This window comes from Drosophila santomea, chromosome 2R (genome assembly GCF_016746245.2).
Source record: "Drosophila santomea strain STO CAGO 1482 chromosome 2R, Prin_Dsan_1.1, whole genome shotgun sequence".
Lineage (NCBI taxonomy): Eukaryota > Metazoa > Arthropoda > Insecta > Diptera > Drosophilidae > Drosophila > Drosophila santomea.
Window position 1 is genome coordinate 13,817,943 of NC_053017.2, and position 70,056 is coordinate 13,887,998.

The 70,056-nt window shown below is 43.9% G+C and overlaps 6 protein-coding genes across 16 annotated transcripts; 2 read left to right on the forward strand and 4 right to left on the reverse strand.

Moving 5' to 3' along the window:
- Positions 1-1,592: 1,592 nt before the first annotated feature.
- Positions 1,593-23,826, reverse strand: LOC120444387 (RING finger protein nhl-1). Of its 10 annotated transcripts, XM_039623995.2 has the most exons (14): positions 23,480-23,824; positions 21,376-21,468; positions 17,131-17,271; positions 16,010-16,145; positions 14,072-14,214; positions 12,705-14,006; positions 11,178-11,192; positions 9,268-9,980; positions 5,909-6,187; positions 4,081-4,869; positions 2,891-3,050; positions 2,426-2,566; positions 2,142-2,218; positions 1,593-2,080 (listed from the first exon to the last, which is right to left on the reverse strand). In XM_039623995.2, exons 3-14 carry the CDS (start codon positions 17,263-17,265, stop codon positions 1,867-1,869), a joined length of 4,104 nt encoding a protein of 1,367 aa, XP_039479929.1. In that variant the 5' UTR covers positions 17,266-17,271; positions 21,376-21,468; positions 23,480-23,824; the 3' UTR covers positions 1,593-1,866. The 10 variants fall into 10 exon arrangements, with proteins under 10 accessions (XP_039479929.1, XP_039479932.1, XP_039479931.1 ...); XM_039623998.2 differs by lacking the exon at positions 11,178-11,192 and having other exon boundaries at positions 12,741-14,006; XM_039623997.2 differs by lacking the exon at positions 11,178-11,192.
- Positions 23,827-31,954: 8,128 nt separating this feature from the next.
- Positions 31,955-33,792, reverse strand: LOC120446811. Its single transcript, XM_039627973.2, has 3 exons — positions 33,684-33,792; positions 33,384-33,571; positions 31,955-33,320 (listed from the first exon to the last, which is right to left on the reverse strand). Exons 2-3 carry the CDS (start codon positions 33,494-33,496, stop codon positions 32,309-32,311), a joined length of 1,125 nt encoding a protein of 374 aa, XP_039483907.1. The 5' UTR covers positions 33,497-33,571; positions 33,684-33,792; the 3' UTR covers positions 31,955-32,308.
- A 217-nt stretch (positions 33,793-34,009) lies between these two features.
- LOC120445366 (E3 ubiquitin-protein ligase Topors) lies at positions 34,010-38,748 on the reverse strand. Its single transcript, XM_039625739.2, has 4 exons — positions 37,843-38,748; positions 37,303-37,763; positions 35,764-37,235; positions 34,010-35,527 (listed from the first exon to the last, which is right to left on the reverse strand). The coding sequence occupies exons 1-4, from the start codon at positions 38,239-38,241 to the stop codon at positions 34,641-34,643; spliced, it is 3,219 nt and encodes a 1,072-aa protein (XP_039481673.1). The 5' UTR covers positions 38,242-38,748; the 3' UTR covers positions 34,010-34,640.
- A 328-nt stretch (positions 38,749-39,076) lies between these two features.
- On the forward strand, positions 39,077-40,387 carry LOC120446053. 2 transcript variants are annotated; one of them, XM_039626828.2, is made up of 3 exons: positions 39,077-39,351; positions 39,410-39,770; positions 39,813-40,387. In XM_039626828.2, exons 1-3 carry the CDS (start codon positions 39,163-39,165, stop codon positions 39,995-39,997), a joined length of 735 nt encoding a protein of 244 aa, XP_039482762.1. In that variant the 5' UTR covers positions 39,077-39,162; the 3' UTR covers positions 39,998-40,387. The 2 variants fall into 2 exon arrangements, with proteins under 2 accessions (XP_039482762.1, XP_039482764.1); XM_039626830.2 differs by having other exon boundaries at positions 39,080-39,351; positions 39,825-40,387.
- Positions 40,388-40,590: 203 nt separating this feature from the next.
- On the forward strand, positions 40,591-42,290 carry LOC120446052. The gene is made up of 3 exons (XM_039626827.2): positions 40,591-40,944; positions 41,010-41,604; positions 41,699-42,290. The coding sequence occupies exons 1-3, from the start codon at positions 40,732-40,734 to the stop codon at positions 41,929-41,931; spliced, it is 1,041 nt and encodes a 346-aa protein (XP_039482761.1). The 5' UTR covers positions 40,591-40,731; the 3' UTR covers positions 41,932-42,290.
- Positions 42,291-52,510: 10,220 nt separating this feature from the next.
- On the reverse strand, positions 52,511-56,431 carry LOC120445210. The gene is made up of 4 exons (XM_039625459.2): positions 55,815-56,431; positions 54,444-55,700; positions 53,566-54,317; positions 52,511-53,394 (listed from the first exon to the last, which is right to left on the reverse strand). The coding sequence occupies exons 1-3, from the start codon at positions 56,429-56,431 to the stop codon at positions 53,828-53,830; spliced, it is 2,364 nt and encodes a 787-aa protein (XP_039481393.1). The 3' UTR covers positions 52,511-53,394; positions 53,566-53,827.
- Between the last annotated feature and the right edge of the window lie 13,625 nt (positions 56,432-70,056).

A 70,056-nucleotide genomic window follows, 5' to 3' on the forward strand; every position in this document is an offset into this window, starting at 1 on the left:
TCATAAAAATTGACTCCCCTCCAAAGCGAAGTCATCATTTTGCCCATGAAACTGTGTAGTAGAAAGGAACTACACAGGAATATTTTTTTCAGTTCATAGGTGATATAGAAAATGATAAGAAATTTAATAAAATATTATAAGATATGAACAAAATTTGTTCCTCTTAAATATGATTTATAAATTAAGCAACTTCCCATTTTCGTATTAAATTGTTACATTTTAGTGTGCATTCTTTTTCCTTTGTGTAACATTTGCCAAAATGTCGCTACTTGTAGCTGCCAGCTGCCACGCCCATACGGGCCATAAAATTGTAGAATATGGGAGGAGAAGCAAAAAGCCAGCATGAAACTTGACTACGAGGCACTTTAACAAATTATTTCTGTGCTTTAAATTCTGCATGCGTTGCACACACACACACACATTCCACAGCACACCCATAATTTCACGCTTTTTCTATTGATGCGAAATGTTGATTAAAATGCTGCAAATTGTTACACTAATTGAAAGGCAAAACTGTCGCATTACAAAGGTAATGGCCAGAGGGTTGGTTATAAAGCGGAATTGCCGGCTTTATCAAAGAATGTACGTCTAGTCAATCAAAGGTTAATTGCAAATTGTTGCAAATCAAAGAATTTTATTGCGGGGAAAGAGGATAATGGTGTAATGTAGCTGTTGAAGGGCGCCATAAGTTGTAGTAAGTAAGCCATAAACTTTCATCGCAACTCGAACGCACACCCACCCACTCGCACTCACATGCATTTTAATCACATAAAACTCACTTATCCTGGCAACATTTTGCGTCATTTGTAAGAGGAAAGTGTGAATACGATAGAAGCGGAGGATGGATATGCGAGCACTTTAAGAAATGGGTATATTGCACCAGCTGTTAATTGGAAATTTAATTAATTATTAATTGAATATTATAAAAGATATAGAAATAATGATGCTAGAAAGATTTAAACATATATTTTGTTAAATGAAAGAACCTAAGAATAATTAAATTACTCAGAAATGATAACATAGTTATTTATTCCGGATTTTTGCTGTAACCAGCTACAATTTTCTTAATTGTGTGATGAAATGTGCAGAGTATTTAAGCTGCCTGAGTTTTTTAGCTGACTTTGGGCCTTCCCTGTCCTTTTTTATCTAACATATTTGCGTGGGAGCATTTGTACCACATACATGGCGTAAGCGCAACATTTGCCGGCAAACAAATTTATGCGGCAACATATAAATCCTGTAAGTGTAGCTGCCACAGTTGCTGCTACCAATTCGGTTGCCACTGATGTAGTTTTTGTTGTTGTTACACACGCCACACGCCACACGCAGCTGGCAGTTGGCAGTTGGAGGCAAATAGTTTATGCGAAAAGCTCAGAAAAAAGTTTGCAATTTGCTGGCACAGAACATCTTAATTTAATAAAGTGCCCCGGGGGCAGGAAAAACCGGGGGGCGTACGGCAGATTTGGAAATTGTTGGGCTGCACGCAGATAAATCTCAATTAGGGAATACTTGAATGCAGCAATAAACAGTTGGGCCCCCCATTCAAAATGTACGTACATACATACATATATATGCCCAAAAGGAAACGAAAATTTCATTCACTCAAACTCTGTCGAGTTTTCGCTTTTTTATTCAAAGTTTTCTTTTTTCCTCTAGTTTAACATAAAAGTTTTTCGGTTTCTTTTTTTTTGTTGTTGCTGCTTTTCCTCCATTGCTAATTGACACAATTTCTAGGCGTAGAAAGAGGGACATTAATTGCTTTGGCACTTCGTAACCAATCATAATTAAAGACAAAATAAAAATGGTCGAATCATGATGATGATAATGCAAAGGGTTCTCCCTGGATTGGTTTTTCGTGGATTCCGATCAGAAGACTTGGACGCGGTGATTCTCGCGATCGCAGACCAAGATATTGCCGTTGGACATGATGGCCACGCCCTCGAGTCCTTTGAACTCCGAATCGCCGGAGCCCCAGGAACCGAAGGTCTTCAGGAAACTGCCATCCGGATTAAAGATCTGAATGCGATTATTGCCCGAATCGGCCACGAATATGTAGCCCTGATCGTCCACGGCCACACCGCTGTGAAGGAAAGGAGACCTTATGACTTTGCCAATTAAAAATGGTGATTCGATTTGCTTACCGTGGGAACTTGAACTGGCCATCGTCGGATCCTTCGCCGCCCACCGTGGACAGGACCTTGCCGTTTACGTCGAAAATCTGCGGATACGGATACGGAAAGAGGTGACAGGCACGGAAGGTGCAGGAAATTCAAATAAATTGCGAAAGAATCTCGATGGTGAGCATATTTTAATTAAAATTGTTCACATGGCCAGACAGGCATGAAAAGCCCAAGGGACCAAATGGCAAACAGAGGCAACCAGTGCCAAATGGTTGAAAGGAGGGTGGGGGATGCGATTGGCTCACCTGAATCCTGTGGTTATTCGAATCGGAAACAATCACACGATTCGTGTTCGATACGGCTATATAATGCGGATGCTCAAGTTGTCCCTCGCCACGGCCGCAGGAACCGAATTTGCCAACGAAGGAACCATCGGATTGGAAAACCTGACGAATGCGAAGTTTGCAAATTGAAATGGGCAGCAGCACTCGAAAGGATGGACCATGCAGTCAAAGTACACAAAAATTCTTTTATATATATACATATATGTATATTTATATATGCTAGTTAAGCCCATGAAAATTGCGGCTGGATGGTGCAGCTCGAGTGTGACAAATTGGGCAAGGCTCAAGCCTCTCCGCCGCCCAAAACTTTTGCACCTGCCCCACCGAATATATAAATATTTGCATGCAAATCGAGACTGAAGATGGCGAGGCGAGCTGAAAAAAGGCTGCTAAAAGGATGGGGTGCATCCTCCATTTCGTCCTCACCTGCACTCTGTGGTTCTCCTTATCGCACACGTAAATGAAGCCGAGTGCATCGGTTGTTACGCCCCAAGGATAATTGAATTTGCCATCTGCGGTGCCCTGCGAACCGAAGGCGCGCAGGAATCGTCCTTGCGGATCGAGCACTTGTATGCGATGATTGTATCTGCAATCGAAAAGAAAGAGCGGAGAGAACTTGCTTATTTTCCTGCAATATATAGTGCCTCATTAAAGTTAAGACACCTGTCAACCAGTCTCAACACTATGCTTTAAAGTATCTGAAAGCTTGTTTTATAACTAAAAAAATATTATTATAAGCAATAAATGTATGTTCTTTTTAACTTGTTTCCCTCTCCGAATTCCACCAATACGTGTACCCAATTTTTCTTCACGTTTACATTAACCGGCCAATTAATAGGGCCATCAAATCGGCGAATTCCCCACGTTAATTGTGAACCGGAGCCAAAAGAGAGATCTCATTACGACGGGTCCCCAAAAAAAAAAGATTCGCGGGCTGCCAGCCAAAGAGCGACGCCTTGGAATTCCAAGGTGTTGGACGTGGATATTTGGTTTTCATCCGTGGGCTATGCCACTGGATGCTGTTCAGCGTGGGCTGATGGGTGTTGGGCTTAGGTCTAAGCCGCTTAACGTGCAAAATCAAAGTTGACTCGCACAATGAGGATACCCCGGCTCTCGGCGCTTAACGAGATTTTGCGTCAAACAATGACAGTGGCAGCCGGAGGCAGGGTGATCGGATCTGGGAACTGGAATGTAGGAAAGTTGGGGATGTGGAATGTGGGGAGCTGGAAACTGCTGCTAGCTGGGCGCAACCGGGAGCACTCGTAAAAAGGTTGCAGATAACATGTGCAGGAGCGTCAAAAACTCGCACTCCGCCCGACTGAACCCGGCACATGTTTCTCATTAACGCGGCTATTATGCGCTTAGCCCTGCCAATTAGAGGAGGAGCTAGAAGCCTGGAATTAATCATTCGCCTTTGTTTCGGCTTAATTAAAACACAGACTGACCACCAGCAGCTGCTCACCCACTCGGAGATTAAGTACCATCGCCAAAGTAGCCAAGCCAATATCAATTTTTTACTTTTTCATACCCTAACTTGGAAAAGTCAGAGCTATTTTATGAATTACTAGTAAATTTAAAGCTGCAGTTAATATATTATTTGCTACCCCTTAACTTACCTATCGGCTATGATGTACTGGCCGATGCGGTTGACGGCCACGCCGGCGAGGCAGTCGAACTCGCCCTCGCCGTTGCCGTACTCGCCAAACTCCTTGACAAAGATGCCATTGGAGTCGAAGACCTGGACGCGGTGATTGCTGGAGTCGGCGACCACGATGCTATTGTCGGGGCCGACGGCCAAACCGCGTGGCCATGTGAAGGATCCGGGCTCGCTCCCCCGGCCCCCCAGCTGGAACAGCTGCTGGCGCTTGCGCAGGTACACCTGTTTAGGGATAGTACCTGCCGCTCCGGTTATACCGGCTGCTGCCACTGCTGCTGCTACCGTAGGGGACGTAGGGGAGCCTAGCCCGTTTTTTGACCCGTCATCGTCGGAGGAGGCCAGCTCATTGGCCTGACGCAGGGGCAAACCCAGGCTGAGACGCCGCGACACATCGCTGGCGGTGCTCCGTCCGCTGGTGCCGCTCGTACCGCTTCCGTAGCCGTGCGCATGCGAGGACGACGCCGCCGCCGCCGCCGATGACGTCGAGCTGCCCGCGTGCGTATCGCGTGCGCTACTGCCGCTACTGCCGGCCGAGTCCTTGCTGCTCTTGTTGCCGTACTTGTTCTTCAGGTACCGCGCCCACGAGCTCAGCGCCTCCCCGTCCTTGCTGTCCGTCGCCGAGCTGCCGCCCAGTCCGCTGGACCGCGACGATCCCGCTCCGCGATCGGTGATCGGTGAGTTGTCGCGCGACTTCAGCGCGTGGGAGGAGCGGCTGCGGGACAGGTCACTGCTGCCATAGCCGCTGTACCTGAAAGGGCATTTTGGATATTTAGCACATGGTTCCGGGGACGAGCCCACAGGCATTGGGGATGATGGAGATGGAGATGGAGTGGTACTAAGTGCGCTGACTGATTTTGAATTGGATGAGGCGCTTTCAACTGAGAAAAGGAGCTGCAGTCATAATAATAATACTTAAGTGGGATTAAGGACAGCTTCCCAAGGTTTAGTGCCTTTACAAGTATAGTTTACCAATTATATTATTTTTAAATGATACTAAACAGGGAATTTAGAGCTTATTTCTTCTACCGCAATTTGTGACAGGATAAAAAATTATTTATTTATAAATAAATTGAATTCCTAATTCCTAAAAAGCAACTCCTTTCTCAGTTAACTGATCGGCATGAGACTGGTGCATGATAATTAGTGCTGCGCATGTACAGAGAGATTCTGAGAAGGGGAAACTTCTAGATGGAATTCCGGTTAATTTCGGTTAATTTAAGAACGCGCAGAATTTTGTTTTCTTCTTAACCACAGGTGAATGACTAATAGAAACAAAAAAAGTACAGAAAATAAAAGAAACCAAAAAGTAAATCTAAAAAGTTGAATTAGTCTAGAGTGCAACATGAACGAGAACAAAACGTGGCGAACTTCGGACGTGGCACGCACAAAACTCAACTTAAAAATAGAAAAAACGATAAAAATCAAATGTAAAAGTAAATTTGTAATTTAAGTGGTAGAAAAAAAATACAAATATAAACCGGGGGACAGCACACACGCACAATGAAAGCGCCCAGCGCACGACAAAATACTATCGGCGGCTATTAAAATAACTATTTGTACAGCCGATAAATCACCTATGTACAATTTAAGGCTCTGAACTCAGGCAAACAAACTGCATCCGCAACTACTACATACATAGATCCTGAAAACAAGCACTTGTTTTGTGGGATCACTTTTGTTTGGGGATACGTTTTGCCAGCCTGAGTACGGAGCCCAAATAGCTGGGGGGCGGGGGCGGGGGGCATTGGTCAGGAGTTTAGCTGAAAGATCTGGTGTCTCACGCGCACCTTGAGGCCAGGTAAGCGGACGGCGAGACCGTGGTGGGGGACACCGGCTCATCCAGATCCTCGTCATCGTTGCCAAACTGATGGGACGAGCGGCTGCGCGCCAGTCGGGTGCGTCGCTCCTTCATGGCCAAGTACCTGGAGCGGCCCGTTCCATAGCGACTGTCCGAGTCGTCGCCGGTTCCGGTGGCGTCCTCATCAAAGGAGGCGGTGGGCGTGGATAGCGAGGGTTGCGTTACAATGGCGCTGCTCTTGCTCTTGTTTAGAAAGCGGCTTGTGTAGCTGCAAATATGTTGATTCGGTTCGGTTTTTGGTTTTCTGGTTTTTTGGTTTTTGGTTCTTGGTTTGGATTGATCCTACGTCTTTTGGTGTTGTATACGTAATTTTCAACAGTCTTTTAACTTAGTAGATGTGTGCTTTTGCTTTTGCTTTTGCTTATGCCTTTGCCGTAGCTGTTGCTGTGTGTCTCTTTACTCGTTTTTCAATTAAGACTAATCCCGCTTAATTAACTAACTTTTAACTAGGTCAGGTCCGTGTCTAGAGTTGTGTGTGTAGTTCGCATTTATTGGCCATTAAATTCTATTAAATATCGCAAAACCCGAGCACAAAGTTTATAATTAAATACACATTTCGCATTATCGAAAGTTAAACAAAGTAGTTGGGGAAAAGTTCGGTTAAGTACGTGAAATTATGGCGCCAAAAGGCGTCCTTGTCTGTGTGTGTGTGTGTTTTTATGTTTTTATGTTGCTGGGTGGTTGGGCGGGTTACGAAACACAAAAAGCAACAACTACTACAAAAATATCAACGAGTACCGTTGCACGGATAAAGAACATAAATTAAATGCTTAAATCTAGGTGAGTACGAGTACGAGTGCAGAAAGGCAGCGCAAAATAGGGTGAAAACAGCAAAAGCAACAGGCATTATCGTCAGAAGCCCAAAAAAGTAGGCAACACTTTTTGCTGCAGCTTGCTTTACTTGAAAAAAATCACTGAAATTTGCCAGTGACTCGCTGTTTACATTGTTTAATTGCCAGCGATAAAAAATAGCTTACACAATTGGAAGTTATGTACTCGAATGCGACGTTCATTCGATACCTGCTGCCTAATATTAAATATTGCCTTTATTTTACTGCGTGTACTTATCATAAAAACTGTGAACACATGCTGGGTAGTCAAAGCTTGTATATATAAGAGTTAAATGAATTCGGTTTATTACTTAACATAAAACACGATGAGAGGCTAGCATTTGTATAGGATTTAATTCCGTAATAAGTGTCTCTAAATCTCTAAATAAAATCATTAAAATACTAAAATTGAAATGAATACGAAACATTTCAACAAATGATTTAAATCGTATTTCCACATATGATACTAGTTAGATACTTCCACAATAAAATCACTAGGTGCGCATTTGAAAAACCTTTTTAATCGGATTTGCGTGGCATTGATATTGATTTTGATTGGTTCTTTTGAGGAATTTTGGTACAAATTTGAGCTCTAAGTTGCACAATTAAAACAGCATTTTTATGTGGCTGAAAGCATAAATCCAGCTTTAGTCTGACTGAACAAACACCTAGGGTAAATACGGCAGACTGACGGATGACTCCTGCAAAATGTATATATACAAGTATATATGCTGCTACTCGGACTGATGGCAAATAACAATTTATCGCATTGTTCCCAGGAAGTAAGAGCGAGTGAGAGTGATTAGGGGGATGGGGAAGTGGGGTAGTGGGGAAGTGGCAGTGGGGATAGGGTGCGAAATTGGTGGAGGGGTGCGAAGGACTGTTGTAATTACATTACGCTAGATTTGTTTCAGAAGAAAAAGGGTTCTGGTTCGGTGATTGTTGTCGTGCAAAAGTAAAATTAAAGAAGTTTTTGTCGCCCAGGCACAAAGGACTCGCATCGCATCGCATTGGGCCTGAACCGTTCGCAATTGATCCCTTTGAAAAGGGTATTGACAGAGAGACATAAAGGCGGAAAAACAGAAAAGCGGACGGATGGACGGATGGGAAAGCGAGAAGTAAAGTTAATTTCCAGCCTTTGAGTGGCTCTTTCTGAAAGGCACCATCATCACGAATCTGTTTGCCCATTGAAGGTGACTCCCAGTACTCCGAAGTTGGCGAACTTGTTCAATTTTATTTTCAGCTAACATTCAAATATATAATCAATAGGGTGGGTAAGCACTAAAGCACTCGTTCAACATGAGTTGGTTGGCTTAGTGGGTATGGGTTAGGCGAGGGATCTTGGTACTTTAGGACATATTTCAAAACGCATTCATCGTTATGGGTTAACAAACAATTGAACTATGAATTGCATTGAATTCGGAGTCGCTTTTGCCTGAGTTTCACATATAGTGTATATAGTATATATATATATATATCGGGCTAGACATCGGCAAGTCGCTTTCGGTAGCGAGCCCGGCTGGGTCTGCTTATGTACGGTATGCTAAAGGGCAGTACACTGCAAAGATCATTGTATAGAGAACACAAAAGAGAAAGAGAGTGATAGAACGGTGTGTACTGTGTGTGCTTGTGTGTGTTTGTGTTTATCTAACTGGGAATTGGATGTTGTGCTTGTGTGCGTATGTGTGTGTTTGTCGTTTGCTATGTGAAGGTTATGAACTTGACAATTAGACGCCACACAAGGCGTATGAGCAACAAAGTGGCCAATGCCATGTTAATGCCAGCACGGAGCACTTGTACAAAGCTGCAGCAGTGAGATACAAGGGGATACAAAAGAAAGTCTTAGAAGTACTCAATAAAACGCATGGAACTCGTTGGGGTAACCAATCCGAAACCAAACCAAACACAATTATCCATTAAAGCTTATCCGTATTAAAGATTAAAGCGACTCTGCAACTGATTACCTAGTTCAAAGTGTAAATTAATAGCAGGCCTTTTATTTTTTACAGGTAATTCAATTAGTGTGGCGAACAACGAGGCAATTAATTACCGAACTGCAATATTTGACACACAATTTATTTTCCATGCCCATCCGATATGTATCTTTTACTTTTTGTTTCAGAGCGACAGCTACTGAGCTATTACACAGAGAAGAAAAAATTCATAAGTTTCTAAAACTATACTTTTTGTACTTTATGCGGATAATAAGTAAAGGAAAATTTGTTTTTATCTGCCCAGAGATTTATTAAGGAAGTAGTGTCTGGCATACTTTCACAAAAAGGAAAGTGCCGCAAAACCTGTGAAAGTTTTTATCCTCTGTGCGGATAACCAGATGCTTTTTCACATTATTTGAACCTCATTAAACATGCAAATTAGTCGGTTATAGAAACTACGAAATCACGAAAAAACGCTAGACTTTTTTTTTGTTTTAAAGGAATAGAATGTTGTGTGGAAATACCTGCTTCCGGTGCCGCTTCCATAGCGATCCTCGCTCTCACTCGTGTGATGTGGCGCTGGTACCGCTCGTGTGCGTCCGCCGGTGGTGCCGCTGCCACTCCCATAGCCGCTGCTGGAGGGCGTGGCATAGCTACTGCGCCCCGCCGCCGTCGATGAGCTATCATCGCGGGACGCGCGCCGTGCCTCCAGGCGATCCCGGTAGGAACCACCACCAGTGGTGGAGCTACTGGCTGCCGTGGTTGAGCTGGCGGCGCTGCTGGGCGTGGACTTGGTATTGGTGCTGCTGCTGGCGGCACTGCTCTTCGCCTTGGTCTCCGGTTCCGATTCGGATTCGGACTCCGAGCTGGTCTCCTCCTCGCTGCTAGAACTGGACTCCGCCTTCTTCTTGTCCGCCGAGCCATTGGTGGCATTGGCGGTGCTATGTTGTGGCAGGAAGCGGCTCACAAAGGGCTTCTTTTCCGGCACTGCCGTGGCATCTCTGGCTGTGGAATACCTGGACGAACTGGGCGCCTTGGCATTTTGGCTCGTCGAATTGCTGCTGGATGTTGCAGGTGCTGCCGCAGTTGCGGATGCGGATGTGGATGTGGATGTGGCTGCCACAGCCGCTGCTGCCGCCGAACTAGCTGAGCTCTCGGTGGAGGCACTGCTGTCACTGCTGCCGGATCTTTGGGTCTTCTTGACCGCTGCCACCTGGGCGGAAACGGGCGGCTTCGACTGTTGGATTGTAGGAGTGGGAGTTGCATCAGAGTCTGTGGCGCTCGCGGTCTGAGTTAGTTCGATTTCGGTTTTGGCAAGCGACGGAACGAGTAACGAATGCGATGCGGATGCGAAATAGAGAGATTTAAAGATAGAGAAATAGAAATGACGATGCTGAGATGTGGATTGCTGATGGGCGGGTATCTAGTGAAAAGGGGATTTACAGGGAGCCTCCCAGTCGCAACTATCACTCAAAACTCACGGTATAATAATTTAGAGGTAATATTTACTTAAACAATAAATTTCAATTTTCACAAAACCTGAAATTTAATCTGAGCATTTGAAATACTAAGTGAAAGCTTTAAGTTGAATTATAAACGTTTATAGAGTGACTTAGAAAAACAAATTTACTGAATAAATTTGTTTAATTTAAAGTTGCCCCAAGCTTTGTTTCAATTAAATTATTTCGCAATATTTTGCTTGGCCACATCTATAGATGCTCTTACTTCGGAGCATAGAACATTTTGAAATCGAAGAAATACAATTCGAGCGTTTTCATTACGTTTTATATTTCATCCACTTCCTTTGATGTGCTTCTAATTGATCAGACAACCTTTTCCTATTCCCATTCAGCAAATGCCAGAGACAAGACAAATATGCAGCAACCGCGCATATGTCACTAAAGCACAACTCCCTGTATATATGTACATATGTACGTATATGCATGGTAGTGTGTGGTATTCACATTCATTCACATAGATACACACGCACACACTGGCAACATTGGAAACATTGTTAAACTGACGGAAGCAGCAGCATCGCTGACACTCGCATGATGGTGAAATATTCGCCATTGAACCCGACTCTATCAGCCATTTTCGGGGGGCGGCTGCCTGGGAAGGGGGGCGTGGCAACAATGTGAGAATGCATGACAGGCGAAAAAAAGAGGGTGGTGGGATATTGGAGGCGGGTAAAGAAATACATACACAACAGAAATATTTACAGCGGACATCAGAAATTGTAAACCAACAATACGGCAACGAAAATAAAAAGAATGGTTGAAAAAGTTTTCGTTATAATGAGAACGGGAGCAAATAATATATTGGGAAAAAAACCAAGAGATGTATATCTTGTTGATCAGGGTCTGCGATTTATTCAGCTCGACACCATTTGCCAAAGAAATTTAGTAACATTTAAGCAAATTAACATCACTACCACATCGGTTCTCCACTTGCAAGAGTGATTTGCAGAGATATGTAGATATAAACATAGATAGAAAGATAGACAGATAGATAGATATAGATAGAGAGAAAGAGGGAGAAAAAGAAAGATTCGAAAGAAAATAAATGTTACATCAAAGGAATTTTGTAATTTCTGTTTGCTTTATTTGCTTTTAATTTTTGTGCAGTCTCTAACTAACGTTAAGGTAAAGGTTGTTAAACTACATAAATAAAAAATATATATGTATATCCATATAGTATTTTTATACAATATTGTACAATTCTGATGTCCGAGCTTTGGGTCGAAACTTTACCCTGCATTGCATTCAGATTACGATTACTTAGTGGGGGCAAAAGGTTCAGACCCAAAACAGCATTAGGTGAAAGGCGCTCACAAGACAATAAACGTAAGTAAACGAAATGGAAATAATAATAAACAATCATAGTAAATAAATAATGACTTGGAACTTAACGTACACATAAAATAACAAGAACAGAAAACCAGTTGCGTAAATCAAAATAAATAAAAACCAAACGAAATGGGACAAGTTCGGAGGAAATGCTTTTGGTTAGGTTAGATTAACAGTAAACGTAACGATGAACAGTTTAGTTAGGTTGCTCCTTCGACAGGATCGACAAAAAAAACAGGATAACACTTACGGAGCGGAGGGGAAGTGTGAACGATGGAGCACAAATAAAGAACGAAGCACACATGGCGTATACGCAATTATCGTTTAAAGTTCTTTTCGGCGGGAGTTTGCACAACACAAGGGTAAAATACTGAGCAGGCTACAGTGACAGCGATCCCTACTGTACAGTCTACACAGTAATTTGTAACTACCTACACGAAAGTGACTTCCTTTTCTTAAAGTGTATACTTTCTTACCTAGTATATATGTATTTTGATATGAATATTAAACGGACCTTAAAGCTTGTGACCTTGACCTACTATTGTGTTATTCTGGTTCTGTAACCCAATTCAATCCTCCTATTCATCCTCATCCGTGACCTCAATCTCCTCTTCTGTGTACTCCTCCTCTTCCTCTTCTTCTGGACTTTCTTCTGTAGATTTGTCTGTTTCTACCACCAGCTCCTGATGGCTTATGTGGTCCACTGGGTTTTCTTCGACTTTCTGGGCAATGCCATTCTCGGGCGGAAGTACATTGATCACTGGCAAATTCTGACTCTCTATCTCGATTACTCTTCCTTCACCTTCTTCCTGCTCTTCTTCACTATCGGTGGCTGTTACCTCTTCGTACTCGGATGAGGATTCTTCCTCCTCTGTTGCTTCAGAAGAGGTCGGTTGCAGTGATTCTTCCGGGAGGTTAAGCAATTCCCTACCAGTTTCTTCCACAGATTGTTCTACTTGTTGTTCACCCTCCTCCTCATCATCCTCCTCCTCTTCTTCTTCGTCCTCGTCTTCGTCTTCGTCTTCCTCCTCTACATCCTCATCCTCTTCATCGCTGTCACTGCTTTCACTGGCCACGCCTTCTTCTTCTGTATTTGCCTCATTCACACTTACCTCGGCTCGCGTCGTGGATGCCGCACTACTACGCACTGGAGATGCCGCCTGGTTGGAGCTGCCATCACTCTCCTCGCCTCCACGATTCTTCAGAGCTGCCACCCGCTGATCGCTGGCGGTGTCGCCACCGCCACTGGACGTCGATGTAGCTGCTCCACCTGTCGATGATGAGCCGGCATTCTTGCGCTTCTGGCGTGCCAGCTCCTCCTCGTCGGCGGCGGCGGCGGTCTGCTGATTCTTCTGCTGCTGCCGTTGCATGGCCGCCTTTTGGGCCTGAATGGCGGCTTGAACGGCCGCTTGAGCTGCGGCAGCGGCATCGGATTTCTTCTCCTTCTTCTCCTTGCCAATATCGGCCAAACGCTGGACAACGCGCGAACAGTCGCTCAAACGGATGATGCCGCTCAACTGGCCGCGGGATACATCCTCGCTGTCCAGGACGCGATCCTTGCGCTCCTTGAGCTCCTGCTGCCGCTGCTGTTGTTGCTGTTCACTGTCGGAGTCGTCGTTCTGGTGGGATCTCACGAATCGCGAGCGGAAGCGGGATGACTTGCCCGCCCTGCCCGAAGAACCATCGTTGTCGTAGTCGTTCTCATAGTCGTAGTCGCCACCACTGCGTCCATAGCGGTCGTTGTTCGCCTGGGTGGCGCTGCGCTGCGGCCGTTCGCCGAACTTGCGACCGCCCAGAACGGGCTCATCGTTGTAGCCACTGCGCTCCTCCTGCTGGCGGAACTGGGTGGCCAGGCGGTGGTCGCTCTTCGAACGCATCAAGCCCGGCTGCAGAGCACTGGGCGGTGCCAGGTGGGAACTGCTAACCGAACCGCCACTTGGCGTCGAATGAGGCGCTATATTCAGGTCACCGAAGGTGGCCAGGTTCATAACCAGCTGGTTGGGATCTATGGAGACCAGGAACCGCACTCGTCGACTGTAGTCGTTATTCTCGTACTCGAAGTGACGCAGGAACTCGACCGTCTTCAGGAAGATCTCCTTGGTGTCCATCAGCTCGCAATCGTCCCACTCCACGGTCTCGTTCATGTACTTGTCCACCGTGTCGCAGTTGCTGGTGATGTTCGTGATTTCCAGATCGAGATTCTCCTTTAAGGTGGTCAGATTGCGCAGCTCCACGGCCAAATAGCGATCGATCTCGCCCTTCAGCTGGTCGGAACGATCCTTAATCGCCTTGGTGATCCGCTGGTAGATCTCATCGATCTCCTCCGTCACACTGATGGCGTTTGTCTGCAGACTCATGGTGTTCTTCTCGATGATCGCCAGCGAGTCCTGCAGTCGGTGCAAACTGCGACGGATCTAAGGACATTCAATGGATAAATGTAAGTTAAGCCGATTTTAAGTAGCTGCGATCGAATTCTCACCTGTGAGTTGAATCGCGTGATCTCACGTCGCAGAATGTCCATGTGGGCGCTTTTGCAGTCCTCGCAGATCTTTTTCTCGCAGTGTGCACAATGGGACAGATAGGCTTTTTCCGAGCAAACGCCGCAACGCTCCATAATTTGACCTGCAAGAGGCGAAGGGGGAAGAACACAATTACTTATCACACCTGACTGCCAAAAAATACACTCCACACAAAAAAGGGGCATCACAAATGACTTTCCGCCCACTTGGGTTGGACAATAAAATGCCAAGTATGCCGGCGGCAGCAGTAGCAGCAGCTCATCAATTTGCACTCTTGGCAACAATCTTGCCACATGCCACGGATGCCAGGCGGAATGGAGGGTGTGAGGTGTGAGTAAATGTCGAGGCGGATGTCTGTTGCATTCACTAATGCGATTTCAAGAGCACGAAATCAACTGCACCTAAGCGCCAGTTATGCAGCTATACTCGAGTGCATATCTCTGCACTGCGACAACTTTCCTGATCAACAAGGACAAAACCAGGACTTTAAGAATTCTTTGTATGACAAAAAATAGTTTTGAAACTTCAAGAACTATTGTTTTAGTCCCCAAAAAAAGGGGGTTAATATTATAATTACTTGGAATTTAACACTATATCTTTTAAGCTCTGATAAATTTAAAAAAATTGTAGGAAACTCGGATTTTTGTAAGATGTTTTCGGTGAGCCTTCCGTTCGAAGGGGGTCACATCTCTTGGCAAAGGATCCTGTGGCTCGTCGACTACAGGATGCCTTCAGTGGGGCAATGCAAATAACGAGCCTCAGCAATGGAGCTGCAATGCAAACATGGCGATGAAGATGTAGATGTCGTCCTGCTGCTGAACTCACAGCTTGAAAAAGTAAACTTTTCTGCATCAATTGCTGGCATTGGCAGTGCCTGATGAACACCCCCCAGTTGCTTTCCCAGATTTCTCGTCCTCCTGGTTGACAATAAACTGGTGGAAGGGCAGATGGAAGGGAGTGCCTTGTGCCAATAGTTGGCTACTGTATTTTCTCATGTAATCATATGGAAAAGTGAATTTGCAAATTCCACATGAAAGTTGTACGAGTGCTCGTTGTCCTTTGCTATATCCATAACATGAAAAGGATTCCTTTGTTTCACACATTTGCATAGCTTAGGAAATTTGTGCAGCAAGAGTACAAAAAAGAAGAGTTTCGTATGCACAGTAAACATTTTCTCTACTAACGAACTGGATCAATAAACACGATTAATCAATTGTATCTAATATTCCTTCAAACTAAAACCTATGTCTTAGTTTAATGACATTTAACTATTTTGAGATATATCGTATATATCGTATTTACCTCATTTTCTTTCTGTGCGACAGTTAAGCTAAGAACTTTGTCTGCCTTATTAACTAACACTTGATCCTGATTGCAGCTCAAAAGTTGCAAGCCATTTGCATATTTACACACCACCATCAAGTTTTGTCAGATGGAATTGCGTAGTCATGCCTAAGAGGTGGTTGTTCCACCAATTGGTTTTGGCCAAATGCAAATTTCTCAAACGAAATCAATTTGGTTTTGCTTAGTTTTAATTGCTATCTGATGGCGAGAGCGTCTGACTTTTTAATTGGAAAGCCAAACATAATGGCAAATGATAGTTTTTCGGCCTTGATTTCCATCGGCATTCCTCGCAAATTTTCCGCTCGTTGTATTTAGTGGAATTTAATTAAAGTTACAACAATGACTACAAGGCAATACTTTTTATTAATAACATTTTTGTTTGCCCTTTGCCTTTGTGCATTCAGCGTTTTTTTTTTGTTTGCTAACTAATATGTATGCCAGTCGGAATTTGCCAGCCAATATTTAATATTTATTACCAAAGGGAGAAATTTGCATTGTTTCTGGCATTTACCAAATAAAATAAGAAATATGAAAAATAAAGGAAACATATTTACCTGAAGTGGGGTCGGGCAGCTCTCCGGTGATTTCGATGTGCAGCTCGAGGAACCGTTGTAGGGTGACATTCGTTGGGAAGGCCTGGACGCCATTGTAGGGTATCCGGTGTTCGGCACGACATTCCGGGCATTTCACCTAAATGATTCGCAGCAATGGTGTTATTACTCAAGGGTATATAATTGCCCGAAGGCGCTAATTTAACGCTAAATCCCTTTTAAGGTAATTGAAACACTGTTGAGCACCGGGCTTTTGGCATTAAGCTGCTTTGAATTTAAATTGCATTACCCTGAGCCAACTATTAAACTTCATTGTTCTGTATATATACGAATTGTTCGCAACTTTAAAAACCTTTCACATTTCGTTAGTTGCATGTGCAGGCATCTTGAGTGCGCTTTTCATATCCTGTCATCTCAATTTTGCCATAAAGATCCATTTCAGTTATGGCTCTTTCATTCGCATGACAGGTATTGCAGTCAGTGATTTCCCCTTTATTAACATTATTTTTGGATAGCATTTTTCTTGAGTTTGGCCAACACAATGAAAATGCTTTCCAATTATTTGCGTGGCGCTGGCCAAAAGCCAAAACAAAATTTATAAATACACGCAGACTGAGGCGCTCTATAAGTAGCGCGGCACACAGATACACACTTTCGTACAACTGTGGGTTCATTCGAGCCTACATATGTTTGTATGTGTGTATATATATATACATATGCACGCCTTTCTATATAATTTTTCAACAAGATATCTACGCAAATGCGCCGCAAGCAACAAGATAAATACAACATTTTCGGGGGCGTCTTGTTGGGCGCCTCTTTGTTTTTCCACCCATTTTATTTTCCCTCATTTCCCATGTGAGATTTCAGCTTAAGCAGTTACACTGTAGCAACTTTATGAACGTAATATTGCTAAAATACAATATGAGTAAATAAATTCGATTTGCTAGCATATCAATTATCTTCTTAGCCTTAACATAAACTTTCATAATAGTGCTTTTTCTTGGCAATACGCAATTTTTCGCAGTGTACATCAGCGATGTGTGACGTCGACGGCAATAACCAAATTGCCGCTCGCACACAATGCATCCGCACAGTGGGATGATTAATGATGATGGGCTTACCTGGCGTCGCACATAGTCCACCAGTCCCTCCATGCAGGGCTCCATGCAGAAGGAGTGCTGGCATGGCAGCAGCTTGGGGATCCGGTACCTGTCCAGGCAGACGCAGCACGTCAGCAGCTGCTCGAATTGCTCCATGGCTCACTGACATGAAAATGGGAAATCAAAATCGGGTATGGGGTGGGTTAGACAAATGCAAAACACTCATTATAGCTGATTCGATTAGACCGCAAAAGGCGCTGTCAATTTGATATTCATATCATTATAAATTCAGGACTCCCTGGCCCTTCCTAAGCTCATCATCATAAGACGACAGACCGTCTGTCAGCCGGTAAGCCTCGCCACAAAAAAAAATACAAAAAAAAAGAAGAGAATAAAAGTCGCAAAAATCGAGAAAAGCAGGATGAATCCGATTGCCACGAAATTCTTGCATTTGAATGAACACGACAACGCAACGGCACGGGACTGAAAGCCAGAACCCAAATGTCATACAATAAATTGACCATTTCGTTGTCGTAAGTCGCGAGCCGGCTTCATTTGGCCCGGGTAAATACACTAAGCCACAAATCTGCTTATGGCTGCTTCATTAAAAGCGGATCTGACAAGTTTATTTAGACGAAACCGAGATGCTCAACAGTATCAGATGTTTTCCCACCCATCCACCCACGTTTTGCCCCTCATCAGCAAATGAAAAGCAAAGCTCTCAGATGAAAATGCTCTGTACGTTGTGTATCCCTAATTTCGCTGCACATGACTTTTGACTTCTTTTGAATGCCAGTCAACATTTTCATTAAATAATGAGAAGTACATACGTTTAAAGGACCTTGGGAATTTGGCGAATGGAATGGATAATAAGGTAATTGCATTTATTAAACCATTTTAATTGCTGATTCACAATGTTAAACGTGCAACATGATTCACTGCAACAGACCACAAATATTTGCATTAAACGATTCACTTTTATGATGTTTACTATATCCATGACGTGAAAATAAAAATAAACTATATAAATCAGCAGATGAATATTCATTTCTTTGGCAAATTCCAATTTTCTGTTTGTTTTATATCGTTGAATAAATGAATATGAATTTTTTGTAAAAAAATTGTATACGTTAGTTGTATTCGAAAGGAAGTTTACAAATGGATTCTAAGTAAGTATCTTTCAGTACGAAATTCATGTTTAATAGCCAATCTGATTGAAATAGAGTTCAACTAGAAAACGACCCTAAACAAAACCCTCTTACTACGAGTAAACTTGTCTGCGGCAATAAATCATGTATTTAAATCAGTTTCCATTGCACAATTTCATAAGCTACTTGCAACATTTTCTCAGCACTCTGCAATATTTTTCTCACATTTGGAAAAGGGAACATTGCTGGCCGCAGTTGAGATTTTAATAATAAAAATGACACACATTTCGTATTAAGAGGGAAGAAAAGCAGGCAGCAGCCGCGTATATGAGGTATAGTATAAATATAAATACGATTTCGCCGTTGCTGGCAATATGCATCGCGTATACGCCGCGTGTGTCGCGCACAAAAACGCGAAGCAATGCGCACTTCCTGCTCGTAAATAAACTCGAAGTGTGGGCGGATGAGGATGTAGCCATGGAGTCGTGGTACCGTGATGTCCATGATGCCCACCGCTAATTGTCGAGCGCCTGTTTGCCATTATTGTCGTGTTTGGCTCGGTTTGGTTTCGGATATTTAAAGCATCCATTTAATGCGGCCAAAAGTTCACAATGAGGCTATCGCAAAAAGTGGATATATGTATGTACGACATATGCGAACAACGTGCAATTAACTGGAAAATGCGCTTAAAATCAAATTGAATAGAAATTCTGTCGTCCTCTGAAATTGTGCGTGGTAAATAAAGGCAAAACGGGTGGTCCTTTCAGAAAGTGCAGGTCCTTTTTCTGGTTTCGACCAAAGTGCAGTGTGTGTGTGGCGAAACTAATTTAGCCATTGCATTTGTGAATCGCTGCTGAAAGGATTAAAATGAATAGCGAAAGCTGCTCGCCAGCATAATGAAAGCCACCAGAAGGTGGCATAACTACCAAAATCCAGCCACCCCGTTTTACATTTTCATTTAACGGGAGGAGAGGTCATTCAGCTGGTTCTGCAGGTTCGTTCATACATATACTCGTATAAGTATAGTGCTGAATGCATTCGCAGGCTGTGTGAGTGATTTTCAGAAATACCAAACCAATTATCCGTGAAAATGTTAAATGCTCTTGAAGCTGAAATCTGTGTTTTCTGGTTTCCTTTGAATGTTCGCACGGCTCTTTGCCTTCATTCAAATGCCAAATTGACGGCGACAGTTGTTCAATGTTTTGTTTACAGGAAAAAAGAGCACGAGAAAATCATTAACCTTGACGGGGGTTAAAATTAAGTCGAGTTATGCGGCAGGAAACAGTAAATGGCGAACAGGAAACGGAAACGAATCACTTGACCCTGGGAAAGTGATTTTGCCAAATGTGAAAAACTAAAATGGGTCAAACTTTACGCGCTGTTGACAGTTGGTGACAGAAAATCATCAACGCAAAGCACTGAGAACTGAAAATTGAAATCAGCACAACAATATTGAAATGAATTCGATGAAATTTGGGTCAGCCAAAACTGAGCAGAATTCACACAAAAAAAAAAAAGTGGAAATACACAGAAACCTCAACAACTTACCAATTGAAATGGGAAACTATTTGGCAATCCTTGCTGTTGCTGTCAAAGCGGCACTCGAAGGCAATCATAAAATGCAATTGGTTTTGGCAATGCGAGAATCCTTAAAACTCAGTCCTTTTTCACTCGTTTTTGGGGCACTTTCATTTAATGAGTACAATCGTTTTCCGTTCGCCTTACTTTACTTTCAGTATATCTAATTCGGTACGATTTCGTTTAGATTTTTTCTTATATTTCTTTTTTTTTAAGTTTTTGCTGGGCAACAGGGCCTAGTAGAATTCGATTGGAAATGTAAAAAGCGACTGATGGCAAGTGAAAATTGCCAAGCACACGAGCTGAGCAGTCTACAATATTTTAAATATATACAATCTGCGGCATTCTCTCCCGATTTCGCTGTGTATCTGCAGATATATACCGTCTATATATCGCCAGAGAGCGAAACAAAACAAAATGCGCGATCGTCAGAACCAAAAAGACACAAACGCAAAAATATATTCTTGGCATGCGTGCGTATGTATCTGTATATCTATAGTGTGGCTGCAGCACCATTAATGAGATACAAAGATACAAATGAGTACTTCGCACTGCATGTTACTTCCAAATGGAGTTCCCTTTTCTCGCCTCCAACCTGGACATCGGCTACTTATTGGCTTAACCAAAAAGATTTTCCTCCATTTCCATTTCGTACGAATACATGCCACGCACCCTCTTGACGTCATCAACTGAGCTGATTTTCTCATTCGGACGCACGCCGGCATTTTCCATCTATATCTCATTGCTGGGCTATTTGTGTGTCTATTTTGTGTATCTCGCTGTAACGGGCCCTAAAAATAAATTTCATTGAAAATTGGAGCGAACATCGCTCGAATTCGCCTGTTCCGTCAAACTAGTAAAACATTTCTCAGTGCCAAGTGAAAAGTTGATACTTCCATCAGAAGTTTTCGCTAACTTAAGTAGCAGTAAGCCATTTCATATTCCATTCAAAAAGTTGTCTCTAAAAGTTGCAATTATGATTTTGTCAAGTAGCATATTCAAAATATGTTACATATCTATCTATATCTATTAATTAAATATAATTGCATAAGCTCTTTTAAGTCACAACTTTTCAACTGCTAAAATTAAGTGAACAAACTATTTTGTTAGTTGCTTATATTGTTGTCCCATTTGGCACATTAGAAATCATTTGAATAACTTTCACACTTTTACAATTAAAACTTCACGATGGATGCAATTTTCACTTTTGCCAAAGTATTGTTTTTTTCTGTGCATGCTTCTCAAGGTCAGAACTTCGCTGCTCCGGCTCTGTACCATATCTTTTCATCTCCCTTTGGGAATATACCGAAAATAGAACTCACTAGCCCGGAATTCACAGACTGCAGCCTGCACTCCTAGGCCAAAAGCAAAGAAAAAAAGAAAACTGTATTTTGCACTGTATTTTTGGGCTATAAATAAACGGAGCAGACAGAGAAGCAGATGCAATCGAAACTTTTCGAAACTTTAGCTGCACACCCAAAGGAATACTAGAATAACTACAAAGTATTGTGACGTTCCAATTTCTGCGGTGATAACTTACGTTTCCAAGTGGTGTTGTTTCTTCGTATTTTCTACTTGGCTATCCGAGGCGCCCTTGAAAGGGGCCTGCTCCTTTGGCTGTTAACTCTGCTGGCTGAAATTAAAAAGAAAATATATATTAAATTTAGAGGTAAAGGCAATTGTCAGTGCCAAATTTGATGAGTAATCGATGGGGTTTTTGGCCAGAGCTCAACAGGAAACAGCAGCGAAATGAGAGAGACAACCTGGCGACACCGATTGAACTGGCCGCCATTTATTGGTTAGCTCGATTTCGCTGAATTGGGAGACGGGGTCGAGTAGCCATTTACCTGGCCATTAACACGCTGCGCATAAGCCGCATCATGCCAACTTAATTACACTGCCTCAAAGGCTGCGGCACGCAAAACAATGATGATGGTGGGCGGTGAAAGTTGGAAATACATTGCTTGGGATGGTATGGTATGCGATGGAATGGTATTGAATGGGATTGAATGGGATTCGATTGGGCGCGGTTGACAGTCGAAGATAATGAAGTTCGGAATGCGCTTGAGGTTCGCTTATTGTGCACTGCGACAGATAAGCTCCTTGGTGGTCCACACACTCTTGACCAGGTTAATGAATAATCAGCTGGGGTCGACCATATGGCTGCGAAGGTAGATCATTTTAATTAACTCGCCGTGTCCGAGTTCCTTTCAAACCAAAGGAAACAATTAAACAATGGAAAACCAATTTAATGATCCGATTATAGTTGATTTTATTCGTAGAAATAACTAAATATCGCAATGTACAAACATAATACATAATTCAGCAAACGACTATTTAGGCAGCAATTAACTTAAAAACTTCAAATAATTGAAAGCAATCTGTTATTTACAGTTCTCAGACATACTTCATTAAATTATTGCTAATTGTCTGTTAAAGCAAAAATACCAATTTAAGCAATAGGTTTTAAACTTTATGTCATTATTAAAAATTAATGGATAATTTATTAAGCCAATAAACAGAAAATGTAACATCATTACCATATCTTAAGTCTTTACTTTACTTTAAAGTAGCCAGCTCGCTACTTTCTAGCAGTTGTTAATTTAAGTGGCAAAAGTTGGCCAGTAAATTCGAATCAAAACTAGTTCATGTGGATATCTATTGCCAGGGAACTGCAATGGCACTTCTTTAATGCTGCCAGCGACCTTGAACTTCCGCCCAGCTGAAGCACACTCGAAAAGAGCGAAGGATGGATGGGGTTGAGTTGGGTTGGAGGTGGTGTTTTGGGGGGAGATGAAGTGAGATGAAAAGAGCCGAGTGCTCGCAATAAGACTAAAAGGAAAACTGAAAAAAACGGTTGCCTACTTTCAGGCGGCACATAAATTCAAACCCGCAGACGCCTCTCTCACTTAATCTTCCGTATTATTTTTATATTTCGAAACGAGAAATTAATTGTTTTGTGTGAGAGGTGTGAAAATAAAAATAAATAAGACTAAGCACACCGCAAACATTTCAAATGGAAAGCGAGAATGGGAGAAGGAGCAGGAACAAGCAAAACCGAAACCGAAACAAAAGCAAACAAAGCAATCAATGATAAGCGAGCAGCGGGCAAAAGACAAACACAAACAGCAGAAATGGAAATAGAAAATCTCTGAAAATGTCGCTGATTGAATCGAACTAAAAATAAGGCAGCAACGCGGCGTATGAGCAATGTGCGTCTCTGTGTGCGTGAATGTGTGTGTGGGCAAATTATTGCCATGCTTTCTGATGAGATATGCACCCACACACACATATAATATAGCGTATAACAGATCCTCATCAACATATATTTGTATACATGATTATGTCAAAATGTGTTAATAAATTTTGAACGCGAAGCCGAAGAAGATGAAAATAATTTTGACAGCTTTTCACGAGTGTGGGAGTGTGTGCACACGGTGGGTTGTTGAAAAAGCCGAATTTCCTGCCAGGTGACATTTTCACAAGCTCCTTCTCTCGCCGAGATTCTCACGCCTTTCGCCGTTTTCTCGCCTGTTTTTTTACATAATCAGCAACCATTGAATGCGTCGAGCTCATCTCCATTTGAATGCGTTTCCAAAAACGAGTTTAAAATGAGGACGTATCCTCCACCCCGTTCGACTCACTTGCGTTGGTTTCTTCTATTTCCTGATGGGTCGCGAAACTCTTGCAAATTTATTCGCATGCCTTCGCGGCAAAAGGACTTTCACTGACTTCACTTTCAAACTGAGCTTCGCTGCGTATTCTCCTTGGCTTAAACCAACACTCGCGTCGCGATTACTGGTGCTTTTTGGACAGGATGTGTCGCACCCTCACGCACTGCGCGACAGGTGAAAGATCTCCTCCTATATACACTGTATAGATATACGAGTATATATGTGGATATAGGTGGATGGGAATCGAACTGGGCTATAGCTATTGCTATTATCGGCGTATCGGTCCGCACGTCCACTCGCGAGCGTGCCAGAAGTGAAAATGAATGTTTTTCTCTGCCCGACTCTCGAGCGCTTGATGATCAGCCGTTCTTGAGGTGAAATTTTATAAATATAACCTGAGGCAACAACAAAAGTGCCACAAATATTTCTGCGTCTTCTTCCCACTTTCACGTAGCACTTTTGTTGTTTCCCAGCTTCACCCGACCCCAACGAACCTGTGCAAGAATTATCTATATCTATATATTATATATGCACCATAATTGTCTGTAAGAATTCCTCTCGCTTTTTACAATGTCGCGCAGAAAGTCCAAGAGCGACAATATATTGTTTAATACGTATACGTACTCTTACCTGTTATTGTTCTGGCTTATTTCGCAGTTATTAGAGTACGATTTTCACTTTTCCTTAGTCCAGCGGAAAGAAATGCTGAGAAAAAGATCGACGCCCACGCACTTCAATGGCGGAATGATTCATTTTCGACTTTTCTTAAATATTTTTAGAAATTAAAGGCGTTTATTGATACTTATATAGAAAAAGGAAATTGATGTCTTAGCAAATATCACGCGAGTTTTATGTAGTTATGAAATACAGACTAATTAAAAGTGTTAAAAGAAAGAGAAGTGATTAAATTATAGAAAGGTATGCATCAATACATATGCAACTTGTTATATTTAACTAGTTATATTCAACTAAGTATATTCAACTAGTTATATTCAACTATGTATATTCAACTCGTTATATTCAACTAGTTATGATCAACTAGTTATATTGAACGTTGCTTTTACATATACATCATAATGTATGTCTTAAAGCATAAAGTTCTTGAATATATGTAGCTAAGTACACGCTTAGTATTCTTAGTGTTCTATAAATACATAATTCCCCTCTGTTATCGCATGCAGTATAATTGGTCAGCATTTTGCCATTCTCGCCAGACATTCGGTCTTTTGTCCGGTCATTTGCTTGTCCCACATGACATCTCTGTCAATAGGCTGATGAATCGGGTTGGCCGTTAATACATTTTCGGAAAAAATAGCGAGCTGAAACAAAGCCGCAGCGGCAGCCGCAGTCAAAACAAAAACAAACCGAAAAAATGCGAATTATGAGCGGGCCAAAACAAAGATGTCAACACGTTCGCCAAGGCAGCTCAAGTTGTTGACGGACTCTAGGTCAGTCCCCATTGATCATAGCTATATTCTCTACTACACGCTGAGAAAAAGCTAGCACAGTGGAAATCATTTTTATTTTGGAAGATAGATAACATACATGATAAGTTGTGAAAAGGTACTTTCCTACAGAAAGCGCGCATAAATATTTAAAGAGCTCCTATTAGAAACTTTACTAATAGTAAAGTAAACTTTTTTTTTATTAAGAATTAACGATTTTCGATTATTTACTTTGACAATCTGTTTTCCTAGAACTAATTAAGGATTTTTCCACGTAAAGTACCCATTTCTTTTTATTATGAATTAACAATTTTCGATTATATACTTTAACAATCAGTTTTCCTAGAACTAATAAAGGATTTTTCCATGTAAAGTAAAAATTTCGTATTAAATTAAATTAAATTAATTTTAGTTTACAATTAACAATCGGTTTTCCTAGAATTAATTAAGGATTTTTTCGTGTGCAAGAAATCACCGCTGGATTTGTGCGCAGTTGCTGGTTCCCGTGAAATTGAAGTTGCGTATTGCGGACATTGCATTGTGAACAATGCAACAAGGCTATCGGAACGGCGACAATTGTATAGCACGAGTTAAGACCCATTTCCATTAGCGGCGCGTCCGAAATAGTGGCATCCATTCATTCCCAGCATATTTGAGAGCAACTCATTAGGCCCGAGCATGATTAATTAGAACTGATGGATGGCCAATTGACGGATGGCATGGCTATGAGGTCGCGGACCAGGAGCCAACAGCCAACAGCCAGCAGCCAGGACACATTATTGATGGACACGTATGCAGGGAATCCGGAATACGGATCCTCCAGTGAAAGCCACTCGAGCAGTGGACACTTCGGCAGTGCCCAACACAAGGCGCTGTGCTAATTGCCAAAGAAAGGGCAGCCAATTCAGTCAACGCAGTGGCAACGTGGCAAAGTAGCAATAATAACGAATTAGCAGACAATTTCAAGTATTAGCCAAGTCCAACTAACTAAGAGGGTGGTCACAAGAGTTGCTAGTTGATTGGAATTTCACAGCAAAGTTTAATTGAAATCGGCCAGGGATTATGGCCTTGGAAAGGGGCAGAGCTTAGGATTTAGTTTTACAAAGGAAATAGAAGCAAAGAGCTGCCAAGCTTATCTCCTTGCCTGGTAATAATAATTAATCAATTTAAAGGATACTCCAAAGCATACAAGTCATAAAATTAAATGACATGTTTAAGCACATATCAAGCTTGAGTTCCTGGGGAATTAAAATTTTAATTCAATACTGGAATGATTAAATTAAAAATCTCGGAATTTTTTCCTTTTTTTGCCGTTGGATTCGCTTTCACAATAATCCCTCTTATGATTTAAAACTCGCTATGAATTAATTTATTGAATAATATTTATTTTTTATATGCTTAAGCATGTTTACATTTATTGTTACATGTTTTTGGTTGTAACCTAAAGCTACAGCTTTCAGCGAAATAATAATTGAGTTGAATTTTTACACTTGAATTGGTGTGAAATTCGCATTCTGCAAATTTGTGCTCATTTTGTTAAACTACTTACCGCTCTGAGAAAAATCTATTATAGGAGTAAGCTTCAAGGCTACATGTGGAAATATGGAAATAGAAACTGAATTGCCTGAGGGTTTTCTAAGTGATTTCGGCTTAGGAAACTGGCTAAGCACACCTCCACAAGGATATGTCCAACAGCAGGGGGCCACCCGAAAACAAACTATTTCCAGTCAGACAAATGGCGTTAAGCACATAATAACCAATTTCTCTAAATACGGCCATAATTATGAACGCCTACACTCAATCTTACATGCAAAGAGTCCTGGCAAACACACACACACACACACCTACACACACGCGAATGATCCTTGTGAAGTGCCGCTGCTGTTGTTGTTGTTGTTCTCGTTTTCCTTGTTGCTGCCTACTTCATTTGGGCGCGTTTGTTCTCGAGCGAGGAAGTGAGAGAGCGGGAAAGGGAAAACAAAAGTGAAAGGCATAGGATGGGGTGAAAGTTGGTAAGTGAGAGCGGGCAAGGGCAAGGATTTATCGTAATTAGGCATGCATGAGCATATGCTGTCGTCTAAGCTCAAGGATGACTCTCATCCTCCGCGATATTTTCTTGCGCACTGCAAGAAATTTCAAACTAAACTGTCTGTAATTTGTAAAGTTATTAATAGTAATCATCCTAGGAAGTCAGCAAAACTCTTATATATTCATTTGGAGTTATGTAGTACTTTTATTCAAATCGAAACATTTCTGTCATAAATTATTTCCTAAATTATTTCCCCATTTCGCGGTCTTTTTTTCGATTTATGCTGCCAATAAATTTTAGATAAGTGAATCACTTGTTAAAGCTTGCATTTATTTATGAGCTCCCATTATCGCAATTAAATCTTCATAAATAAATTGAATACTTGTTTAAATGCTATAAAAGACTAGCTCAATTTATGTGCAATTCTGCCAATTGATTTCCCTCTGTGTGGACAAACACAGACTTTGGCAAACAGCAAGGAAAGGGGCGGGAAAATGGGCGGGGTGATGGTGGGAAAAAGGAAAGGAAAAAGGGGCCCCAATGTACATAATTAATTGTGCTGCTGTGTTGGCAAACACGCGGGCGCCGGAAAGTAGGCAACACGCTTTTTTTGGCAAAACGGTTCGCCGTAATTGATTGCCTCTTGCACGTCACACAACCACACACACACACCAACACACAGCCACACACGTACGTACACACATATTGAGAAGCCAAAGCGGTGTGTCAATGTGTGTGCGGGTGTGGGTGTGCAATTTCCTGCGGAGCTACAAGTATTTTGAAATGAATATTTCTTTAATTAGTCCGCTGCTGGCAATGCCATTTGCTGTGGCTTCAAAAGGGGTTTGGATATGCTAAAAGGCCAAGCCACAAAAGACTTGACCGCAAATAATAATGCACAAATGCTGCCGCACCGCAAGTGTTTCCAGGCAACACACACACACACACACACACACACACATACACATATCCACTCGCAGATGGCCGGGTCGGAATATTTTCTTAAATTAACATTAGCAACATTCGGAGCTGCCATTAAGACGGTCGCCCAGCAGCCATTTCAAGTCTCTCGCAAGCTGAACCGAAAAGGTCAACCCACAAGTACGGTCAAACTTCAGTAAGTCGAATAATAATACTATCATGGTATATTTGTAATAAAAAAAATAAACAATTAATTTATTACAGTTACTGACCGATAACAATTTGTCTAATTTGAACCTAAAATATAATTATTTTCTCCTATTCCGTTCACGCTGTCGAGGATCCACTGCGTGGTCTTTGGACTGGCGAAACTCCGTTCGGTGGCCAAAAACAGTTAAGTGTAAACATTGTCCTTGGCCATGTTTAGTTTGGCTTCTTTAAATTATGGCCGGCAGCCTAAGCAAACTACAGGGGACTCATTGCCGGAGGAGCATTATTACCTGGCGCCAGTCAAATTAGCAGGAGCATAAAAAATAACGTATACGCAACGTGGACTTTTTGGACTGTCGCACGTGTTTATAACCCGTTTGCTTCAACTGCCACGCCTGCTGCTGCTGCTGCTGCTACTGCTGCTGCCAAAACAAAACGTCAAATGTTTGTATAATGGCAAACATTAACATTTAACCTTGGAGTCACAAATTACCGGATTCTTGTCACCTTCGCACGCAGCAGGCAGCCCGAAAAAGCGTAGCAAAAAGAGGAACACAGAGTCGAGCCGTGAAGATGGAAAGTTTGTTGTCCGCAACTTTTTACCTCAGCAAGCGGACCGCGTTGGCAAGCCCATAACAAATCCTGCGGAGAGGCATCAACAGCCACGGAACATATGCGTCCCCAACTCACTTCGATGATGATAAGAGTGCGGCACCACGACACACCAAGGCATCGTAGCGTTCTGGCATTCCCACATCTTACCAGCCCACAATCCAGCCATCCAGGCATCCAGGCATCCAGGCATCCTTGTAGCCTTGTATCCTTGTGTCCTGGCTGCCACCGCAGCAGCATGACGTCGTCCTCGCCGCCTTGTGATAAATAGCTTGATTTTAAGCGAAAGGCGCGGGAGTAGATTTATGACACACGCATTTTCCCAGCCAAGAAAGTGGAAAGTCAGCGGCAGCGTGAAGGAATAAACACGAATATATAAAGTCACGCAACAGGCAAACGCAAAGTAAAATATCGGAAAATCGCTCATTTAAAAAATTATTATATTTATTTAAGCGTGTCATTTAAGTAGGCTTTAATGCACAACTCTCTGCATAGAAAAAAGCCAACAAGTGGAGCTCAAAAAACCATTTTCCATTTGGAGTTTTAAATTTCATATTATCAGTATTTAAAAGGAAAATATTGCTGCTTGCCAAAAATGCAGCATTTAATTCGCTGCGTATTAATATTTATTTACCCCAAGAAAATGAAAAATGATTTTCCAGCGGATTTTACTATATTTATTTAAGCAATTCAACGAGCAAATAAAGAGCTCTTTAAACGGAGATTGCAAACGTTATTTTAGTGCTGAATCATAGCCAAATATGCAAAGTATGCGTGTTTATTGAAAAGTGATGCCTGTTTATGGCTTTTCCACTTCAAATCGCATACGTAATCGAGGGAGTCGCTGCTTAAGAGTTAAGCTGCGACAATTGCGCAAAAATCGAATCATTTCCCAAGAATCCGTGAGAAGTTTTTGATTGAGCATTTAAAGAAAGCAGCGCGATTGGGTTTCGTGTTTGCGTCCGGATTCGATTTCGAATAGCTTCGCGGTAGCCATGGTATTCCTGGCAATTTCCTCAACATCGCCAGCCAGCCTTCCCAGCAGTTTTCCTAAGCAGCTTACTCCCCCACTCACGCACACACCCCCACTCATACACACACACACACACAAACACTTGTGCACGCTGGAGGAGAAACCTCAACAATTTCAACATCCGGCTTCCGCTGCAATGTAATGGAAACTCGACGCGAATCGAAAGCCGTGCCTTCGAGCTGTGCCAACATATTAACGTTGGCAAATGCCGAATGCACTGCCATAAATATGCACTAAACATAACAACACATTGGTAAAATATGAGATAGTATAATCATTCAGCAGGTAAGCATAGAGGGTAAATATTCAATATACAAACAGGAAATACCAAAGTAACTAAGATTAAATCCTATCCTATTCAATCTTACCAAAGTCGATTAAATCTACCTATTAAAATACAAAATTCATGCAATCTTCATCATAGTGAAAATCATATAAGTTAAAACATTTAACTTATTCCCTTTTCTCAATAACCCTAGTAATAGCTGGAAGTCATGAAGCAGCTTTGCCACTTTTTCTCCAGTGCAAAATCAGCATCCACGGAAGGACATCGCTTGCGGAAATCCAAGGCAAGACAAGAATGATACCGATTGTGGCACATTGCAGCGGGATATCGAGTGGCACGATGGGTTAGCAAGTGCGGCGATCCAAAGGGGCGACAGGTGGCCGGAGGATGTCCGTAAATCAAAACTTGGGCAAAAGCATTGGGCCCAAATGAGAACTCATAACTGCCGCACCGCACCGCCTATCAGTCAGTGGTGGTGGTCTTGATTAATTGCTCGCCGCGGCGAATAAGGATATTATTTTAATTTTGCAACGCCACGCACATAATTCGAGATAAGCCAGCGAACAGCTAACAGCGAAATACACTCGGAAGCAAACACTTATGCGCGATAATTCGTTTGGGGTGTCGGCAAAAAATCGCAGCAAAATCGCGGCATTTGTATGAATATTTTATGCAGATCGAGCCGGGCATTTACATGAAATGCACATTAAAGATCCCTCGTTTGGCGCCTGCGAGGCAACGGTGCGTATGCGTGATATCTTGAAACGTTAAACGTTTAATTCAAGTCGGCGGCGTAATTTGCAACTCAAACTTAAATCCGGGCAACCAAACTACTTTCAGCTTTCAGCCTCACAATTACCAGGCCGCCCCCATTTCAACATCTCAAAATGCAGTGCAAACTGGCGCAAAGTTTTGAATCGTCTCGCTTTTATTTCTTGCCTGTCGTGCTCACCAAAAGAAAAAACAAAAAAAAAACAGGAAAAGGAAAATGGCAAGGAAAGTGGGTTGTGTGACTGTGGGCCAAGTCAGCAAGTCAAATAAAAAGTTTTTCGTCAACATTACGCAAATTAGTTTGTCAGTCGAGCCAAGCAAATGCAGCCGACAAAACCCTAATGACATTTAGACTGAGGGATAACTTTTTCCAGAGCTAAGCGCAGATCCTGGCGATGATGGAGTCCTTTGGACAACTAGCTTCAAGATGCAGTTTTCCACCCACAGTTGACTTCGCCTCGACGCCTCAACTTTTTCACACTGGCTATGTGGAATGACTCGATTGGATTTCGGGGATTATCCCTTGTGCAGTCGAGAGTTGGGCGAACGAATTAGTATATTCCATTTAAATCGAAGTTAGTCGAATCCTTTTGCTGGTAAACTGCTTGGGAAATAATATCGAATTTCAAGCAATTTAAATTTCAACAATAATGTAGCTTAGGAATTAAACGCTCTTATAATACATTGAAAAATGCAGAGAGTTTTGTAACACACGAAGGCCAATTCAATAAAAGTGTATACTTTTCATCTTCGGTTAAATGCGCAAGTTTATGCCTCCTGACAATTATGATGATTCGATTCGATTTCGGGGGTCTCATTCGATATGCATTAATGCTTCTTTGTGCCGAAGGAATCATAAAATCAAATATGCATTGAATTACCGTGCAGGCAGGACAATTATATTATACCTTTTTCCCCAAAACAAAAAATACGAAGAAAAAATGAGCAGGAGAAAACAAGTAAGCCGCACCGAAAAAAGGGAATATTTAACTCAATTTTCTGGACCTGAATTTGCTACCACAAGCAGCTGGGGCGCCTCCGCACCCACCAGGCCCATTGCCCCTTCCTCCAGCGAAAACCCTAAATCGGCCGCATTTTTCACTCAACATTTTTGCTTTTTTTTTATCTTAGCTCCCTCGTTTATGCGCAAAAGTGCGTGTAATTCAATTTTTCATGCGCCATGTGACAGGGGATGTGGATGTGGATGGTGTGGGGTTCTGCTGCTACCTTTTCAGGCGAAATTAAGACAAAGGGAAATATGCGCTAAAGGCATATTTGGCACGCAATTTTACATGGCCTTATGTCCTTATTGATGGGCCATCCTTTTTTCCAGTTATCGTTATCAATTTTTAATGCCCTTTAAACCCTTTTTTGTGCTGTGTGTGTTTGTGTGTGTGATTCGAGAGGCCATTGACAAAGACCTCGACGCACTCGATTGTATTATACATGAGATGAAAATGTTGCAACAGGCTATTGTAATTAGGGATCCCTCCTAGCGCTGGTTGGGCATCCGGCGGCGGCGAGCACGGAGTGTGGACGCATTTCTTGGATGATTCGGCACGGCGGAGGAAGTGCCAATGGCAAGTGGTGGTGGTGGTGGTGGATTCATGACACCGGAGCCAGATCCATTTCCGTTGGGATGGCGCACCGCACGGTGGTTAATGGTGTTGCCATTGGCAAAGCGCAACACTCGTCCGCTTGCCAGGATTAAATCGCTTCCTTGACCGCCGGCACCTTGGGCGGCTCCTTCGAACATGCTGCGCTCGATGGCCACCTCGAGTTCCAGATCCTCGAGCGACGGTTGCATGCCAGCGGACGATGAGGCATGCTGATGCCCCAATTGCTGTCCCGACTGCTGGGATTGCTGAGCCGCCTGCTGGGCTGGCTGGGCCACCGCCTGCGATGGCTGAGTCGCCGCTTGCTGGGCCTGGGATTGAGTTTGTGGATTCAGCTGACCCTGGTTTGATGCATTAGCCTGTGAGCTCGGGATAATTCGGGCTGTCACCACCTTTCCGTCCATTTTCATCAGGAATGGAGCGCTATAGCGCTCCACCATCATATTATCTAGCTCGCCGTAATCCTCATTCTCCAGCGCCAGGTCCGCTTCGAAGCCACCGCAATCGTCGTAGTTGATGCGACGCGTGAAGTCCACAAAGTTGTGCAGTCTCGAGGACAAGAACTCGCGATCCCTGGACAGCGACGAGGTACTGGGACCATTGTCCACCTTCAACAAGGCTCTGTACTGGGTGTTGCACTCGTAGGCCATCAGGTCGTCGTACGGCGAACGGGCAAAGTTGATCAGTTCGTGGATGAAGAGCTCCGTCTTGGCGCCAAAGAAGTGGATCATTGACTTTCGGAAATGCGTGCTGTCCAAGCTAAGGCGAGGCAGCAGATTCTTGATGGTCTCGTACAGATAGAACACGTCCGCCTTCCTGTTCCTGATCAGCACCGATACATCGCGGTTCACCCACATCATGACCCTATGGACCTCGAATGGATTGCGACTGTAAAAGAAAGTCTGAAAGTTAAATGTTCCTCCTTTTAATAATGGGGTGGCCCAAACTCACCGGAAGTATTGGGGTGACCAGCCGCGAAAGTCGCTCGTCTTGCGATCCGGCAGCGAATATAGCGAATTGGCGTAGACATAGACGCGCCACTGGACCATGTGCCGTGGCATCATTCTTCCTGCAGTCCGGGTACGTACAATAATGTCACACTATGCAATTCGCACAAAATCTAGAAACTTCAGACGTGACTGGAAAATTCCTGGTATTGTCAGTCACAAATTGGATTTTATAGTTTCACCGCCTACTGTCGCTCACCAAATGACCAAATCCCAGCCACATATGCAACTTGATAGTATTTACCTTATGGGAATTAAACAATTGGATCGTTCTTTAAACAATTCAGCACGCACAGTTCGAATTGAAAGTCAGCGAAAAAGTTATGCTTATTGCGCAGGCACAACGGAATTAAGGGCTCTGTTGCACGTTTCGATTCGAGGTGCATCTACACGATGCGATATGTCAAGTAGGGAAAATAGGGGACTGTTCAGACAATGCGATAAATCAACCTGCTAATCGTAGATATTGGAAATAGAAAAAACTTTTGAATCGAAGAAAACTTTATATTAAAACAAATAGTTCCACCCAGAACAGCCATAAGAAATGTTATAAAAGATAAAAGAGCAATGTTTTACATTTAATCTTTACATTTATTATGTATTTGATTCGTATTACAGATATCCTTTGTTCATTGTATGTTGAGTACACTAAATTTCATAACTGGCCACGCCCACTTATGCAAAAAACATTAACACCCTCGTCATACATTGATCAGCGCTAGTTCTACGATTTAAAAGCTACGACAGCAAAGTTAGTTGTCATCGTTTGTAGTTAATTAGTAATAGCTTCGGTTAACCTACATACGTGAATACATTTACAATCGATGTGGGGATAGGAAAGGATATGATCTTCAGAGGGATATCGAATGCGTATTTGGGGGTGGGCTACGTGTATGAGAGAACATTTAAATAATGTTGCAGCGGATGGGTGTGTAAACATAATAGATATTATATATATATATATAGATAGATATTGGTGTTTAAATATGTACAACTTAAAATGGCAATCCTAGGCCTAGAATACATCTAGTTTGAGCTTACACTTACTGGTTTTAGTTGCACTTACTTACATAGCAATTACAATTACAAATATTATTATTTGGGTTTTCGGGGATTTTAGGAATCGGAACAAGACAAGACGGAAACCAGTTAAACATTCCCTTAAACTAGCTTAACTTAAATGAAAATCAAAGACTGTGGCTTATGCTAGATACGGCAGCAGCCCCAGATTCTCCTCTTCTTCATCGTGGTTATCGCTATCATCGTCCTCCTCTTCATCCTCCTCCTCCTCTTGCTCTTCCTCCGCCTGCTCTTCCTCCTCCGCAGCTTTCTCCTCTTCCTGGTCGTCTTCAACTTGCTCTTCATCCTCATCGTCCTCCTCATCTTGTTCTTCGGTGGCAGTGGCTGTATCCTCGGCAGTTTCCAACTCTGCTTCTCCAACCACATCGATAGCGGCCTCCAGCGAGTAGCCATCCCGTTCATTGCTGGCCTCCGGATCCGCATCTGTATCGAAGTAAATATCCAAATTGACGTCATCCGCCGCCAAAGCTTGTGGGCTGCCGCACATGGTGTTGCGCAGCATGCCTATGGAATTCTCCGCCGAATTAGAGTGCTCGTTGAAGAGTCCGATCTCCACGGGTTGCGTCAGAGTGGACAATTCGATTAGGGAGTTGGCTATGTCGTGCTCCTCCATCGCCGGATTGCCACGCATTAGGGGATCTCCGCCGGAATAAGCCGCTGCGCCCCAGCCAAACGAATTTATTGGATCCGAACTCGATGTGGCCGTCGAACTGCTGGCCAAACTGGCGCTCTGACTGGACTGATTGCTGTGGCTGCAGCTGCGACGCCTTTTCGGTGCACTGCATCCCGGTTCGGTATCCTCCCTCGGCGCTGGAGTCCTCCCTGCATTGCGTGGCGCCGCCTGCTGATGCTCCTCGTCGGGCAATTGAAGCTCCAGTTTTAGTGGCTTCCTATCCTCCAGAGTGGCCTCCGCTTTGAGTGTCGCCCGCAAAGCACTGAGCTGTAGGTTTACAGTGCTATCATCATCGGAATCACTGCTGGAATTGTTGTTGTTCGCGTTGGGTGGACCTAGAGAACAAATTTGTAATATTAATACACTTTCATACGTATTTCTTAAAGTAAATATGTCATAGAAGTGATACCATTTCAGCTGATTGGATAATAAATGCTCTTTTAATGGTTTTAGAGATCATTCTCTAGTTGTTTCCGGTTCAGATAGTGTGGTGAAATACACACGTACAACGTGGACGCATGATCCGGTCAGCATGCAGATAAGAAATGTCTAGTTTCCCGAAACCACTTACCAGACGACTCGCTGCTATCGCCACCTGATTCGTCATCGGACGAACTGGGGCTGTCACTGCTGCTTTCCGGTTGCTGCTGGGGCTTCTGTTCGCTCTTCTGCTGCTGTTCCACGTGTCTCTGCAGCTCCAGCATGGCCTGCTGCTCGTTGCTCAGTTGGGGCTCCATGTTCTGGTCTTTGGGTTTCCGCTTACGAGATGTCCGTTTCCCTTTCGATGCTTTCTTAGCACGTTTTCTATTCGGCACCGGCTTGCGTGGTTTTTTCTTGGGTGGCTCGGAATTGGTGGTACTGCTGGCACTGCTGTCCTCATTGCTGCTGCTGCTGAAGTGGAAGGAGGAGCTGCTACAGCTGCTGTTGTTGCTGCTGCCACTGTCACTGCGTGCAGGCATGGAGGACCGCTGGCGTGATCTCTTCGCACGCGTGGAGCGCAGCGTGCGCAACTGATCGAGACGACGTGCCTCCGCCATGACCAGCTTCCAGTTCTTGCCTCTGTTGGCCGCTGCGCCACTTGTGCTGGGGCCCATAAACAGGCCCTGATCCCTGGCGGCCGGGTCCACCGGCGATTGTGTCGCCCGGTCGTCGTCATTTGCTGCCGGCGCAGCTTCGTTCTGCTCATTTACGAAAACCACATCGGAGTCACTATTTGAGTCGAGGCTCACCTGCTCGGGTGTGCGCAGGTGTGGTGGCTTCAGCTCCAGCACAAAGACGCACTCATCCTCGTCGCCGGAACTGCTGCTGCTCTGCAGTTCGATGTGCGCACTCACTGGAAGAGTAGCGCCTGCGTGCCTCCTGCTGGCATTGTTGCCATCATTGATGGCCGCCACCTCTGCATTTGCAGCCGCATCGCCATCGTCAATCTCGATGACCTCTGCCTCCTCGCTGGCAACCGCCGCTGGCCGTCTCATGCTCAGGTTGATGGCCACCGTTTGGGAGCCCACATTGGAAGTGGTTGTACGGCGTATGGAGATGCCCGGCAGCTCACTGCCATCACTGGCCATTGTCACGCTGAAGGAATGTGTGGCACCCGGATTGGTCACAATCACACTGGTCGACGGGCGCACCCTTGGGGGGCTCCAATCGGCGGAGAAGTCAGCGTTTACGGCCTCCGCATCGCTATCGCCGACCTCCAAATGCAGATCATCACCGTTCGAGGACTGTGTCTCCACCATGTCTAACAGATCCACCTCCACCTCCTCGGCCACTCGTGCCGAATACTGGACCACATGGTCGTAGCCGATCATGTCGAACGGGGAGCGAGCAAAGTTAAATAGTTCGTGGATGAAGTGACTGGTGCGATCGCCGAGGAACGGAGACAGTCGACGACGGAATGTGGGACCTAGTATGTTGGTCATGGGCAGGATGTCGTTCATCAGCGTCATCACAGTGTTTACGCTATGTGCGGCATTCCTCAGCAGGCACATAATGTCGCGATGTATCCAAGGCATCAGGCGATGCATCTGGGCGGGATTGTTTCTATAACCAAAGATCACAAATCGAAATCAGTATGGCTAAGTATGCAGTAATGGGTATACAAACGGACCTGTAAAAACGGGCGCTCCACTCTCGAAAGTGTCCCGTCAAGCTGTCGCTGACGGGCAGAGCATACAGCTTCCTATCGTACACGTAGCGCCGCCAGAGCTGGCTCAACGAGCCGGACGTGGCTGCATCCTGGTCGTGCCGGTAGTAGTTCATCAGCTCCACGCGATACGGCTCGAAGCGGCTGTACGAGTGCCTGCCAGCTGCTACCTCTGCAGCTGGAAGCACCTCTTCACCGGCATTTCCAGCGGCAATGCCCGCCTCAATGTCGTTGGTCATGACGGCCTGGTTCTGCACCAGCGGCATGTACCTGGGACGCCTCACTATGTGGTAACGAAGGGAGGGATGTTCCGTTGGGACCGGCGATGAGGCCTGCACCGGATAGCGATCGTAGTCGTCCAGGGTGCGGACATTGTGTATGATGGTCCTGAAGGGCTGCTTGCACAGTGGACACTCGGGCTTTATCTGGAATGGAGAGTAATTAGATTAGGATTAGGATTTGGATAATTGTTTACATGCTTGCTCTGGCCAGCGGACTACTCACCTTGCTCCACTCGCACAGGCACCTGAAGCAGAACTGGTGCATGCACGAGTCCGTGAAGCACTTCCTCTTGCAGCGGGACAAGCAGATGGCGCAATTGGGCGGCGGCGACGAGCGCTCCGCTGTTCCATTCTCCTCCGTGGCGGATGCACTGGTGCCCGGCTCACCGGTGGCGTTAGTATTATCCGGACCTGCGGCTCCAGAGGCCTCCTCGGTCTCGTTGTCGCCCGACTCACTGCCGCTCTCGGTGAGATCGGCGAACTTCATGGCCGCAGCCGGAAGTGTACGGGTTCCGACATTGGATCCTTCCGATCCCGGCTCCACAATCACCGATGCGCCCACCTCATCCGCTATCGAATCGGGCACGTTGCCGGCATTGCCTCCGGGATTCTCCTCCGCCATTCGGGCGACTATATAGTGGCTATGTGGGCTGTAAAATCGGCCGGAAAATGGGCGAGAACTTGGCTCGGAGTTTTGTGTCTACTCTGCCCTCCTCACTCTCTCTCTCTCTGCTCCTCTCGCCCTCTCTCGCTCGCTCTCGCTGGCACGCTACTCTATCATCTGGTTCGCAATTCGGGTCTCATGCGTCGTTTTCCAACGGCCTTTTCCGGGCCAGTGGCCACATTATCCGTATTCCCTTGCGGTCTATTTGGTGGTCAGTGGTCTGCCCCGTGATATAGCACTATTTTCAGGCCAGAATTCGCACTATATCGCTGCTATTTAGACACCTGAAAATGCAGGAAACCCGACTTTTTTGTCCACTATGGTAAGACCGTTCTTCGCGTATCGCAAAATGCTGCAGACCACGGAGGTTGAAATACTTTTGAATTACTTTTCAATAAAAATAAGAATTGAAAATGTTTTGAAAATATATTGTAAGTATATGGTATGTGCTGTTCTACTCCCGGGACTTTATTTGAATGGCAGGGTTTTTATCTCCGCTACAAAAGTGACATAATATTCAAATTCAACAGTAAACTAGACCCCTTTCTTTAACAGAGATAAAGTTTTACAGGTGAATTACAATATTCAGAGTTACACGTATTTTAGGATCTTATTATACGTAGAAGTTTTTCACAATTTTGTGAAATAGCCATGTTTTTTACGAAGTTAAATTGAAAAGTCTAGTAACTTCTTTTTAAAAGAAGGAAAACCAAACATTTATTTTGATATTTTTTGAATAGTTTGGTATATGATGTTTTGGTATTTCGTGTGATGAGCCTGAACTGTTAGTGTTATCGATAGCTCTTTTCTTTATTGCCTTTTTGTGGCGTCTGTTTCAATTTGTTTGTTTTCAATTGTTGGTCAAAATTTGGCTGCAAAATGAATCGACGCAACAAGCGGACATCGTATTACCAATACGAAGTATACCTGGACTTCATGGAGGACAACCCCCTGATGTCGCTCAACAAACTGAGTCGCACCCAGGACGGTAAAAAGTGGAAGGAGCTCAGCGATCTGCTTAACAAGTGTCCCACAGGTCCAACTCTGTCACCTGAGGAATGGCGAAAGGTAGGTTGTATTCGCAAATAGATGGAGTGTTTAAGCCGACAGTATGCCACACTTATAGCGCCTCAACGACTGGAAGAACAGCACACGCTCCAAGTACCGACGCAGCATCAATACGGATGACAAGAACAGTGCCATGACTCCTCTGGAGAACAGAGCTCTGCTGATTTTCTCCTCAGAGGCGAATGGACGCGAGGTATCAACACACCCGGGCCGTCAGGAACTGGCGGAGGAGCCTCTGGAGCACGAGGAGCAGGATGATGAGGAGCCCGATGAGTTCGATGAGCTGGAGGAGGAGGAGGAGGAGCCGTACCAGGAGTTTGTAGCAGAGCCCCACGGGCAAACCAACCCCACGGTGATCAATGGTCATAGTGCCGCGAAAAGGCTTAGGCTTGATGGCGCCAGTGAGATCATCTACGAAGGTGAGTAGTATATATATTTATATATATCTTATAAATAGTTAGCCTTGATTTCAGTCACAAATATAACATCGCAAGAATCCGCCGCAAAAAAACCGTCTGTCATCTATGGCAAGAAAATCGAGGAGCAGCTGAAACGCATTTCGGACATACACGAGGCCTCACTGCACTTCAAGATAGCCCGCTTCAAGTACAACAATCCCGGATTCGACTACGTTCCGGAATTATAGCCCAGTTCGATCCGCTAGCCATGGAGCGCATGGAGCACTACAAAATGTGAGCTCAGAGGGACCTGTTAATTCCGCCACGAACTAAAAGTCGAGCAACTTTCAATGTGTAGTACAGTACGCATTCGTTGAAAGTGCAACAAACTAATTCTTGAGTGGTGTGTACGTTATACCAATTAGTCGTTCTTAAGGCTGTTGTTATGCATATCGTTCGACGAAATACTTTTCGCACATATTTTTTGAAATGTATTATTGAATTTTATGAAACCGCTAATAAATATTGTGACGAATCATTGTTTCTCATTAGAAAAAGTAAAGATGTTTACTTTTCGCACATATTTTTTGAAATGTATTATTGAATTTTATGAAACCGCTAATAAATATTGTGACGAATCATTGTTTCTCCTTAGAAAAAGTAAATACGTTCACAGGCATATGTTTAAATACAAAAATAATACAGAAAAGTTATGTTTTTAGTCTTTGGGTAATTTATTTACATTCTTGCACATCTAGCTATAACTATCGCGTGCATAATCCCTTCCCGCCAGATGCGCACCACTGGCGCGCCGAATACAACCCTGCGCTGACAGCAGCCAAATTCAACTAGAAAATCCCAAACGCCTGTAATTGTTTGTGAACACTTTGCATCGCTTGGTGGCGTCGATTTGCATTTGAAGGCTTTTGCCAGCAATTTTAACACGGCATCGAGCACACAGGCACAGAGCAAGGATACCCGGATGAACGGCAAGATGGACCGCCGCAAGAAACGCACCTCCTCGGAGCAGTACCAAATGTACATCGACATGATGGAGAGCGACCCAATTTTCGCCACCGGACGAGTGCCGCGCGATTATGACCTGAACTACTTGACCAAAAAGTGGAAGGAGCTCTCCGACCGGCTAAACAAGTGCAGCTCCGGACCCACACTGACGCCGGAGGAGTGGCGCAAGGTACGACAATCACCACATACCCGAAATGTTTTGCTCTAATCCCGAATATGCTCCTTCACAAACAGCGCCTAAATGACTGGAAGAACACCACTCGCTGCAAGTACAGACGCAGTCTGTTGTCCACGGAAAAGGACATCTCGATGACCTCCGTGGAGACGCGCGCGTTGGATCTCTTTGGCAAGGTGCCCACCACCGGCGGCGAATCGATGCTCAATTTAAAGTCCGAAAAGGATGAGCACGACGACGAGATGGAGGAATTGGGCCAGCGTACTTCGGCGGCATTTCAAAAGGAACTGCAGGCCGCCGTGGAGGAGGCCATCAACGATGAGGTGGACGAAGAGGAAATGGTGGAGGAGCATGTCGATCACGAGGACATGCTGGAGGAGAATCTGGCGGAGGCCGGCATTACCGCATCCACAACGGCGGTCAATACGGGCGGTGGCACGTATCGCACCATTGTCGTAGATAACACATCCTTTGAGCACGTCGAGGAGGAACCTCAAACGGTACAGCCGCACGCCGTCGAGTATGTCACATCCCGCAGGCCCGCTGCCGCCGTCATCAATCCGGGAACGGCCTCCTCCGGCAATAAGCTTATCAACGGCGAGCTGCCCGTCAAGCGGATGCGCACACAGCCCAGGGAGCAAATCATCTACGAAGGTAACTTCTTCCGTTTGGAGTAACATTTTAAATATTCCACCTGCTTGAGAAGACCTAATTGATTGATCATTGTGTGTTTTTCCATCTGTTTCAGTTAAAAACGCGCCGCGTTGCATTTCGAACATGCAGGCCGTGCCGCCGCTGCACAGTACAAAGCTGGAGCGGGAACCCAGTTCGCTGACGAGCGCGCTGAGCAGCAGCGATGCCCAGCAGATCGCGCACCAGCTGAAGCGACTGGCCGACATCAAATATGAGACACTGCAGTTTGAGATTGCGCGCTTCAAGTTCAACAACCCGGGCTTCCAGTACGATCCGCCGTCCTTATAGTGTACCAAGCAGCAGGGCGAGATCAGTCGGTCTAAGCAATCAGCAAAAACTCCAGCACCAGCAGAAGCAACGGCGAAAGGATCAGCATTAGCAAAAGCAATGGAACGAGCCAAGTCAGCTCGAATTGTATAGGTCTTTAACGACGAGCTCATCGAAATTCGAACGTCGTCTAGCTCTCCCAGTCGTGCGCTCCGCCGGAACACAAAATCGTAACTTATAGTAGCCAGATTAGTTTAAAATTGACATAGAATTCTATTGTGTAAACAGTTATTTTCAACTTTTCAAGCACTTCACCTACGATATCCATATGAATAGGACTTAAATTGTAATATCTAAAGTAAATACAATTGGACAAGTAATTTTAACGCGTTGTATGTAAATGTAAAGAATAAAGTTTACCAATGATAAATATGCGCCGCACAGACGTGCTCCACCTTTTGCCTGTTGTTGCATTTTTAGGCTTATTTATGACGCCGTGGACGCCAGAATCGAAGCCAACACGAAAAGTCCATTAATCAAAGCTAGCGAGATGGCGTCGACAACGCATATATGCATTGTGCCACGGCTTCGCTGAGGCTTTGGCTTTGGCTTTGGCTGTGGCTTTTAGTTTGGGTCATTTTAACCTGACCGCCAACTAGTGGGCGCACTTTGTAACTGTCAGCAGCGCCTGGAGGCTCCGATGCGAAAGAAATCACTTGTGGCTGTTATAGTCTTCCGATGCTGATGCAACAAGTGCCGATCCAAAGTCCTCGTCTGCTCCTCCTCCTCCTACTCCTTCGCCTACTCCTCCTCCTCATCCGCTTGGATAACTGCAATGGGCAATAGATCATTTGCAGGCCGTGCGCTGCGAATCATAAATTACCGAAGACCAAGGTGGAGCGGTTTGGGGCACAGACCTCCGCCATGGGACGACGCACGGCGTTCCGTTAGGAATCGTTGGCATCGCGTTGATAACTGCACAACACGTCGTATGCTTAATCTGTTCTCTTTGTAAGAGTGCACTGAACAAATTGAACTGGAAGTCGACTAACTGATCTTGCGACTAATTGCAACTCTTAACTATCAACTCTTAAGGATATTATTTGATGTTTCAGGCTTCAGAATTCTGGGTTGCTCATAGATTTCTCTGAGTGCATCCCTTCTGCAATGTGGTGTCGCCTGTGTGGGTGCCGCTCGCTCTTTGATGAAAAGCCCGCTGGCAAAGCTGATTAACCCGCACACACACACACACACACACACACACACTTCGGCGGGAAATGAGTGTCTGGGACCCAGATGTCTTCTTCTCACATGGCCATGAAATGGAGGCTTCATCTGGGACTGCGACTGCGACTGCGAGTGGAACCAAGTTTGAGGAACTGATGTGATGGGTCGTCGCTGAGAGTGCATGCCCAGTCCATTAAGCAGTTCGTGTTGCACTCGTTTCGCTCTGCCATCCACGGCTATATGAGTCCATGGGTTTTGTGGACTGGATATGGGTATTGGCTTGGGTATGGGCATGGGCATGGGTATGGGTCTGAGTACGGGCTCAGGGTCTAGGCTTAAAATTGGGTTTGGGCCAGGGCACACATGACGGCCAGCGTGCAGAATTGACCCCATGGGCGGCAGCTATAAAAATCCAGCAAAAGAAACTGCACAAACTAAAAGCCGAGCAGAATGTGAGATTCTGGGATACGTAGATGAAATACCCTTCGAATGAAGTGAACCGTTTATAAATGAAACAGGCCACATAAATAGGAACTAAAGTAGCGGCTTTAATATTTAATTACTTTTAGCAGCATGAAGGCATATACTCGATATTAGCAACACCCCATGAAGGATATTAAAACTGCCAGTTTGGGTAGTGGAAAGCCCCAATGTGTCCATGCATATTGATGAATGAATACGTCTGGTCATGTTTTTAGAATGACTAACTCGCAACTGACAAAACAACGCCGAACTGCTGAACTTTGCCATCCTGAATTTGGGCATTTTTTCAAAATAAAGGCAGGAAATGAACTGAGCAGAATGTTGGCCACCTTCAAATTTAAGCTTTAAAGTTGATGGCAGCAAAAAAAGCTGCTGAATGGGATTATGGAAAAAGTAGGCTGGCTGTGATAAAAACACCAAACAGCTTTAAGGATCCAGGCATAAAACAGAGATGGTAGACTATATACACATTAAGGCATTTGTAATTTAATTTATTTATTGATAGAAATATAATGGTCTATAAATATTTCGAATTCATATGAGTGCTTCTCAATTTTGTCATTACTGGTGACACTTTACGTCTTTTATTGCCACCACAATCATGTGGATACGTGGTGGTACGAGTGTGGCATTAGGTAAAGGCCACTATCATGGTCAAGGCACATATGCATGCTGGGAACCGCCAACTGGTACTGGCAAACTGGCAACTGGCAAACTGGCAACTTGCAACAGGCCACTTGCAACCTTTCGACCATTATTCTGGCGCAAAAGTGCAAAGCGTTTTTATGCCGGCGATTATTACGCTTGATCCTGAAGCACCGAAGGGTCAATTGATGTTTGTGATGACGCTGAATTGTGTTGATGTTGCTGCCACAGCAACATGCAACATGCAACACCAATGCGGTCGTTTGCCCGCAATTTGCCTTGGAATTTTAAGCATAGGCGAATATCTGCCATTTCTTTTATTTTATATACATTTTTTCCTCTGTCTTATGCATTTTTTTTTTTGCATTTGTTGCTGTTGCTGCTGCCGAAAATTGCAATTTCTTGGCTGGCAGCGATGAAGCATCATCAGCAGCAATATGCGCCTTGCGCCGAACCCACTTGATATATCACTAGGCACAGATAATGCCCCGCAGTCAAATCAGACCATCATCAAAGCCGGCTTACGATATAGAAATTATTTATAGGCCATGTTGCGGAGCCGAACTGCAGAGCGGTGTCAGCAATCGTAAATCTAAAGATCCTTTTCTTAAAAGCTTAATTCCGAACAATTATTGTACGCCGACCGGGATCTCTTCCTCATCTCAACTGTGATGGCTCCCAGTTCCAGTCCTAGGCCCAGTCGCAGTCAAAGTCCCTGGCATGTTGCTGCTGTTGCTGCTGTTTGCTGCTGTTGCTGCTGTCCAGCATCTAATTATATTAGCATGATCTATGCCATTACGCGCACACACATCCATATGCGGCAATTAGTGCGCTGGACGGCGAACAAGTACAACTATCGGCTAAACAATATGGCCAGCGGGCGTTTATAGCCAACGACAGGCCATTATTGACGCCACTCGATGGACTGGCCATCATCGATTGCTGCGGTTGCTCCATGTTGCTGCTGTTACTGCTGCTGCTGCTGCTGCTGCTGCATGCAAATTGTCGGCCGCCCAAACGCTTGGCAAAAGTCAAAAGGGGGGAAGGTTTGGTGGTGATGGCTTGTCCAAACTAAGCTGGAAAAAATATGAAGCGCTGAAATGGCGCCCTCTCTGCCGAAAGTCATAAACACGCACTAATTGCAGCCGTGATTTGTTGCACACTGCATTAATGGCGCTCACAGGACCCGCGCAGCAAAACAGCAGCAGCAACTGCAGCAGCAGCAGCAGTAGCAACTGCAGCAGCCGCAGCAACGACTCAAATCGATGCCTAATTGCCCATAAATGGCAGTTTTCGTTGGCGACATCAAAGCGTTAAGCTTTCAGCATTGTCAGCCCAACTGGCCTCGCTCCGATTTATAAACAAAATGTAACAACCAAACCGCGATTTAGGGCATTAAAAATGATGTAGTTGCCGCTGTTGGCATGATGTTGCTACTGCAATTAGGCGCCACTCCGCCAGGTGGGGTGGTCCGCCATGTCGCCAGTGTGGCGATCGGATCGAATGGATCGAAACCGTCGATATACAAATCGATTGCTTGATCTCTCACTTGCAGCGGCAACGGGCAACGGGCAACGGGCAACGGGCAACGTGCAACGTGCAACGTGCAACATGCAGCAGCAGGAATCAGCAATCGCAACATGAAAAGTTGCTCGCGTGGTCAGCGCCAATTACTTAGAGCATATCAATTATATTACGGCAATGCATTGTAAAATAAATGCCCAGAATGATAGCTAGTTGCAGTTGCTGCTGATGCTGCATGCTGCTGCTGCTGCTGCTGCTGTTGCAGTTGCTGCTGATGCTGCTGCTGCTGGTTGTAATTGAACTGCGCGTATTGCGAAATTATTATTTTGTGCATTTGCAATTGCAAGTGCCTACTGGCTGGGGCACTGCACAACCTCAACCATCCATCCTGCGTGTCTGTTCATATGTTTTCATTACTTTTGCCCATTATGCGTGTACGTGACGCACAATTTGAAATTGCCAGGAGTTGGGAGTTGCGAGAGTTGGGGTGCAGGAGCCAGAAGCCAAAAGGCAGCATGGTTGAATGGCTGAAAGGGAGGGCTTATAAGCCGGATACCCGGCGTCCAAATGCACACAATCCCAGCCAGCAACTCCTCCTCCATTCGCAGCCAGGTCCAATCCATTCCAGCGTGGATCGTCGTCTGTTTGTGGCTTTTGTTTGCTGTTCAAGTTTACAATTTTAATGCACTGCCACTTGACTGTTGACAGTGGTGCGTTCATGTTGCTGTTGCTATTGCAAGTGTTGCTGCTGCCGCTGCTGTTGTTGCTGCTACTGCTGTTGCTGTTGCTGCTGCAAGTGTTTCTGCTGCTGCTGCGGTGTGCGCCAGTGTGTGTTGGATTATTGATTTTATGCCCTGTACGTGAACGCAACCTTGCCGCACTCACTGGTGTTGCTGCAGCATTTAGCTCTCATTTTGCAGCGAAATGAAATGCATGTTTATGTTTCCGTTTCTGTTGAAGCCATCATATGCTGATTCATGGTGTCGAGGGGGAGCTTTATTATTCTTTTTCGGAACCAAGGTTAGCTAAATATGTGGAAAAGTGGGAGCTGGGCTCTTTCAGGCCGCAAAACCTGATGACACACACTTTTTGAAGGCATTTAAGAAGAAAAATATATATGCAAGTCTGCGATAATATTTGTATTAAGCCGTTTTCTTCAGAAATCGATACGTAGGAAATTGTATGCTTCAAGAGTGCACGCTATTAAATCTTTCATTATTCTGCACCTTTTGTTACCAGTTAAGTACAAATATTTAGTAGTTCAAAGTCAAGTATAAATATTAATTGCTTTAAATTTTAATTTTAATTATTATACTTTCAATTTTATTTCGAATCTACCTTAAGTAACTGCTTCAAGCATAGATGATTTCTCATTGTAACCATTCTAGCTTCACCTATTTTGCTCGATTGGCTTGCTCCCAAGACAAACCATTTGGCAAGCCATCCTTCGGGCCACCTAGATCTGGGTGACCCAGCCCCATTAAGGGCAACTCCGCTGCCCTGACTTCGGCCATAAGGGGCCAGAAATGGATTCCCGCACTGACATCGTTAGGGCGCAACAATTGCTGCAATTGCTGAATATGATTGAAGTACTTTCGGAGGTAACGAGGCAGCGGCAACGAACATGGCCTCCATATCAAGCTGGCATCAAACAATTTCAAATGGATCGAATGAGAAATCGACGGAGCTGGCCAATTGAAGCTGCAATGCTGCAGTTGCTCATGTTGCTGTTGCTGCTGCTGCTGTTGCTGCTGCTGCTGATGTGGCTGCTTTGTATGCATGCAATGAACGTGATCGGTTGCAATTTCAGCGAGTGGAGAACAAAGTGGCCAAACCGAGAGGATCGATGCCGATCGGAGCGACAATGTTGCAGACGCACAGGACGTGGCTCCGATGTTGCTGCCACATTTCACTTGGTCCCGATGATTGAAATTCTAAGGCCAGTGTCGGCATCTGGTATACTGCATCCGAAACTGACTCCCAGACGAAGTCGCAGTCCAAAGCCGTCCGCAGCTGACCTTTTCGCATGAGAATCATCGAGTCATCGAATCATCGACGGCACCCGGTGATGGATGCACTGCCACAGCCAAGTTGATCTGCGCCCAAAGGAGCGTGGCACGGGGTATGGGGCAGCAATGTCAGCCGAAGCTGTCAGTACGTGCAACTCGTCTTGGGCAATTTAGGTGCGAGGAAAGTTGGTTTCCTTTCCCAAATGACGATTTTTCCGGGCCTTAATGCGGTAGTACTATGAAAATGTACTGCATAATTAAATAATAGCTAAACGGAATTGATAGTATTTAACTGTTAATTAAACTTCAACTATTTATTTATTATTTATTTTAGCATTATTAAGGAATATGCTTTAAGACAATTTCTTTTATCTTTAAAATTCGATGTATATTTTATTCCATTTTAAATGGGTAAATTTCCGGAAAGAACTTCCATCGCCACATCCTATTTAAACTATGTTCCCAACTATTTAAGGTGCAATTTTCGCTGGTTACATAAGCAGAGTTCACTGTACGCACCACGCGACGGATAATTGCGCTCACCCAACGAGGAAGGGGAAAAAATAAGAAAAGTAAAGAAAAACCAGGCTGGCAGGGAAACTTCTTGGATTCGTCAATGTTGTCGTTGTTGTCGTTCCATTCCGTCGTGGAATTCACAGCGGAGCATGGAAATTTGTTCGATGGCTTGTCTTTCAACCAACTCCCTTCCCCACCCCTTCCCCCTCAACCGCGCTCCACCATTTTTGTGTTTGTTTGATTTGGATTTGATTTGATTTCCAGGCAGAGCAGTTCTATCACACTGCAAGAAAATTTACATCAAACCAGTTCCTTGTACTTAAATAAATGCATACTGATGCATATGCAAAATCGCACATAAAATACTATAATATTTCATTTTGAAGAGTAAAGTATTGATTTAATAAATATATTTATATATTTCATATTATAAATAAAAATAAAGATTTCACCCCATAAAAAAAGGAATCATGAGTTTAATCACATATCAAAGTACGAAATGATCTTGCTCTTTAAGTAACTTTCAGAAGCTATAGGTATACACACCATATGAACTTATAGCTCTTTCTTTTCGCTCAGTGTATACTTTCAGCTGCTGCACACCTCAACCCCCCCCGCTTGCCCACCGACCAGGCCTATTCAAATGGGCTCTCTCACAGTTTCTTGACCTTTCTCCGTGTGACGCAGTCGCCGTTCGCAATTGTAACTGCACATGCGCGCGCCTTGCTCCTCCTGCCCTGCCCCGCCCCTTTTCCACCGCCCCCAATTGGCCGGTTGGCAATTTTGCAACTTTGGCGCGACTCCTTCTGCCTCCAGTTGTTGTTCTTGCGGGAAATGCGATTGACGGTAATTGGTTGACGTTTGTCTTATTTAAATTTGTTTTCTTTGGGATTTTTCAACGTCGCTGCTGCTGATTCTGATTCTTCTGCTGTTGCTGTTGCTGTTTCTGCTGCTGCTGCTGATTCTACTGCAGCTACTCCCGCCTGATTCTTGCACGCTCCCATGATCTGATACCCTGTAAAATGTCGATCGTGTATAAGCGAATAAAAACAATACGCAAATTCTTAAGCAGCACTTACAATGCTTCTTTGTGTTCTATCTAAAATGTATGTTTAAGCATTTCATAGTTTCCAATAAGGTATTATATAATATATACATAATATAATATATTATTATTATTTATTATGTTCTTGAACATAAAAGGAATTCAACACCCTTGGCTTACTTTGCATTTTGCATTTTGTACAGGTCATCTTGAAGACGGTTTCTTTACAGAACTCCTAGTTTCATTTCTGGTTTCCTTTATGGACTTTTCTCAAGCTGTTGCATCCCCAAGCTCCCCACACCCCCTCCCCCCTTCGTTCTTTTGCAACTTCCACTTGGTTCTGTGGCGCGCGGCGTGCAACTTTAATTGAAATGAAATGAGTTTCGTCGATTTGTGTTCTAGGAATTTGTTTTTGATTGTTTTCTTGTAAATTTGAATGATTATCGAGCCAGTTGTTGCAGCCGTTGTTGCAGTTGCAGCATTTGTTGCAGCAGTTGCGCAATTGCTGCAGACGAGTTGGAAAAAAAAATGAAGGAAAACAAAATAAACAAGCCGACGAGCGTAATTGCAGATCACATGGATCAAAGACCCTAGGTCTTTATAAATCTACGACTTTGCAATGAGAGTTGGCAAGGGAAGTTTGCATTTTTCAGCTCCTCCTCCTTTTTTCCCAGCTCTTAACTCTTTCTTCTTCCTATTTTTTTTCCCTGATCGATAGCCGGGTAATTGAGCTGCGAGAACTTTTAATTGTGTGCTTGTGTCGCGGAAGCGTTTTCGAACTGGGCCAGAATTTCCAAAGCTAAAGCCAAAGCCAATTTGTTACCGCTATATCGCTTCACGTATCGCTTCCATCGCGATAAAGCTGCTGCGCTAATCGCAGCCACTTCCTCAAGTAAATACTGAAACACGGACAAAAAGTTCTGGCGGCTGTAATAATCCCACTTCTACTGAATTAAGCTACTTAATATATCCGGTGGCCAGTTGTATTAAAATAGCTAATATTGGACATTGGTTTTAGTTATTTAATATGTTCAAATTTCATGTGACCTGTTTAAGTATCCTGCAGCCAAATACTATTATTTCCCCGATGCCCCATTGACTCTCATTAATTTGACTTAAAAACGGAATAAACTTCAAAGCAGCCCAGTAAGTTTGGCACATTTTTATGATATGCTTAGGATACTAAAAGTATTTCTTTCTCTGCTTTGCCATAAGAACCGCGGGAAAACCATGCAAACGGCCGAGATTGAAACCGAAACTGATGCGTAGTTTAGGGCGATTTACACACAGTTTAAACAGACATCCCGATACAAATCGCCAGTTCTTCGAAGGGGGTGGATCGTCGGTGAGGGGGGAGTTGTGGGGCAGGTGGGGATGGCAGATGGAGCAGCTGCAGGTCCAGTCTTCCTGGTGCCATAACTGTAGCAAATGGCCAGGCAACATGCAGGTCCCCCTGACTTAGCCCCAATCTCGGTTCTTAGTTCCCGACCCGCCACTAAACATCTTAACCTTCTGCGGCCCCATGGCTACAAACTGATATTCACACATAAAGATAAAAAAGTCTATTTTGTTTTTTTTTCAAATAAAAATGCTTATATTTGTATAAAATTTTAAATATAATATTAAATTAAATTGTCAAGGTTGGTATAGAGTTTTAAAATGTAAAAAAAACCATATGAAAATCTAAATGGAAATACAGGGTTAATTCCAGCCTGAACTTGAGCCTTGGCCGCACTCTCAGCTTTAAAGATCTTCGGCGTGGGCGTCTGTGGTGGTTATAAATTGCACATTTGATGAGCAGAGAAACGTTTATGGTTCTCCTCGATCTGCAGGCTCTTCCCGATCCCGATCCGTATCCCAATACCAATGCCAGTCCCCCCCAACTGCCGAGTTCCCTTGGACTGCTCTGCCTTTTAGCGCTTGCATGCGGCTGATTAATTGTGCCAACGTCATAAACGTGATGATATCGCAATGCAAGCGCATTTTTCATGTTATTCAATTCATTGCCCCCAGCTCCAGTTCCTGGCCCAGCTGCAGCTCTAGTTTTTACACATCAAATAATTATCTGTAGCAAGCTATATATCCATATATGTATATACTCTTTCTAAGAACTTTTTCTATGTTCACTTCCTGTAAATGCGAAAACCTGGCAAACTTATATTGTTGTAATATTTTCCAAATTATTTCATCTTTCTTCAAATTTAAACAACCCAAATATTTGATTAATTTTTCGCCGTGTACACACAATGTATTTGCATAGCGCTTGCATACGAAAGACTCAAGCAGCGAACTCGCGTGGCAGCCGTTCGATATTGCAACTAATTACCGGCATTAACGCAATTTCGTCTTCATAAAGACCCGGTTCCGCATTGCTCCCTCACCCATGATCCCCCTTGATGAGCCCCCTTCTCATGCAATTGAGATTTAATTCGATTCTTTGCCCAAACGCGGACAGGTGTCTATGAGGCAGGCAGGTGTTTTGGCTCATTGTCTGCGGCCAGGAAGCATTTGCCATGCGTTCATTTATTTAAACTGATTTTTTTGCGCTTTTCGCTTTGCGTTTTCCTTTTGTTTTTCCTTTCAGAAAACTGCGCAATTTTCATTGGTTTTGGTCAGAGCGGGTTTTTGCTTCTGCTGTTATTGGCACCTTTTACGGCCTAGTATCGCAGTGTATTTAGACATGTGAGATCACATCAATTATTATAGGTGTTCCGTGGCGGGAATCTATAATTTCCATTGAGTTGAGCTGGTGGGGTGTTGCATATGGGGATACTTATACTTAAGTAATATTATAAATTCCAAACACATTTTTTGGCGTCTCGAATCTTACATGTTTGTTAATCACAGAACATTGTTACTCAGTTAGATATTCTTTATTTCTATATATTTATTTATATTTCTGTATTTAAGCTCATTTTGTATACTTACCCATTGTAAAAGTCTATGAACTTATATACACAATATATAGAATATAGAAATTCCATTAACCCCATTTGGCGCCTTCTGGTTTTTTCACCTGCTTACCGACAATTATAAATGGCCAATTCAGGTTATTGAGTAAATTTCCAGGCCGTTAAGCTTTCATTGGATAGTTCAGCCGCCCACACTCAGGAATCAAGACAACTTTCAGCGCAAGCGATTGTTTTGCATATACATTTATTTTTCTGAGACATTTATTTAGACACAAATACAAGTTATATTATAGTTTTACATATGTATGTATATCGTATATATACTCCCTATGTGTAGGCCATATAAGCTGGGTAATACAACTAAAATGTACAGACTAAACGACTAAGACAATGCGATTGCGAGCAGATCATGGGGAAATTAATATTCCGGGGGATTTCGGGGGGCGGGGTGGATTTGTGGGAAGTATCTGGCTCTGAGCAAACTAATTACGAAACAAGAGCTGTTCGATTATGGTTTAATTGCATTCAATCAACAGTTTGCACAACGTTTAAATTATGAGGAGGAAATTCATTGCATTAATTAATAAATTCATTTTAGCTAGCTGTAAGTGTTGCATAACATTCTCTAAATGATTGATTATGGTTTGTTCGATAATATTGACTTACTATTAGTTACATTTGCCTTTTGCTATCCTGTTTAAATACAGTACTCATTTAATGCATAAGTATCTCGTTTGTAGACAACTAAGTTTTTTTTGTGAATTTTGAAGTTCGTTTTGTGAATTTTTTCTGAGCAGCGTGAATGGCTTTTCGTCCAATTGGAAAATGGTTCGCAATAATTATTAAATTAAACATAAAATTAAAATCACAATTTTATAGACTTGATGTGTGTGTGTGTATGTGTTGGTTTTGTGTGTGTGTGTGAATGTGTTGTAGTGTGAGTTGTGTGAGTGTGAGTGTGTGTGTGCTGGCAGCCTTTCAATTTGTCGTGGTTCCATCCGGTCGAAATATTCTCATCAAATACTCCATTGGAATCTGGCTTTAAAGCATAATTCTGGGCGTAGCAGGGAAAGGCACAATTCAATATTAATTAAAATTGCTGCTGCAGGCTAAATGGTGAAAGCTGTATAACGAAATGGAGTGGAGAATGGGGGGGAGAGAGGTAGAACCATTAGTTGGCCGTTTGAATTGTTTGTTTAGTTTTTATTTCGGTTGCTGGCTTAGTTTGTTGCACGAATTTAATAAGCAAAAAACAATCAAAACGCAGCACGATTTGCATGGGCATCCAACTCACCTGCAGGAACACACACAGCGTGCCAAAAGTTGTAGTTGCTCTTCTTTTATTGTGTTTTATTTCTCTGTGTTTTTTGTATTTGTTTCTGTTACTGTTTCTGTTTCTGTTTTTGTTTCTGTTTTTTTCTGTATTGTGGGGGTCGATGGCAGCTAGAAACGAGTTGGCAACGAATCATCATCAACATCAACATCATCATCATCATCATCGTGCTGCTACTTCCTCATCGTCATCGTCATCCTGGAGATACATCCATGCAATCATCCTACAGATACAGCGTCGCCTGCTGCCGCTGATCGAAGTGATGGATGTAGAGCTTCTTTTTCGACTTCTCCTTCGAGGGCCGCAGATCCCAGACGAGGTTGGACAGACTCCTCGGCCGGGACAGGCGGCGAGTCTTCTTCTCGGGCAGCTTGTTGGAGTCGCCCGATGTCCGGCCACCGCTGCGGGATGAGTCCAGGGTACCTTCCCGCGGATTGTGATGGTTATTGCTGCTGGAGCTCCGGCTGTGTGGCAGCGGCAGCGGCATTGGCAGGGGATGCGGACTGGACAGGTAGCCATGCACGTTCAGGATGCTGCCGCACTTGAGCACCACATCCGGTGGAGTGCCCGGCGTGGCCGGTATGCCCGATGCAGCTCCTCCTGAACCACCGCCTGCTACTGATGACTTGCCGTGGGCTGAGATCGTCGGCGGCGTCACGGAGGAGCAATTGTTGTTGTCCGGCGTTAGTTGTAGACTGCTGAGGCTCTTGTACCTGAAAGAAGTTATTTAAGCAATGCATAAAAAAGAGTTAATCAGTTGCATTTGATCCAAATATTCACGCTGTATCTGAAGTTCACTTGACATTCTATCACTTAATGTAAAGAAGGATTTTGCTCACCTGATGTGAAACAGAGGCGACTGCGGCTCGAGGGACTCCTTGCTCGGCAGATGGTTGTTGGGCGTCAGCACCTTGCCGTGATGAGGATGCGGATGTGGATGCACACTGGCATGCGGATGGGGATGCGGATGCGGATGTGATCCGTGCGATCCGTGGGAACCGTGGGAAACGTGATGAGCAGCTGCGACCGCAGATGCGGCCGCATTGGCCACCGCATTTGCCGTATTCCCATTGGGAGTCGGCGGCTGCTGCTGCTGGGACTGCCCGTGACTGTGACTGTGACTGTGGACGTGACTGTGACTATGGCTGTGACTGTGACTGGTGCTGTGGGTGGTGCCCGTGGAGTTGCCATTGCTGCTGCTCCCAGCACTGTGGGCATTCTTGATGTAAAGCTTTGGTAGAGTGGGACGCTGGCGCTTCTCCGCTGGCTTCTTGCCCGGAATCGTTTCGATGGGCGGCGGCACCGGCTTGATGTCCTCCTGAATATGGCCATGATGGTAGTGATTCACCACGTGATGGTGATGGTGATGATGGCTACCGGGATGATGGCCACCACCCCCGCTACTGCTGTGCTTGTTCGACTCCAAGCTGCTGTAGTTGTTGTTGCCGGAGGTGGAGGCCTGCTGGTGAACCGGAGCTCGGATTAAGCTGCAATAGTTGCCACTGCCGCTGTCCGTGTGATGGGATCGCAGAGTGGGCGACTCGCAGATGGGCTCGAAGCGGGCCAATCCCTTGGAGAGCGGCGTCAGGCCCCTCACATAATCATATATATGATCGATCTCGTTGTACTCCTCCGCGATTTCGCTGCTGCTCAGTGCCTGCTGCTGCTGCTTCGACCACGAATCACAACTGGCACTCTTGCGCAGCACATAACCACTTTCCGCCAGTCCACTGGCCATTCCCGCAGCTGATGGCAGCATCACCACCGGCAATCTGCCTCCGTTGCGACTATTGAACTTGGAGTCCTTCTTCTCCTTCTCGCTCAGCTTGAGATCGACGATCTGCAGGCGATCGCGTGCATCGGCCAGCAATCGCTGCGCCTTGTCCAGGAAGCGCGAGTACTCGATGAAGTGCTCCAGCTGCTCCATGTTCTTGGCACGCTGCAGCTTGATCTTGGCGTTCAGCGGCACCGGCACCAGATCCGTGTCCTTTTGCAGTGGCAACGCGAATATCCTGTCGATCTCCACGCAGCCCAGCAGCCGCAACTCGGGCACAAATGGCTGCTTCAGACCTTTGGGCGCACTGCCGTGAACGAGTCTGTGGATTGAATGTTCAGATAGGTGTTAATACTCTAGTTCCTATGTCATAACTGAAACTACTTTATACTATAATCATAAAATCATTAAAAATCATATATAATATAGAACTCACCTCACGATGACTGGCATCCGCTTGAGCAGCAGATTCTTGACGGTGTGGACACCGCTGATGCTGTCCTCCCTGGCGATCGGCGAGAACTTGGCTTTGGTATCGAGTGGCAGATTGATGATCTCGTCCTTGATGTTCCTGCACTGCAGGTACTTCCCGTTGTCGTTCATGGTGGTCAGCAGTTCGCCGGCGTGGATGGTCCGGTTCATCTGCTGGCATCGGAAGGTCTCACGCACCAGGACGCGGGCGTTCCGGCGTCGCGATAGCTCCAGCACGGAGTCAATGCATCGCGTGGAGCGACCATCCTCGCTGAGGAGCTCGAAGTAACCGCCATAGGTCTCCGGGATGAGCACCTTGGCGCCCACATTGGTGGGCTTGCGACCCTCCTTGATCTTGATGGGCTGGGCCAGGATCTGGTACTTCTTGCCGGCGCTCAGGAATAGGGCGGTGCTCTGCAGGGATGGGGCCGACAGGGTGGGCACACCCAGCGCCTGGTGCTGGCCCTTGAGGATCTTGGCCACCGCCGGCAGCGGCTGCTTGGAGAAGTCGCGCAGGTAAACGGGCGTGGCATCGCCGAAACGGGAGGCGGCCAATATGATTTGGCCATCGGTGGCGGCCATGTCGCGGTTGAAGAACGATAGCAGCTTGCTGCGCGCCAGTTGGACATTAAATGAGAGTAAGTTTCATTGGACTGGCTGCGGATGCAGTTGCTCCCCGCCTACGGCTCCTTGCTCCTGCTGTTCCTGAGAGTCCTCCTCCTCCACCGCCTCCTCCTGCTCCTGCTCCTGCTCGTGGTCCTGGTTGGCGTTAATCTGATCCTCGAGAGCTCGTCGCTTGGCCAGCTCTCGGTGGCGCAATCTCAGCAGCTGGGCGCCGCGACTGCAGCAGGCGTGCTTGATTTCCTCCTCGTGGGCGGAGGCAACTCCTGTGTGGTCAGGATAGAGATCCTGGTTCGGGCCCTGGTACGTCAGCAGTCGCGTGGATGTCTGCAGAGCGTAGTTGAGATACTGCATTCGGTTCGATTTCCTCCTCCTCCGCTGGCCACAGTGTGCGAATAGTCCTTTTCAATTTGCCTGCACTCCTTTCAATTCCCTTTGACGCCTTCGCGTTGCCAGTTGGTAAGCTGCTTTACCGAAGCCTTTTCTCCTGCAAAAAATCAAATTAAATGAAGGGACATTAATCGATGTAATGCCACACTCGATGACAAGGATTTAATGGTATGCATGGGAAATCAGCTTAACACGTATGCAAAAGTTTGCTATCTTCCCAACAGAATTATAGCTATGCATATGAAAAGCGATTAATTTGATACCCTTGTATTTTCAGATATTCTTAAATTTAAACTCAAATTTTGTTAGGCTTTTTTATGTACGATACCTCAGGCATTTAGGAAATTTGTTTCCCATAGAGACCAGTGAATAATCATAGAATGTTGAGTGTGTTGTCACAGAGTTGAATAATAAATGCCCACACACCTTTGGTACCCAGTAGACATTAGGTAAATGAAATGTTGCCTACAAATTCCCCCCTTCCAGTTCGAAGCTAAAATATTCCTGTGTCCGCAGATCAGCTCCTCAAGCTCTCACACAGGGATAAATCCATATATATATATGGACACCGATACAACGACAGGGTGTTATTTATGGGGGCCATAAAGTGGGGAAGAAGACTTTAACTGAAGAAATGGCAAAGTGCACAAAATGAAAATGCAAGCTACAGAGGAACGTGCATATACATACATACATACATACAACCATATATTCCATGGAATAGACAAGACGACTGTGCGACAATGCCAAACATGCCATTAACAAAAGGGAGGAGGTGATGGTGGAGGAGGTGCTGGTGGAGGAGGACATGGCCATGGGCCAACAGCCTGCGGTCCAACAAATGGCAAGACATTAAAAGTACTTAAAGGATATTTGCATATTTTATGGCCAAACATAAATGCGGCTGATTACGAGACGTCGTATTGCCTGTTTTGCTGGTAGTGTTGCCAAAATTGCATTACGGAAAATGGCAACGTTTCCAATGCAAAAATGTAGCTAAGTTTGCTCCAGGTTTCTCATGGTTCTCACTACTAGAAAATGTATACTTTTAAGAATAGTTATAAAGTACGTTTTTAACATGAATTCTTAGATTCTGATCGGATCATCTTAACTTGTCATCACTGATTGCTTGTCATATTGCAACATTTGCACGTTTTCCGGTGGGAATATGTAGTCCAGTGTGTGGAATCCACTTCACCAAATTAGTTGGCAATTAGCAAAGTGACCGCACCTGCTGCGGTCCTTATGCCAGTTCTCCCTGCCCACAGACTATGGTCTTCGTCCACCAGGAAGAGCATTCATCTCTAATCCAACTGGAGCATGAATAGTAGTCAGCAGCCATAGGAACCCCAGGAACATGACATCAGTTGGGTCCGTAAACTGTCCGTCATAAAGCATTTAACGAGCCCTGCGGAAGTTCCTTCACCTTCCCCCAAATGCAACGGCGGCGATTATTGGGTCATAATACCATAACCCTAGCCTTAGTTGGCCAGGAACGTTTATTAAATCTAGCCACTGGCTGAGGCAATTAAATGTTTCATTGATTTTTAGTGCGAGCGATTTTTCCGGGATTATCAAACAAAAGCCTCCAGCTAAACCCTCCGATTCCACTGGGAAAAAATCTAGATCAAGAGCATATATTTCTATCAAGTTCCTCGTACCAACAATAACATTATTTACTTGATAAAAAATAAAGCAAATTAGTAGTTGTAAATATCTGTATTTTAAATTCCAATTAATTATATTTTACGTTTCTTCCTGTGTGCGGACATGTGAGGCGTACATCTGTGGACTGGCTTTTGCTTAGGGGATCTGCTTTCCAATTAATTGCCAGACAAAGAGTGAGACTGCAACACGGCCGGCAATTAATTTTCACCATGGAAAGTACCTTTTCCTGGAGCAGGAAAAACACACATACGGGAACCTGCGACGGAGAGCGACTGCCAGTTGCCAATTCTCACGCTCAACGTGGCCGAAAGCCTTTGTAACTTATGTGGAAACGTGACATTTTCTCGGCTACTGGACAAAAATTGATGCCGCCAAACCGTCTTGGCTGGAGCTGGAGTAGCTAATGCTAAAGCTGAAGCTGGAGAGGATTGGTCCAGCATCAGCAATCTGTAAAGCTGCAGATGTAGCTGTAGCTGAACCTGAAGCTGTAGCTGGAGATGGAGCTAAAAAGCTGCAGCAACTGTCTTGTTTCCTGGCCCGTACGTGTTTGGACTTTTCTTTGGTTTTTATTGCGGCTTCTGTTGGCTTTTTGTTGGTTTTGATGTCACACAATGACACAGTTTTTCACGTGCAGAGCGCTCGTAATTTGTATTTGGCCCCGTCTCGCATTTAAGTTGATCTCATCGAAAATGTCTTAATTAATTTGCACTGGAAAGTGGCACAAAAGCAGCTGCCCCAACATCCACGGAAGATTCACAAAAAAACGAAAGAAAAAAATCCTGAACCAAAAAAAAAAAGCGGAAAAAACTGGAAGAAACTCACTTAATTTATGACTGACACGACACAAGATGACTTGGCATGAAGCCCCACAAAAGGTTTATGATTTTTTCCTTTATTTTTCTTCCCCCAGCGGAATCCTTTTCAACATCCTGTCTGCCTGTTGCTATTTGTTGTTGCTGTTTCCTGTGCAACGCGCCACTAGCCACCGCCCCCGAGGGACTCAAAAACAAAAATATAAAAAAAAATTGAAGAAAAAAACACTTGAGCAAATGAAGCCCCCAAAGAGTCAATATGTGGAAGCGCGGGGAGGGCGGCCATTATGCACATACATATGCTTATGAAAAATATGTAACCCAAGACGGAGCTCGAGCACATAATGAGATACCCAGAACACACAAAATATGTAAAAAAAAAATCTTAAAAACGTGAACGAAACGGAAAGCTTTAAGAAAAAGCAAAAGGAAGTGGAGTAGTATGGGATTAACCGACTAAACGATACACTATAAACATTGAACTTACTGTTTATTGCTTGTAAAATACTAACACAAAACTTGAATCTTTTTTCAAATAGCCGATCGAAAGCTAAAGCACTCAAGCCAACAATGCACAGTGAAATAAAAATGTAAACCAATTTTTGGGAATTTGTCTAACCATTTGAGTGACGCTAGAATCGTATAAAGTGAGTGCACATATAAGTTTTATATGTGGTAAAATAGTTTGTACGACTCGAAAATCCTTTTCGCTACCCTTTCAGCACAATCTGCAGGCGAAAAAGCAGGCAAGTGCGATAAAAGCCACGTCAAAAGGATTAGGGCTGTGCAGCTGCATGCGTGTGTGTGTGTGTGTGTGTGTGTGTCTGCAAACGGAAAATGTCTGAGCATGAAGGTGTGTGGGTGGCTGGGCTTTTGTTTGTCCCCAACAAAAGCAAGAGCTGGCAGGAAGAAAAAAAAAATGTGTATAAAAAATCGCAAGCAGAAGGAGTCCACAGTCCGCAGAAAAAAAGGAAAAGTGTAAGGAGCACGACCTGCTTGTAAAGCAAAGAGCTCATAAAAGGAAACTCACACATACACACTCACACACTCAGTGTGAGCCAGTGTGTGGCACATTAATCACACTAAAGAGTTTTACAAAATGCAACTCAACTCGCCGGCGAAGCCAAAGCCAAAAGTTGTTGCTGTAACTACATGCTATTGCTGTTGTCACCACTTTAAGCCGCGGCTTAAAAATCGCGTACAGCTCGTACTTCTCGTAGTTCTCGGCAAGCGGCTTACGGCTCAGGGCTTTGGCGGCTAAGAATCCGCGCCGTCCACCAACGCCAACACTTGATGTTCACCATCACCCTACAGTGGAGCCTCTGTTTATACAACTACAGCAGGGGGCTAACAAAAATTGTTAAAAGTCCTGAGAGGAATTTTTCAAAACTGACCGGGTTTTGTTGCATACTTTCAGGTGTGTTTTTCAAGGACCTCAAATCTCCACAGACTTTTGTGTGATTCCCCAAAAATTATAGCTTGGTAATAAGCCTATAGATTTGGTTTTAATTTAAGGTGCCACCTTGCCAATCTTGACTGTATTTCTCACATATAAATGCAATATTCCTGCTGCAAAATCGGCTTTTTGTGCTTCGTTTTTCTTTATTTGATTGTACTTCCCCTTTGTCAGGTACTTTTCTGTGCGACTGAAACACCTTCAGCCAAAAGTCCCCCCTTTTCTCCACCCATTACTAGCCACTCCCCCAGCGCCCCCTTTTTCGCACTCTTCCTCTTCCAGTTCTCAGTTGCCTTATTATGTCGTTCTGAGCACTTTTGATTACTTTTTATCCGCTTTGGCCGCGGGTTTCATAGCCCACAGCATTTCGCTTTTGTTTGCTGTTGCTGCTGCTATTGCTATTGCTGGTTTATATATCCAATCCCACCCTCCCCCTATTTCCACCCGAAAACCTCCCCCCTTATCGCCACGCCCCCCGCCCCTCTTCTGGTGTGACTAATGACGTTGTGGACCACGGACAGCGATTGCGTTAGCTTAGCCCCATCCAAAAGCCCATCCCCAACCCAACTCCAACTCCAAACCCAAACCCGTGATGTAAATAAATGAAATAATATTCTTTTGCTGTTGTCCCGCCATGAAAAATTAACGCTGACCACTCTTGACTTCTTTTTTTTCGTTTCGCGTTGTTTGCTTTTCTTTTTTTTTGGTTTATCTGTGTTTTTTTTTTTTTTGCACGCTTTTGGTTTCTAACTGCGGACAGTTTGGATTTCTGCTTTCATTTGTCAAGTGGCGTTGAATCGTTCTTCAAATACTCTGTGCTTAGGGATTAGCACCCTGCAACGCATGACTTTTTTCCAAAAAATATTTATTAAAATATTTATTTATTAAAAAAATAAAAATATTTTTAAAAAATATTTGAATTCGTAGTATTTAAACTAACCATTATAAGGGTATAACTTAGTGTATTTAGAACAAGGTTTTTCCGGTTAAAATGCTGTACCAGAATTAATTTGCTTTATCCCAATAAAAGAGGAAATAAAACAGTGTTCGCCGAAGGAAGTGGAAAAGTTTGCTAGCGCAAGCTGTTATTTGAAAAGCATTAATCACATCCATAAAATTCCTGGTGCTTAACTGGAAAAAGAAGATAAATAGCACCTAAATAGATTTCCCACTGACGTAGATGTAGATCGGATCAATAGCGGAAATGGAATAAGAACCCATGCCAACTGGCAAGACAAAAATAGTAAAATGATTAACCAAATGGAATTCCCCATGGCGTTACAGTTGCTACTCATTTGCCCTCGATAAAGGCAAGTCCAATGATTCGAAATTCCACGGTCATCCCCAATCCCCGATTCATAGTAATAAAATCGGAACTCTGGGAGAATACCTATGCGAAACTTGTATGTAAACACTGCTTTGTTTCCAATTTTTCGCATTGTGAGTTACAAATGAGGCTCAATGTAATATGCAGGTTTGTATGAGATGTGCGTTGTATAAAGTTTACTATATGTTCAAAATAAACAACTTAAAGTATCCATATAAATTCGTTCATTCGTTAGCGGAATTTAAGACGGGAGTTATTCAGGAATGTGCAACATATTGTTAAGCTTTTGAAGTATTTTTATTAATTTCTTATACAATATATATGACCTTCCCTATTTGCGTAAGCTTATGATATTCCCTATTGTTTAATGGACTCAATGGATTAATCACTTAGGGTCTAAAAGCTTCTAGGAAGGTTCTTCTCGGAAATTCGAACCTTTAGCTGCCTCAAAGATTAGTAGCACACACGTGTTTCTATATATATTTTTGATTTGCTGCCAAATTGAACAATCCGTTGAGTCGCGCCCAATTCCGCGATTCATCAGCGGGGGCAGCCACATCACAGAATCGAAATCAAAAGCAATTAAAATGCAAAGCCACAGAGCGTCTCATAGGGTAGAAATGTATAAAAATGTGACGTTGATGAGGAGTTGCCCCCGCCGATGATTTTGTATTTTTGTTTTTATGTCGTTTTTGATAATTTTTTTTTTTATTGAAATGTCGACATGCTTACTAATCAACGAAACGGTCAATGAGTGGGAAAGAACCACGAGAACTTCTCCTTTATTAATCATGCGGTGAATGCACAAAAAGATCGGGAATTTCGAGGGGGGTTTTGGGGATGGGTGATACCATGTCTGGGGACAGGAAATCGAAACCGAAATGCAGCGACAGTTGGCCCTAACGTCGTATTTGGTTCGTTTATACCGCTTTTAATTCAAAACGTTGTCAAAGAACCGTTGGCCATGGCCTTTTGAAGACGCCTCGGATCCAAAATGTTCACTGACTTTAATTTATGCCCCACGAGTGTTTATTGTATGCATATTCTTTTGCCCTGACACTTTTCTTCGTTCTTTTCCACCGTTTGATGCCAATGAAAGTTTTCGTTGTAAAAGGGAAATCCCTTTTTTGGGCTGGGCCAGGTTTGTATTTTTCATTTTGTGGGTTGGGCCATCATCTATCCCGACCATCCTCTCTATTGACCCAGAAAATGAAATACAATAAGAAAATGTTGCGCCCGCCTTTTTTCGTTTGTACTATAAGTGAAATTTTGAAAAACGCTATCAGCCAAAATGTCTTTGAAAGATATTTTCCACGCGTTGGCGTTGAGTGATGGTAAAAGTGGCTAAAACGAAGATAACGGCGGCTAAGGAGGGCTTACATCTGCATTGAGTTGTCAGCTACAAGTTGGGCTCTCCTCTAATGAAACCGATAATGAATGGGTTAATAGCTCCCCATAAATAAGAATTGTTGAAGAGGCGAAGATGCATTGAAGTTGTCCGGAGCAAAGGCATTAATTATCCAAGTTCTCAGGGTTTTAATGGAGGTTTTAATAACTGTTAAGTGGTAAAACGATGAGGAGTACATCTTATAATAGGTTTTTCAAAAATTTTAGGGAAAAAAAATTTTACCTCAAACGAACAACTACATTTATGAATAAACAACTTACAGATCTTTCTTGTGCTATTTTAGTAAGGGACTTTGCCAGGAACATAAAAACAATTTACGAAGTGGAATATTGATTTTCTTAATTTAAATAATAAATAAAATAAAAAGGAACAATGCAAACAAATTAAACCAAGTGATTTCCTCAACTTTATATATGAGTCAACTACTTAAGATTCCCATTTTATAAAATTCCCGAAAATTCAGCCAACCCACGATGACCCCATTTCGCCATCCCCAAACCGATTACATCTGCGCCAAAGTCGAATCAAATTCACCGATCAGTAAATATGTGTCACTCATTGGCATCTGATTATACTCGCAGCCAGCTTACCCCAAAAACATCAAGAAATCACTTTATTTATATCCGATATTTAACCCAATTTCTAGAGCATGACGCTAATTGTATTTTAAATATTATTTGCCACCGATTGCTCACCTTATGCTCCACAAAAATACTGAACCGAAATCCACAATTTGCCGTTAAGTTGAACAAATACAAATTCACACTGTTTTGTTGAACAATTAACACGAACACAATGATCGAAACTCTCTTTTCTATTTGCTTTCGTACACACTCAATTTTTGTTGTTGTTACCAATCAACGTAAGTATTTCGTAATATTCGCTGAACTGTGAAAATTTCTTTTTGCACAAAGAATTTTTTTTGCCTTTACTTTCACACTGTGACGAAACGCGCGGTGATACTAGTATTTTGTTTCGCCGTTAAAAATTTGCATAAAAACGAAACGAAACGAATTTCGACTTGGATGTTCAAAGCCGCAGAGCTGAGGAAAAAATCTCGCGTGGGTTGCTGCGCACGCGCACAATATCTTAACTCACTCTCGATGCTGGGGGATTCTACTATTACCCGGAATATGTGGCTGAAAGCGTTCTACACTCGCGATCGCATAAGACACCGAACCGGTCGGAGCGACGAGCTCCAAGCTAATGAAAAGCCGAAGTTCTGGGATACCGAGAGTTGAGTGGCCAGAACGCAGATAAGTCCGCTGCCGGCGTCGCAGTCGCCGTCGCCGTCGCTGTCGCTGTTAACTGGCCCGCGTTAACAGGGCTATGTTAAACCGGTCCTATATACATACGCATGTATGAGTGTATGTTTCTATATATATACAGCCGTATATACACGGCTTTACCATCCATCCATCCATCCATCTACCGCTTTGTTTTGGGCTCTAATTTCTAAGCAAACGCTGGACGGTGAGAGATTCGAGATTCGGGAACTGCAGACTCGAAACTCGCGACTCAAGAGATTCCCTCAGATAAACGGCAAACAGTTGTTTAATAGTTTTCTTTGAATTTTGAGCATTTTTATGTTGCTGCTGCTGCTGCTGCCGGCCGTTTGATTTGTTTGCTGAGAAATGCGACTCTCGCAGGTATTTAAGTTTCATTAACATTTCGAGGGATTGAGGAAAGGTCTGTTCGTTCGTTCGGTCGGTGTCAACCTTTATTTGGTGGCATCGTAATATTCAGCGTCTTTGTGTGCGGTGCGTGTGAATTTTTTATGGTTCATTAAAATTAAAAGCAGAGCTCGCCTTTTCTTAGTTTATTTATAGCTGAAGATTGGCATTTTGGGAGGGACTGTGGGAGATTCTCTTTCTCCATCAAAACTTGGTCGAGGCAATGAACTTAGTTCATAATGCATGCTAAAACTGGCGATTTTCCTGCCGGGAATGGTGGGGGGAGCAGTTGGTGAAACTGTCACAGATATGATTTACGACAAGTAAACTTTAGAATATTCAATCGCTCTGCCACACAAAAACCTTTCAAAATGCCGCAAGGCCAAAGCCATCAAAAGAGCCATAAAAAAAGGCAAAGCATGAAATATGAGCACAAATTATGAACAGACATCACGTCAAAGGATTAACAAGACCGAAAACTCTGCGCGGATTTCAAGGAAGTCCGTCAGCAAGGGCACAAAAAACCAAAAAAAAAAAAACCGAAACGGTCGATAAAAATCTAACAAAGTTTGGTTGCTTCGCTGGGCGCGTTAAATGGTCAACACCCATATATTGAAGGGCCGTTTGAAGTCAGTGTTTAAAATGCAGATTATGTGCGTTGATTAAATATTGTTTTTTAATTTCTTTTTCGCCCGGCCGCTAAAATTAAAAATGCTCAGCCACAGGCGTGTGGGAAATGCATTGGAAAAGATTTGATTTTCTGTGCTCAGCATGCCGAGCACGTAGCGCTGCATAATAAAAAGAAAACACATATAAAAGTGAAAAAAAAATGCAAGAGGGTGTGAGAAGCATTGAGAGGGACGAAGGAAATTCTGAACGGAGGGACGGCGAAGATGGTTCTTATCGGCGCAAGTTCGTTGCCTGAGTCTTTCGTTTTGGGCCTTATCAAATTTGTGGAAATCGCTTATAACGGTAGAAGGGATTTATCAGGAAACAGTCGAAAGATTTGCATAACACACACCGAGCGAGCAGACAGCTAAAATAAATCTCCAAATCTCCAGCCTTTTGTTCGCCTTTGTGCGTGCGCCAATTCTGCGAGCAACCCACACACTGCTGATCATCGCGAACCACTCTCCTGCACCACACCGCACCACTCCGCACCACTTTGCACCACTGGGCTCCCCACTCACTCATGCAAATGAAGCGGTGGCTGAGACTGCGATCTAAAATTAGCTGCAACTTTTGTTAGGCTTCAGTGACTCTGGCAAAGCTTGCACTTTTGTCGCTGTTTTTATTTTACGTTTCGTGCTTTATTTCACTTTTTGAGCGTTTTTTCTCGCCGCCTTTCCTCTTGCCGCCTTTCTTTGGAAAGCTTGTCCGCCCGTTGATTGATTGCCCCCGCTGCAGATGCGGGCTGGGTCTTCCCTGAGTGGCCAGAGTCGCCGTGCGGGCCTAACCTTTGTGCCCTCCCTCCTGCCTCGCACTTTTGGGCTGGTCGGCCGACTCCATCTTACCCTACTCTGCCTTACATTTGACTGCCGACTGGCCCGGCTCTTTGAATTTTACGCTTAATTTGGCTTTGATTGATGTTTTAGCGTTTGATTCATACGAAAAGTTAGTTAATGCGGCGGTTCACTGAACTCGCCAACTGCAGTGGTCAAGCGAGGGCAGCTCAAAGCGTTTTAAATATAAGGTATAAGAGTATTTTCTTTCTAATCACTTTAAAATAAATAATATATATTTTTAAAAGTTTTATAATTTTTCATGTTTCTTTTAGTAATAATTACCAAAATGTACTGCATAATACGACTGAAAGACATTGAAATACGAGATTATGCATCTTCTTTTAAATATTGATCTTTGTAATATCCAGTTACAAATGTTTTGGAATCAAACAACATATTTTTGGGAGATAAGGGATCAAACAAATTTATAAAGAACAAATGTGTAATCTTTATTTCTTCTTATTTATATTTATTTTATCTGCATTATTTGTTCTTGACAAATATTGTACACTTAACCCACGCCGCCAGTGTTATTTTCATAACTTATACATTCCCCAAGCTGACAACTCAACTTGCATTCTCGAGCTGCCTCTCCCCGCATCTGCCACTACCTGGGCACCACCTGTACAGTCCACACCCCCTGGCACCACCATGCGTACACACATTCATCAAGTGAACAGCTGACCCACTTTGCCGCTGGAACTGTTGCCTGCCCTTTTGTGATTTGGCCACAGGTTGGAAAGCAATTAATTACATTACAACGCAAACGTGGTCTTGGACGTGGACGGGGACGGGGACTACCGCCACTATCCACCAAACCAAACCAAGCCACCAATAACCACCAGCACAACCAGCACCACCTCCGAAAACAACAGCAATGGAATTGTTAACAGCTCCAATGGCAGCGTCAATCAATCAGCAAGCATTTTGCCAGTCAATGGCCTCAGTTGAAGTCAAGCAAATATATAGAAATATAGAACCAGAAGTAGAAGTAGAAATATTACGGGTGGCAGGAATCGGAATCGAAGCAGCGAGTTCACGCTCCGGGTGCCATTATCATTATTTATTTGGTGCGACAAACGTTTCGCCACCAATTAGGGCGAGAAACGCGGACATTTTTCATTCTTTATGGAAGCGACAGGAATGGCTGAAAGTTGCCAATTTGGCTTTCGTTTTCGGTTCACTTACGTCCATGGGTAAAAAGTTTTCAGGCGACTTTCGGTTCTCAAGTTAGATACAGTGGGGACTCGTGAAGAACGTTCTGAGTTGTATAGCTTATTAGATCATCTAAAAACCGCTTAAATTAAAATTTAAAAAGTAAAATTTTTTTGCAATTTTTAATTCCATTTAAATGGAATTTTTCTTTCTAAAATTCTAGTATTTGGCATGTAACCTGTTTTCGGAAGAACATAACAGCGATCGCTGTGGCTCCCTTTTTCAAACTTTTCGAGCCTTAATAGGGCTGCAAGTTCTGCTGCCAGCAGCGACCAAAAAATGGCTAAAACAATGCCCTGTTATGGATCCGCTTAACAAGGATGACTGCTGCCAGCCAGAGGCAGTAAAGTCAACTGGCAGAGCGGTGGATTCCATATTCAAATGCGAGCAAACATGCACAGCATCCGCATCCTACATACAAAGGGAAAACGAAACAACAACACCACCAAGGGCAGCTCCACCAAAATCAACAAGAAAACCAGGGGGAAACAGGGGAAAACCCCGAAAAAACAAGGGGGAAAAAGTGGAAAAAACACTGGCGAAGAAACGACTTTCGGCATCACGTTTCACGAATTCGCAGCAGAACACGGCTCCGACTTCTGGCACATTAAAAGAAAACAAAAGCAGCAAAACACCCAAAGCCCAAAGCCCAGAGCCCACAAAAAACAGCACCACACACAAAAAAAGATTGAAATAAACACGGCTCAGAGCCAAAGCAATAAGTAAAAGTTGCTGCCAAATCGAAGAACCAGAAGAGTTGCATCCGCAGAAGAAGCGGCCGTAATCTTTGTAATGTATGCTCCTCGGTGCGACTCATTGTTCGACTCCACCTCCTCCATCTCCAGCACCTTCTCCACCTCCACTGCCGCCTCCACCCGCACTATATCCCGGCTATATCCCTTCCACATCCCCGACTCCGCCATATGCCCCTTTCATGATCGGCGGTTCTGCACGCGCTCACGTTTGGGAGCATCGAGAGCAGCGAAATATTAGGGGGAAAATTGGCGTTAGAGGAAAACAAATCTTACCATACATTTGCAAATGCCTCTGAGCGACGAGCAAATGCTCTGGGAATCGCAAAATAGTTGCTTCGAGCCAGCGACTGTGAAACTAATAAAAGAAACTAATAAAATATATATTGTTCAAAGCGAAAAAGAATTTAGATACAATGACATTAATGAATGTTAAAAATGCCAATGACATTAACACTTAAAGAAAATATTTTGAAACTCTTGATTTTAAATATAACTTTGATAAATTAAGATATTTCTACTTTACTTTTTTTTTTCAAACTTATTACTCCGACATTTTGTTGCAGTGCATGTCATCTCAAGTAAATTTGGCATACAGAAAAGAGTGGGCACAATCAAAGAGACAGATAAGAAAATGCAATCAATTGAAATTCGCATTTAGGTCCCTACGCAGAGCATTTCCACAGCGACGTTTGCTACTGCACTGCATTTCCCATTTTAATTTCTCTGCCTCGGCGGATAAAGTGAAAATTCGCTAGCTGTTCTTATGGCTTTTCACCGATTTTCCCAATCCCATTTCTCTGCCGCCGTGCAATCACTTTTTCTTAGCTTCCAATTGACATTTTGGCAGTCATGCACTTCCTTTTCCCTTTTGCTAATTTATCGCTGCCACATATGAATGTGTGTGCTTTAACCCCTTTTCTTTTCAAGAAGATATAGCTACTGAGTGCAACTGCAGTTGCATTCTTATCGAAACCGCACAATCAGCAAAGGGAAAAAGCCAATCACTGGCTCTGAACACGATAATGATGATGGTGATGCCGATGATGTGGATGCTCTGGATGATGCTGCTTCTGCTGCAGATGCAGTTGCAGTTGCTGCTGCTGCTGCTGCTGCTGCTGCTGCTGCTGGTGCTGCTGCAGTTGCGGATGCGGATAAGTGCAAAAGTTACAATTTCAAAACAAATAAATTCATGCTGCAGGCTAAAAAGGGCAGCCCAAATGGTCGAAGAAGTCGCTGTCCCCAGCATTTCGCCCCAAGCAAACAAATCAAGGAGCGACCCTCGACTCGACTCCACTCCACTCGACTCAACTCTCTTTTCGCCGGCAGTTAAAATGCAATGGGGCTTGACTTCAATTGTTCTGCTCAAGAAAAGGAAGA

Bases quoted from the DNA above. Each gene is read 5' to 3' on its own strand.
- LOC120444387 (XM_039623995.2), bottom strand. From the start codon at position 17,265: ATGGAGCAATTCGAGCAGCTGCTGACGTGCTGCGTCTGCCTGGACAGG. The intron at 14,007-14,071 runs GTGAGAATTCGA...GAATGTCCTTAG, and splicing joins TCACGCGATTCAACTCACAG to ATCCGTCGCAGTTTGCACCG. The intron at 2,081-2,141 runs GTAAGCAAATCG...TTTCCTTCACAG, and splicing joins GGCCAGTTCAAGTTCCCACG to CGGTGTGGCCGTGGACGATC.
- LOC120446811 (XM_039627973.2), bottom strand. From the start codon at position 33,496: ATGATGCCACGGCACATGGTCCAGTGGCGCGTCTATGTCTACGCCAAT. The intron at 33,321-33,383 runs GTGAGTTTGGGC...TTTCTTTTACAG, and splicing joins TGGTCACCCCAATACTTCCG to TCGCAATCCATTCGAGGTCC.
- LOC120445366 (XM_039625739.2), bottom strand. From the start codon at position 38,241: ATGGCGGAGGAGAATCCCGGAGGCAATGCCGGCAACGTGCCCGATTCG. The intron at 37,764-37,842 runs GTGAGTAGTCCG...TCTCCATTCCAG, and splicing joins GCCTGTGCGAGTGGAGCAAG to ATAAAGCCCGAGTGTCCACT. The intron at 37,236-37,302 runs GTCCGTTTGTAT...CTTTGGTTATAG, and splicing joins TGGAGCGCCCGTTTTTACAG to AAACAATCCCGCCCAGATGC.
- LOC120446053 (XM_039626828.2), top strand. From the start codon at position 39,163: ATGAATCGACGCAACAAGCGGACATCGTATTACCAATACGAAGTATAC. The intron at 39,352-39,409 runs GTAGGTTGTATT...CCACACTTATAG, and splicing joins CACCTGAGGAATGGCGAAAG to CGCCTCAACGACTGGAAGAA. The intron at 39,771-39,812 runs GTGAGTAGTATA...ATAAATAGTTAG, and splicing joins CAGTGAGATCATCTACGAAG to CCTTGATTTCAGTCACAAAT.
- LOC120446052 (XM_039626827.2), top strand. From the start codon at position 40,732: ATGAACGGCAAGATGGACCGCCGCAAGAAACGCACCTCCTCGGAGCAG. The intron at 40,945-41,009 runs GTACGACAATCA...CTTCACAAACAG, and splicing joins CGCCGGAGGAGTGGCGCAAG to CGCCTAAATGACTGGAAGAA. The intron at 41,605-41,698 runs GTAACTTCTTCC...CATCTGTTTCAG, and splicing joins GGAGCAAATCATCTACGAAG to TTAAAAACGCGCCGCGTTGC.
- LOC120445210 (XM_039625459.2), bottom strand. From the start codon at position 56,431: ATGGCCGCCACCGATGGCCAAATCATATTGGCCGCCTCCCGTTTCGGC. The intron at 55,701-55,814 runs GTGAGTTCTATA...TTCAATCCACAG, and splicing joins CGGATGCCAGTCATCGTGAG to ACTCGTTCACGGCAGTGCGC. The intron at 54,318-54,443 runs GTGAGCAAAATC...AACTTCTTTCAG, and splicing joins TCGCCTCTGTTTCACATCAG to GTACAAGAGCCTCAGCAGTC.